The sequence below is a fragment of the Protopterus annectens genome, chromosome 8.part0, assembly GCF_019279795.1.
Source record: "Protopterus annectens isolate FY-2018-M chromosome 8.part0, PAN1.0, whole genome shotgun sequence".
NCBI classification, from domain to species: domain Eukaryota; kingdom Metazoa; phylum Chordata; order Ceratodontiformes; family Protopteridae; genus Protopterus; species Protopterus annectens.
The window spans coordinates 2,651,657-2,723,745 of NC_056741.1; the positions used below are offsets into that span (position 1 = coordinate 2,651,657).

Here is a 72,089-nt window from a genome sequence, read left to right on the forward strand (position 1 = left end):
CACAAAGGTAGTACCCTTGATGTCTAGTGTTTCCCCACCACTCAAACTCTGCAGTACCATAGGTGCTGTAGGTGTTATGGCACATATATACCAATCATGAATGAAGACAAAATGCTGAGTAAAACACTTTATAAAACTTGATAAAACGCAAAGCTTTCGGGAAGAACCCTTTCTCAATACTGAAAACATACATACAAAAAAGCTCATGCTTATATACAAGCCAAACAATCACATGATCTTGTTAGACTACAGCGCAATGTTAAATAACCATTATATTGTACATATATATATATATATATATATATATATATATATTTCTGCAATTTGTATTTTTGTATTATATTTTATTTTTGTGGTATGTCTTTTTAAATTTGTCACCTGATCTTGGCTGCGATCATGTGATTGTTTGGCTTGTATATAAGCATGAGCTTTTTTGTATGTGTGTTTTCAGTATTGAGAAAGGGTTCTTCCCGAAAGCTTTGCGTTTTATCAAGTTTTATAAAGTGTTTTACTCAGCATTTTGTCTTAATTTTTGGATTACTTTCAGCTCATCATTTTTTTCACATATATACCAATCCCTATACTGGTTTAAGTGCAATTAAGGCACAACACTTATGATGTCATCCCTATTGTCAGGTGTTCTCCACATCCTCATAGTATGTAATCCATGGTGGCTACTGGTCACCCCATCAGTTTTGTAGATTACGCTCATTAATCTAGGGGTATGAGGAGGTATGACATTTACCCCTATTAACACTGAGACACATGTACTCCTCAAATACATACACACAGTTACCTATTTCACCCTCTCACTATCACCCGTACGCTATCTCTCAGGCAGATACACACACACATGCCCACACACACATGCACAGATACACACACACACACACACACACACACACACACACACACACACACACACACACATGTAACTCACCCCCTCACTACCACCCTTTACACTATCTCCAAGGCACACACACACACACACACACACACACACACACACACACACACACACACACACACACACACTCTCTCACTCTCAAACACAGTCCCTCATAAACACTAATTCGCATACCTCCAACCCCTACCTTGCCACTAAAATCCCAAGTTTTTACCTCTTCCTGATATCTGAACATGGAGCATAGATGCAATACAGAAGGTGTTTGCATGGGACAGAGCACATGGCTAATCATCATATGCCTCTCCCCTGGACTTCCTCATTTGCATGTAGCATAGCCTCAGACACAGCCCAACATGGTGCAGCACATCTTCATGTTAGAGCACTGTTAAGGCTCTATCTGAATGCAAAAAGTTTACCACAAGGTGTACACATCGGGTTCTCATTATAGTAACCCTCATGGATTTGTCCCATAACACCTCCATGTGCCTGTGGCTTGACATTCTGTCCTTTCTGTATCCACAGAAGACTTAACTTTGGAACTTTTTCCTCTGAGTATTTCCATGATGATCAAAATATCTTTTCTGGATTTACCATTAGACAGGTCATATCAATTTGATTTTGCAGAATATGTAAAGTGGATACATGATGAGTTAATGTCCCTTTCCAGACAGAATAGTCATTCGATCTTTATGTGGTTGGCATGGTTCCTTACTGTCACAATTTTTGTTACTCACAGAAGGGTATTTAACACAGAACAGTCATACAAACATGTAGAGCATAACCCAGAGCCAACGCTCCAATTAAATATGAAAAGTGAAAAGAAATGAAGACTGGGAGAGAAACAGAGGAAACTAATAATTAGTTGGCTTATTATTAAGGTGTTATTGTCTTTTACTAAGCTGCCTTAAAACAACGTTGTATGTGCATCTGTGTGTGTGTGTGTGTGTGTGTGTGTGTGTGTGTGTGTGTGTGTATGCATGTAAATGTGTGTGTGTGTGTGTGTGTATGCATGTAAATGTGTGTGTGTGTGTGTGTGTGTGTGTGTGTGTGTGTGTGTGTGTGTGTGTGTGTGTGTGTGTGTGTGTGTGTGTGTGTGTGTGTGTCTGTGTATGTGTATGCATGTAAATGTGTGTGTGTGTGTCTGTGTATGTGTATGCATGTAAATGTGTGTGTGTGTGTGTGTGTGTGTGTGTGTGTGTGTGTGTGTGTACGCATGTAAATGTGTGTGTGTGTGTGTGTGTGTGTGTGTGTGTGTGTGTGTGTGTGTGTGTGTGTGTGTGTGTGCGTCTGTGTCTGTGTATGCATGTAAATGTGTGTGTGTGTGTCTGTGTATGTGTATGCATGTAAATGTGTGTGTGTGTGTGTCTGTGTATGTGTATGCATGTAAATGTGTGTGTGTGTGTGTGTGTGTGTGTGTGTGTGTGTGTGTGTGTGTGTATATACCTGCTTATGTGTACTTGTTCGTGCATGTAAGAATGTGTGTGTGGCATGCCCATATAAGCTTTATTCTTAAGTGCAGAGTTAAAAAGACTTTCACTCATAGGAAAGAGGAAGTTTGTGTGTGTGAGTACACTTGTCTCTGTGGTTTAATGGGTAATGACAAAGTCATATGGATAAGCTACCCAGAAATGCTGAGTGTGTTTGTGTTCATGTTTTTGCACTTCTTTGCTACGCAGGCTATCAGTGCACTTATTTACTCTGACTGTGCAGATCATTTTTTTCTACTTATAATCTAGACTGCTGTGTAGCTTTCTGTAGCTTAAGTTTTATGGTAAAAAAGAAGTATTGCTATTGCAACTAAAATACACTGGTAACAATAGGTATTGCCACTGTTGCTCACTTTAAATATATTAGGGAAATGTCCAGAAATGTGACCAAAACAAAACTACCTATTAACATTTTTAGTATTTTAGAATTAAATTCCATTAAATGCAACCATCTTCTGTACAGTTCAACAGTCATTAATTTATTCATATGATGCACGTGTACAAATATGTTCACAAAACAATGGACTAGGAAGTATATTACTGACAGTAACAGTGAAGTGTCTTAAATAACAATATTAAAAAGTTCAAGCAACACATATTACAGTATACTTCACAAAAGAAAGGCAAGCTTCATGTGTCATTCTGATGCTTTTATCCCTGAACAAACTTATCAATTCATTCTTTTAAATTTTAAAGGTAATGATTATTATTGTTGTTATAATAATAGAGAGATATCTTGTAATGGAAGAATATTCAATTCTCTTAAATTTCTGATAAGATCTATTAAAACACAGCAATTCAAGCAGTAATGTGTTAAATAAGGTGCAAGTGTATGAGGCTGCCTGAAAATCATTTCCATATCTGTCTCTGTATCTGCTTTGTACACGCTCTTTATTCATGAAATATAGTTCAAGGAGCAATGGCAAACATACTCAAAAATGTCTGCTGTTCTCATCTGTTTTCATTGTATTTTATTTGCTATGATTTTTTTCTATTTTTCTTTGTATTGCTGCTTTCTTATTTTGTATATTACTCTAAGTAATAATGTGCTTTTCCATCTAATATAGCCAGATGCAGGTTTCAATTACTGCTGTCAGAATTGTGTTTTTCTGTGAAAGTGGGGATGAGTTAAATTTATGGGCGGTTGATTTTGTTCCCTAATGCACACATTTCAGCTAACTCTGAACATTCAGTATCTGATGTAAGCCAGAAGAGGGCAGCCTTTAACTTTTTTTCATCAATGAAAGCATTTGCAACACAAAAAAAAAAAAAAAAAAAAGAAAGCATTTGCAACAGTTCCATATGTAAACCTGAATTATAGCTCAGTTGGTGTAAAAGGAAGACAAATAAAATTCAGAATTTTCTTCTGTCTGCCAAAGACAGCCATTTAAACCAATAAGTCATTTTTGCCAGCTGCACGCTATGAGTGATAATTACCTGTTGTAGTTCTGTTTATGTATTTAATAGGTAGCATAACATTTCCAAAAAAATGTGAATGGAACAGCAGGCTGCATTATATGTTTGTGCTCATGCTAACACTCCAGACATGTATCATCCATTTAATTATTTGAGTATATATGCAGAGCTACATGTCACTTTCGCAACAATGATTAAACATGGAGGTGTCCAGGCCTCTTTCATGCAGTTAAGTAAAAATGCAAGACTGCACAGCCTTTTCATCTTATAAATGCATGCAGACATCTACATATCTATTTTATGTTGCTAGTAAATCTGCACTCACCAGCATATCCCTTCATACTGCAAGTACATAAATTCATAGATTCACAGACTATTACTAGGTCAACTACCCGAAGGGACTTTCTAAGCATAGCCTCATATACTAGCCTACATTCTCAATTTATACAAGTCTACATAAGCTTACAATATCTTTCTTCTTTCTGCTTTATTGATCTATTGTGCCCCCTATGAACAATACAGTGACAAAGAAAAGGTAAACCTCAAAAATACCTGACAGACGAAACCAAACCTCTTTCAGGGATTCCACCCGTTATTTGTATTTTGCTGTCACACAGCTTATCAATTTAAGATGCTCCCACTAATGCAACCAGTACTCCTTCCATGTAACTCTGCTGAAATAAACCAATAAATTGCCCTAAAAATAGGAAGTCTTGCCTTATATATAACTCTATGAATATTATGATTATGTTGAACACAAAATTCCTGAGAGTATGCATGTCAAGAGAAACAAATCATCACATCGCCATACATATACAAATTAAGACATACATTAAGGCACACAAAAAACAGTGCCTGCATTGATTCTAATCTATCAGTTCTATTAAAGTGCCATCCTTACCCAAGGTATGGGTCTTAAAGTACCCAAACCTTAGGCATTAGTCAGTGTAATGTACGTTTTAGAGGTATTCTATTGTTTATTGTTATTTGTGCCAAAGGAACCTTATAATCTGTTTAACAATATTCACAGATAAAACACAAAAACAAAAAACAAAAAACAAACAAAAAAAAAAAGAAACAAAAAAAAGACAAGGAAAAATACATATAGCAGTTAAAAAGATCCAAGATTCATGTAATGAATATACATTTCGCATTACTTTGTCCCAGGATATCTCTTTATTTCAATGTCCAGTTTAGGTCAGTGTTCAGAGATGTTTGTTGAGGCATTTCCTGGGGCACAGTTTACATTAGTTGTAGAACTGACAAAATAAATGTATGTTTTATTTTCCTATTGCTTGGAATGTTTTCTTTTATTGTTTTTATGCTTCTTCTGTTTCCTCTTTTTATTTTTAGGAATCTAAAATTAAAGAAAACAGTAAAGCCATAGTGAGCCATGTTGAATTTGACTGAGTAAAATAAGAAAATAATTTTATGAGCTGGAGTTAAGATATATGCACACGTGCCCGCCCGCACGTGTGCACACATACACACACACACACGCACACACACACACACACACACACACACACACACACACACACACACACACACACACACACGCGCACACACACACACACACACACACACATATATATATATATATATATATATATATATATATATATATATATACACATATGCTGAAAATAATATCATCTTAATTTTTTATTACTTCACAATTACTTTTCTGCCATTTTTGCAGTCTATATTAATAACAACTAAAAGCAATATTCCTTACATTATTGCAAACAAACTGTTGCAGGAACTTAAACAAACAAGTATAATGAGTTAGATACACTAGATTAAAGTACTAATTTACTCAACAATCTTTGTGTTTCCCCTTGCCCAGCCATTCCAGTGTATAATTTTACCAGCAGCTACATGAATACGTTTTTTTGATTTTAGAGTTTTCTTAGTAGTACATACAGTCTTTATATGGTTCATACTCCCTGGAAGTTGTGGATCATAGTAGCAGAGAATCAATGAATATGGAAGCCCTAGGGCTGGTGGTATACCAGCATTTGGGAAAGCTTATTCTTACTCAGCTATGGAAACCCTGGGCCTGGTGATATACCATTGTTTGGGAAGGTTTAGTCTTACCTCAGCTATGGAAGCCCTGGGTCAGGTGATATACCAGTGTTTGGGAAGGTTTAGTCTTACCTCAGCTATGGAAGCCCTGGGCCTGGTGGTATACCACTTTTTGGGAAGGTTTATTCTTACCTCAGTTATGGAAGCCCTGGGCCTGGTAATATACCACTGTTTGGGATGGTTTAGTCTTACCTCAGCTATGGAAGACCTGGGCCTGGTGATATACCACTGCTTGGGAAGGTTTAGTCTTACCTCAGCTATGGAAGCCCTAGGCCTCATGATATACCACTGCTTGGGAAGGTTTAGTCTTACCTCAGCTATGGAAGCCCTGGGCCTGGAGATTTACCACTGTTTGGGAAGGTTTAGTCTTACCTCAGCTATGGAAGCCCTGGGCTTGGTGATATACCACTGTTTGGGAAGGTTTAGTCTTACCTCAGCTACGGAAGCCCTGGGCCTGGTGATATACCAGTGTTTGTGAAGGTTTAGTCTTACCTCAGCTCTGGAAGCCCTGGACTTGGTGATATACCATTTTTTGGGAAGGTTTAGTCTTACCTCAGCTATGGAAGCCCTGGGCCTGGTGATATACCATTGTTTGGGAAGGTTTAGTCTTACCTCAGCTATGGAAGCCCTGGGTTGGGTGATATACCAGTGTTTGGGAAGGTTTAGTCTTACCTCAGCTATGGAATCCCTGGGCCTGGTGGTATACCACTGTTTGGGAAGGTTTATCCTTACCTCAGCTATGGAAGCCCTGGGCCTGGTGATATACCACTGTTTGGGAAGGTTTAGTCTTACCTCAGCTATGGAATCCCTAGGCCTGGTGATATATCACTGCTTGGGAAGGTTTAGTCTTACCTCAGCTATGGAAGCCCTGGGGCTGGTGATATACCACTGTTTGGAAAAGTTTATTCTTACCATACTATTTCTACTGTTGGGTAGACATGGTTTCACCTATGGACGTTACAGCTCAAGTTCTACTTTTATGCATATTGGTAGGATGCTTCTTGGGTACAGTTGCACACTGCAAGATTCACATGTAGTCTACTGCTAAAAATATACTTTTGGCACTAACACTCCTTGACAAGGCTGTCCTTCTTGTCATTTGCAGAAATTTACAGCGAGAAATATCTGGAACTCTAACTTTAACAAACACAGCCCTGTAACTACCTCTCTAACTACAGAAGGAGTTATCATAAACAGGGTTTTGTGTGTGTGTGTGTGTGTGTGTGTGTGTGTGTGTGTGTGTGTGTGTGTGTGTGTGTGTGTGTGTGTGCGCGTGTGTTTGTGTAGTTTGTGCACGTGAGCATTTGTGTAGTGAGACTATCACATTTTATACTGTCCATTCCTTAATACCTCGTATAGTTAAATAAGGCATATATGTTTCTTAATGCAGATGAAAAAAGGGAACAATTGTTTTTTTTTTATTCTAGTAAATTGTGTGGAGATGGGGCTTCAAACTATACACATACTCTGTATACAAGAAGAAGGGTGCTTCTTGTTCAGGCTGGGGCACCCATATAATTTATGTCTCTGTCTGTGTGGCAGTATGTACACTTTCACTATCCCTGAAAGGAATACATTGAACTCCTCATGTGTGCCATAACACTGCAACATGCTCACCTGATGTTTTTTCTCCGTGTCGCTGTCGTCTGACCCTTTGTGTTTTAAGCTATCCATATTTGCTCTCTCTGAATCTGTAAGAATTGAATTGTTCTGTTAGTTACAGATGACTGAACTTATCAGGTTAAAGTATAAATATGATTATTGACCTTTTTGCTAACAAATATTTCTGTTTGTTTTTTTTTCATCCCACCCTATCAAGTGTAAGTAATTTTGGCCATACAAGTTAGTTCCTCATTCTGGCTTGATCCTCTTAAACCTCTCATTCACCTGTCTCGCTGTGTGTGTGTGTGTGTGTGTGTGTGTGTGTGTGTGTGTGTGTGTGTGTGTGTGGGTGTGGGTGTGTAAGTTGACACTGAGGGATATAGAAGTATTTTGTATGTAAAACATGTGAAAACAGAATCACCTGCCAACTCTCCTGCTGGCGTCCATGATCGAAATATCTATCTGCTGTTCCCATGTCAGTTCAGGGCAATATTATACAGTTCTATCAATCCTATAACTGTGTTAAAAGAACTAGATGGCATTAGTCTGAACAAAGTCATTCTGTGAATGTTTGTCAGATTTCTGTGTTCTGATAACAATGAGTGACCAGGCAATACACTTACCTCATAACTGTAGTAGTTTGATTCCTGCAAGACCTATGTTTGCAATGAGATACACACCAGTGTATGACTTCCTGCTCCTGTGTCATAAGATAATCAATACCTGGCCTGTCTACTTCAGTTCAGCCAGCAGTGATCTACCCACAACTTTTTAGGATAGAAAATAAGGGAATTACACATTTTGTGTCTCCTTTGGTGGTGCCTGCTCTAATCCTGAGCTGTTTGTTGATATAGGTTCTTAAGTGAATACTGGCTAACTACCCTGAAGGACTTATGCCTTATCAGAATCAAACCCTGTATCTTGTGTCTATAAGGTGAAAACTTTAACCATTATGTTTCACCCATCTACCTGGTAGTAGATACCTATAATCTAGTACTGTCTTAAGTACAGAACACAGGACCATAAATAACATTATTATTCATAGTGATAAATTTCAAAAAAATAACGTGGTGACATATCCCACCACACCAGTTCTACCCTGTCTATGAATACCACATTTCCAATTTTAGCATCACTTTTCATCTAAAGTTTTCTTTTGCTTATGCTTATATAAGTGAAAGTCATGGCTTTGTATGTCTACCCTGCCCAACAGTAACACAAATCATCTAGAGGTGTTTCTCTTTGAACAGCAGGATTTCAGCAATATGGAATGGAATGTTGTGATCTCATCCTGCCAAGGGAAATGGTAGATGGTAGATACAAATATGTGCTTATAAACACAAAGAGTCAAAATAGTTTGCAAATATGCGCAGACACCCACACATTAAAGCACAAAGAAAGAACCATGAGTATATACATGTGCATATGCAGAGAGAGGTAAAAATGCACACACGCCATGAGTATACATGTGTGCATATGCAGAGAGAGGTAAAAATGCACACACGCCATGAGTATACATGTGTGCATATGCAGAGAGAGGTAAAAATGCACACACGCCATGAGTATACATGTGTGCATATGCAGAGAGAGGTAAAAATGCACACACGCCATGAGTATACATGTGTGCATATGCAGAGAGAGGTAAAAATGCACACACGCCATGAGTATACATGTGTGCATATGCAGAGAGAGGTAAAAGATGCACACATGCTATGAGTATATATGTGTGCATACGCAGAGAGAGGCAAAAATGCACACAGTCACACATATAATCCACATATGGAAATCCACACTCTGTCACTGTGTGTGTGTGTGTGTATGAAATAAATGCATTTAGGAGTGGCTTGTGCTTCTTTTTGTCCCATTCCAATTTCCTTCTTTCAGTCTTTATTCTAAGCTGCATCTCATTTTGCTTTGCATGTTTCTCACTATTTGCCCTTTGTCACATGTCTAGTTATTCATGCATTCTATTTCTCTGCTCCCACCTCTTATTCACTTTCTTACTATCGCTATATTTTGAGCACATTATCCATCTTTACTTCTGTCAGTTTAACTTCAGGATAAAGATATCTGATTCTACTTACCTATATGACTCTCGATTATCTGGCGGGTGCAGCGTCTACACTCAGTGTCCATGCAACGAAGACCGTTTTGGCAATCACATGCTGCATCACATGTGGAATTGCACTTTTGTTTATAGAGAAACACTGCAAGAGGAGAATAAAGATTAAAAATTAAAAAAAGTAAAATAACATTTCCAATGTGTAGAGGCACATTATCATTACGAATGTCAAGCTAGTGAAAATTAAAAAAAAGGAAGAAAATATCACGTTGCTTTACTCAGTATTATTTTTCTAGCCGAAAGCTGGAAAGTCGCATGCGTTAAGTATAATTTTTGTCTAAGCTTTAGTAAGAAAGTGTATAAAATTGTCTGTGCATTTTTTTGTTTGTAGGCAGCTCTGTTATACTTAACATAGTAGTAGCAAACACATATGATGCATGAAATGAAATCTTTTCATATAATTGTACTGAGTGTCTCAAATATTACCAGTTAGCGTCACTGGTATTACGTATAATCTGGTAAGGCTGCATTAGGTCTCTCCTTCACTAGCACTTCTCTCATTTCTTTTCTTCTTCCTTATCAGGGTCTTCTGTTTTCTAATCCTCCCCCACTTCCCCCGGAAGACCTAATTTATCCAGGAGTCCCAGCCCCACCCTACTCCCCTGTGATTTAGGTAGGCCTTTCTCTGTATAACCAAGACGGCTGATGAAGAAATATAAATTCATGCTTCAGACAAAGGCAGATAATGGCCATTTAGCTAAATAGTGTCCACATTCAAAACTAATGGCTGCACTAGATCCTAGCTGACCAATAGGGTACTTTCCTCCATCTAAAAAGGCCTGACGTATATCTGCCGTGCAATTTTGAATTGCCTTGACATTTCTGGCTTGAAAACTTCTACAAGTAACCATTTCATGCCTCCAACTTTTTGATATAAAATATGCTTTCTGACACTTTTCTTGGGTTGTTTCCTTTCTCCTGAGTCTTTCCAAAATCTGATCAGGCTAAACATATTTTTTTCTAATTGATGCTTTCTTTTGCTTTCCATGAAACCATCTGTCTTCATGTGATTTCTTACAAAGATTAAGTATTCTTATAGTCGACTGACTTCCTGTTGCACCAGATAAGCCTGCAACACTGTGAAGCTTACTCAGATAAACTATGGGTTGCAAAAATGTATCATGCTTCAGGAATTTCGGGTAAGATGCTACTCTACACTTTGCCTGATTCTAAGTAAAGAGCTTGAGAAATCCTTGAGGACAGCACAGTAGTACAGCATATAGCATTGTCACCTCACAGCAAGAGGTTCCCAGTTTGATTCTTGGCTGGGGTGCCCTCTGTGCAGAGTCTGCATGTCCTCCCTGCATCTTCATGGGTTTCCTCTTGGTGCTCTGGTTTCATCCCACATTCCAAAGACAGGCAGTAGGTGGACTGGACACTCTAAATTGGCCATAGGTGCAAGTGTGTGGTGCAGATGAACAGCCTATGAACCGTGGCAGGGATAGCCAACTGGCAGTGTAAACCTTGGCTCTAAATAATTGTCACCGTTGAAGTTACACCCCAACCCCATGTGCAAAAATGGGACAAGGGTTGTGGATGGATGGATGGATGGATGGATGGATGGATGGATGGATGGATGGATGGATGGATTTGAGGAATCCTTGAGCCACATAGGCTAATCAGGATTCCTGAAGCTATATGGCAGATCCATAGTTGTGAATAAGGTTCCCTAAACCACAACACTTTGAAATTTTACATTGTCATTGAGCAACAATGTACAACAATGTATAGCTTTAAGTATTGGTGCAGCCCTTTAAAGTTGATGGGCCATTGTGGCATAGACAGCATTCAACCTGCATGTGGAATTTGGATTATATCATCACAGGTGAACAACAAAAATGATCAACAGATAAATGAATGACAAAATGTAACAAAAACAAAAGTGTGGCAATATAAGAAAAAAAAATCACAAATCATCTCTCCAACTATCAGTTAACCCAGATCAAGCATTGGTTAGTTAGTGTTACTTTTACGGAAAGAACTTTTAGTAACACAGTGAGCAGGATTAGGGTTAGAAGCAGGAGTAAGGTTAGGGTAAGGTTTAGCATGCACGAGTAAGGAGATGGGGGGGGCTTTATTCTTGAGCATGAATTTCATATCAATTCCTTATTTTTAAATCATCTGATATGAAGGCCCGGGTACCTTTTCCATTTCTTTTATTGTAATTTTAACTGCCTTCTTCCTTTCTGTACACTCTTGCCCTGTAGACTTACTTACCTGGTCTCTGTAGTGCACCACTGTAAATTCTCACTTCTTCTTTCTGTTATTGCCTTTATTTGAGTGTGCAGATAAGGCTTTTCCCAGGGCACCCCTATGGCTGAATACATTGCTTTTGATAGTTCAGAGTATGACTACACCCTGGGTCTGTCCTTACCTTCATGACCCAATCAAACAACTCTTTTACATTCATCCAATGTGACACTTCAGCTGAGACAAAATGGTAGTTTCTTGCATATTTCTTACTAAACTATTTGCATTAAAATTTGACTTCCTTTGTTCATAGGTTGGTACTAGGCTATCAGCCCTAGGGCCTATACAAGCCTAGCCATAACAATTCCCTGGCTATTTCTTCCCACACTATTTACTTCCCTGGACCCATGTCTAGCAGGGTGACTGAAGTGATCCCCGGGGTGAATTTCCTTTCTCCCATCCAATCATCAAGGTTCCTTTTGAAGAAGACCAAATAGGCACTCTGCTTGACATGTATGGGTAATCTATTCCAGAGTCTGGGGAGTCTCTGGGTCAGGAACCTATCCTTCCAGCATGTTTTGTTTATTGTGATGACAAGGTTTAGATCCCTGGAGTGTGTGGCTCTGAGGGATTGGTATTTCTTTAAGTGTAGCATGTCCAACATCTCTGGGTTTGACATGGCCTTGTATGTTAAGCAAAGATCGCCTATGAGTAGACGATATGCGACAGAGTATAGCTGGAGTTTTTTAAGGCGGTCAGCATAGGGCATCTGCTTTAGGCCTGTGATTCTTTTAGTGAGGTATTTCTGCGGCCTTTCCAGTTGTTGCAGATGTCTTGAGAGGTACATACCAAACGGGGGGTTGTATTCTATAATGGGTCTAATGAGGGATGAGTACAGTGGAACAATGACCTCCTTTTTTCTGGATGAAAAGCCCTTAGTGATGACGTGTGCCACATAGAAGGATTTTCTGACTGTTGTGGTGATGTGGTTATCGAAGGTGAGACCACTGTCCACCTGTGTCCCCAAGTCTCTTATCACACTTTCAGTGTTTAGTGTACTGCCACCTATATGGTAATTCACGGATACATGTTTTTTCCCAAAGGGGATAACTGTACATTTCTTGGCATTGAGCTTGAGCCCATGGCTCTGGCACCAAACATCTGTTTCTGTAAGGCCCTTTTGTAGAGTATCCACATCATTTGGGGGTTGGGACGGTGGCCTAAGGGGGTTGGGACGGTGGCCTAATGGTTAAGGTGTTTGCCTTATAAACACAGGGTGCAGGGTTTGAGTCTCCTCACAAAAATTGCTGGCTTAAAAATGGCACAACCAGGGAGCATAGCTAGTACTAATCTATGACTCTATGACTCTATGACTCAATAATGGCTCCCAGTTTGCAGTCATCTGCGAACTTTGTTATCCAGAGTCCCTTAGTGTTGGCCTGTACTTCAGAGAAGTTGATGCCAAACAAGAGCGGTCCCAGGACTGAACCCTGAGGTACTCCACTTGTCACTTGTCTGGAGCTGGATTTGGAGTCGGCTACTTTTACAGTGTGGGTTCTATCAGTAAGCCAGTTAGCAACCCATTGGGTGATGTAGGGATTAATGTCCAGCTTAGTAAGTTTATCTATGATTCCAGAGTGGGGGATAGTGTCAAAGACCTTGGCAAGGTCTAGAAAGGCTGTGTGGACCACCTCACCCTTGTCCATGGCTCTGGAGACTGATTCAAAGAAGTCAATCAGGTTCAGGAGTCAAGATCGGTCCTTCACTACCCAAACTGGGTGGGGTCCAGTGTTTGAAGGTTGCCAATGTCTTTGTTTATAAATTCCATGATAATACACTCCATGGCCTTGCAGATAAGGCTTGTCAGACTGATGGGATGGTAGTTTCCGGGATCCAAGGTGGATCTCCCCTTGTGGAGTGGGATAACTGTAACTCTGTGCCACTAAGTGGGCATGAAACCTGAGGTGAGGCTATGATTAAACATGACACTTAGATGAGGTGCCAGTTCATATTGTAGTTCATGTAGTACACAGCCCAGGATGTCATCTGGTCCCATGGATGCTGTATTCTTAGCTTTGGAGAGTGCGTTTTTTACCTGTGTGGCCGTTATTACCAGAATTTGACAATCTTCCGGTATTGAGATGGGCCATTTAGGGGGTGAGAGGGGGGTGAAGTTGGCACTGAATCGATCTGCCAGGATATTGGCAATATCCTTGGGATCAGTATATTTAATGTGATTCTGTTTTATCTCAGAGCAGATCTGAGCATTGCCATTTAGATTCTTGACATAGTTATAGAATGCCTTGTGGTTGTCTTTGGAATCTTTGGCAATTTTATTTTCGTAACTAGCTTTGGAGGATTTTATGAGGGATCTCATTTTCTTACTGAGGCTGGTAAGGAAGTTTTTTGCATCCTGGGATTTTCCTCTTTTCTGCAACAGTTTCTTCCTATTGTTGTGAAGTTTGTTTATGGCAGGGGACCACCAGATTGGCTTTTTTTTTTTTTTTTTTTGGATGAGAGCATATTGGTTCTATTTGGGATGGCACGATTTATGCATGAGTGGATGTGCTCGTACAGTGCCTTAGTGTAGGATTCAGCAGTTGAACTTTCAGCTCCCGTCTGCATAGGTGTCATGAAGTTTGTCACTTCTGACTTGAGTAGCATGAAGTTGGCTTTGGAGAAGTTTTTTATGGAGGTTTCCTTACTGGGGGGTGGGGTGAGATGTGGATGTTAAGGGTGATTAGCTTATGGTCAGATCTGACTAACGAGGGGGTGACCATAGGTGTGGAGCATCAATTTCCCATGTTGGTAATGACCAGGTCTAGGATATTGGAGCCCCTGGTAGGACTATGGATTAGTTGATCCAGGGCATTGGAATTTATGAATTCCAAAAACCGTTGGGCAAAGGTGTTGGTACATGAGTAGTTTTCCCAGTTAATGGCAGGGTAGTTAAAATCACCCAGTATTAGAGTGTTTGGTTCTATCTTAATATTTTCCAGTATGTTTAGAAAGGTGTAGTGAGAATCTTGGGGTATGGTGGGGGATCTGTAGCAAGCTACAATTTGGATTGCAGTCTTACCTAGTGTTAGTTGCACCTGGAAAATTTCAGATGCATTGTGTTGGGCAACTAGCCTGGTGGTATGAATATCCTTGGTGAATATTGACACTCCTCCACCTTTAGTGTTTTGGTCCTGCTTTGGTGGCCGAAAAGTGTGGTAAGAGTTGTAGCCTGGTATTGCAGGGGTGCTCTCTGGAGCCTTGAACCAGGTCTCAGTTACTGCACAGATATCGATGTTCTCCATTTTTAGGAGTGCCTCGAGAGAGTGCATTTTGAGGTTTAGACTTCTAGCATTGTGTAGCATTACCTTCAGATACTGTTTCTCAGATGTCCAATTTCTGATTTCCTGTCTTGTCCTCCCTACTTCCAATCATCAGGTACCTCACTACCTGTCCACAAATGTTTTAAAAGAGGTAGTCAGAGCTGTGTCATGTCTTCCATTAGTACTTTTAGAATTGTAGGCTGAACTTCTGCAGGATCATTGTTTTTTTCCATGTTTAGATTGAATGAATGCATTTAAACATATTTCTTTTTGAAAGCATTGGCATTAATATGTTGCTTTTTGCCTGCCCACTGTGGTGTAGAAACAACCTGTTTAGAAATATACATATTTGCCTATATTACAAGGCATCTTCCTGTGCTGCTAATTACCTTGGCTCAAGACCAGGCAAGGGATGTTGGTGAAGTCAGCCAGGAGAAAGACCTAGAAATCTACTCTTACATTTCTGATAAGAACACTGTTGATGGTTTAGAAAACTATCCACAGAGTGAGCAAGAGGTAGTCATGACTTCACTGCACACATCTGTCACCTGCCTTATGAAGCCTTTCCTTTCTTCTTTTCTTAACGTTCGTAATTTTAATTGCCTTTTGTGTACTTTAAATGCAAGTCTTTTCTTTCTAAATATTAAGGGAAACATTATTTGGCAATATTGCTGGGTTTTTTTTGTCTTTTTAACCTGTTTATATAACAGTCTGTAGCAGAAATAACTGTATATTTGAGTGTCGTAAAACATTCTTTCCGCCTTTCCAGGATGTGCATTATAGAGTCTAATGCAGGTATTATTCATTTATTTAACTTTGATAGCTAGAAGTAAACACAGGAATATGTTTCAAGGCGCAACCTTCTTTTGCATCATTCCACAAAACCACATTTTGAAGTGTGGATCCTCCTTTCTTGCCGGTCATTGATATCTATAAATCTGTTTAACTGGAAATGTCGTACTATGACACAAAGTGCTCACCTGACAGAATGTATCACATTTTGTTATTGTTAGTATAAGCCGTTCCCCCTGTCATTGGATTGTTGGCAGTAGTTATCAAGTGAGGTGATTCATTAGTATATATCTATTTCTCAGGCTGGGATTCAGAGCATGTATGACTACATTTCATGAAGAAAAATTATATAATCACATATATTACTCATCTCAGAATGTGAGTTTACATGATTCAGAGGTGTGCCATGTTAGTCATATTTTGGTCCTGCCCAACGCCCCTGTGCATTTGTTACAAGTACAAGCAGTTGTTAGGTATTTTCTGCAGAACTACTCCTGCATCTCAATTATTATAATGAGAAAAATCCTTTGGAATTGCCATGTAGAATGCAGATCTGGAAAAAGATCCAACCCCCACCCAGCAGGTTCATCATAATAAGGACAACTTAATTTACTCAGCATTACAAGTTTGAAATGCATACAAAATCTTGGTCACATTATCAAATTGTAGTTAGTAAGATTCTGAGACATTTAATGAAAAAGCTGTATCACTGCGGATGTTTCTGGAATGGTTTTAACTTGCCAATTAGGACAGGGCCAAAGGTGTATTGTAAGGAAGGGGCATTCAATAGGACAACATGGGCATGAGGGTCAGGAAGAGATCTATGTGAGGTATCAGTGTGGGGCATTCCTTGAAGAGACACAGATGAAGAAAGTGACATTATATACAAAAATAGGACATCCTTTGGGAATGACATCAGGAGACCAAAACCTATTAAAGAGATGGTGCACTTCATGTGCCATGGCTTAAGTGAGTCAGGATGATAACGGTGTCCAGTGAAGAGATGTGACCATTCTCTATGTAACTCAGCTAGACAAGGCCATTAGAAAGCATAATGATGGGAATTCTCTGTAAAGACGTAACTAGAACAGTGGAAATACAGTATTTGCTGTAGGGAGGGGAAGTCTTTAGTGGGAGGCATGGGTAGGAAGAGAATAATGCCATGACTGTGGATGGGAGCTCCCACATAGACCATTGAGCTTATATGACTAAAAATATAAAATCAACAATTGATGTAGGGATGCTTTTCATGATGTGACCTTTAGGCATGGTGTGACCTACTCTCTTGTGTGAGGAAGAGAGCACTGAAGATATGGCCTTGCATATTTCTCAGGGATTTTTGCAGAACAGCTTTAGATAAAATAATTGATGTGACCCTAATACAGCATAGTCATGTAATCAGTGTATCTTTCTGTCATGAACATGATATCAGCTTACCAAGGTGAAGTCTAGTCATGTGATCTTTATAATATACTGAAACAGTCATGTAGTTAGTTTTTCCTAGGGCAAGATACTTTTCTTTGTGCTGTTTTTGAAAAGTCTGATGCCCAATTTGTGAACTGCAAGAGTGACCCAAGTGAATCCAGAGCTTTTAGAGAGAAACATGATTTACAGATCAGTCTGCGTGCAGCAGTGCAAATTGCCTGTTTCAGTAAAACAAAAGTTTTCTTCAGTGTTACACTTACCACCTGCACAGACGCGACAACGCTGACATTGATATTTCATATTCCAGTCATCATTGAAAGAAATTCCTTCAGCACAAGGTGCACACATAGTGTCTTCTTTCTCAGAACATCTCTTCACCATAAAATGCCCTGCAGAAATAAAGAAACAAAAGACTTAAATGCCTATGTCACAGTTTATATGGTTGCCTTTAATGTACATACCAGATCTCTTAGAGGTAATGATTTGGATATAGCTATAAAAAGGCATCTAATATGATGGCCAGAATCCACATCCTAGAACTTAACAGGATTATGATTTGCTGAGACTGAAATCGGACATTAGTGGTCAGTTCTATATCCTGGTAAATGAATTAAAAAAAAAAAAATAAGAAAATGAGTATATACTCCAATTGTCCAGTCTGCTGCCCACACCACCAGCACAACTGACAATTTTCTATAGCACATTTCTTAAATCTGCAATTTAACTTTTAAGACAGTTATTAGAAATCTAATACTAGAAATCATGAGGCAGATACAAGTAGTCACTGTAACCTTACTTATTGGCTTACTTGACATTACCTTCTTTGATGGCTAACTGTACCCTTTTTATTATGACTACATGTTTAAAGCTGGGCCTCCCATGTACATTTGAGCTGGGCAAAATGCTGTTCCCTCCAAACTGAATTTGTACAATGAAATACAATATGTGCTTGTCTACAACCACAATTTGCAATTAGACGTGAAGTGTGGAGGCATAAGAACGTATCCAAACCACATATCTCATTTAGTTGCTTTAGAAAACATTACCAAGGTTAAGAGGATGCATTCATTGCCTTATAGTTACACTACCACTTATTTGTTAATTAAAAAGGTAATACAATAAAATATACTGTCAACATAGTGTAAGCAGAAAAACATCTGAAGTCGCAGACTGATTCGGTTTCTGTGAATGACATTTGGAACAGGACTGGTAGGTCACTGGGCGGTGAAGGGGTTGTTAAGAGCACTTGCATTGCGCCTTTAAATGATTTGTTTGCTACAGTGGGAGGAGCCCTGCACACCCACAAGGCTCACACACCAAGAATTGCAGGCAGTTTTCTGCCGAGTGTCATTAAATCAACTGCTTTTTGAAGCAGCAGGAAGTAGAGTGCAACTGATAAAAAGAGTGGGATATTACTGTCTTTTACTGGAATTTATTACAGTTTCAGACGGACAGAAATCTGTGCTAATCCAGGTCAGTAATTTCCTTTTGAGGAAAACAAAAATTTTAAAAAAAGTAGGAGCAGTCTTTGAGGGGAACTTTGTGGGAATGCTAAACAGCTGTCTGTTTTTTGAGCTCTTTCTTCCCCATTTCATATATGAGTTTAATTAATTGGCTTTATTTTGCTTGCCGAATACAATTCAGCTAGTCAGGGAGAAAAGCTTTGCAGTACAACATTTAGTTGTGTAAACAATACAGAGGATATGGAGTTCTTACTGTGACATTTTCAGGCATCTCATCTGACATGCTTGCATTGTGCTAGATTCTGAAACTGAATTCATATACAAATATAATTTTTAGTAGTCCGATCACTAATTACACATTTTAATGTAGCTTGAAGAGTTTGCTTATAAGAAATACATATTTTTTTGTCCTGTCCTTTATAAAATTTGAATTTTCTTGTAAATCAATAAAAATTATAGTCAGTCAATAATTCCTGTCATTGGTGTTCCGTATACCTTGTCATATCTCTTACTGTTAGAACAATACACATTGAAGCAAAAATTGATGTTCTAGTACCTTTATAACTAAATTAGAGTATTATTTAAAAATTGTCTCTGTCTCCCCAATTATTTTTGGCATTGACGAGAATACTTGAGGAATGAAGTTGAGAAGTACACCTCCTAAACATAACTTGTCAGTTGATCTGACAGCAAATTAATAAATAAGTAGATAAATAAATAAGTAGATAAATAAATAAAGGTATGATCCAATTATGATTAGTAAGTGGCCAAAATTTTACAATTTTCTCCATTTATTCATGAAGCATTCTAACATTCCCTGAATTACATCACAGAATATTATAGCACAGGCAGACATACAGATGAGGCTCTGGAAATGTTTGAAAACTGGCTTTCTGTTTCTTAATGTTCTTATTAGAAGTAAAGTGTCATTTATTTATTTTTATAAACAGAAAAGCTCTCGCTCTTTCTGTTTATAAAAATAAATAAATGACACTTTACTTCTAGTGAGAACATTAAGAAACAGAAAGCCAGTTTTTAAACATTTCCAGAGCCTCATCTGTATGTCTGCCTATGCTATAATATTCTGTGATGTAATTCAGGGAATGTTAGAATGCTTCATGAATAAATGGAGAAAATTGTAAAATTTTGGCCACTTACTAATCATAATTGGATCATACCTTTATTTATTTATCTACTTATTTATTAATTTGCTGTCAGATCAACTGACAAGTTATGTTTAGGAGGTATACTTCTCAACTTATATATATATATATATATATATGAAAAATGAACCTTTTGCTAGCAATTAGTTATAGAAAAATATTTCTGCAAGATCCTGAGTTACAGATGCAGTCTGAAGGATATTCCTTGTCCTTGGTATCGTCTACAAAAATTTCTAAAAATGTTAATATTCTAAGGTGTCAGAGGTCTCTTACCACAAGTATAATTACTGTCTGATATAAACTACCCCACTTTATCATTTTTCTCTCTGTGACACTGATAACTTTGTTTTCTATCTGTGATGGCATGCAGCCAAAATCTTTCTACGTTTTACTGAAAGATTTATTTCTTTTCTTGCTTTTAAGGAGTATTATGTAAACAATTCCCACCCATGTTTTGCTTCAATGTAATTTCTATCACACCACGATAACTAACATTTACAGATCTGCAAATCTTGCAGCATTTGGGGAAAACTGAAAGATATTTCAACTCTGGAAAATGAAGACCGCTAATAAAATAATGTTATGAGTAGAATTTGGAATGGTTCCAGAGGGTGATAACTTTTAGGAAGTTCACTTGCTGACATAACTCTGACTACAGGACCTAGGCTGTCATATCACAAGCGTCAGGTTCTAGTGCTGTACAGAAATGGAAGAGCAGAATTTCAGTTATTGTTGTACAAGGTTAACAGGTATTCCACTGAAATATACGGATAGAATAAGAGGTAATTACCTGCAGGATGTATTGCGGACATGTTTGTCTCTGCTGCTGTAAAAGGGGCTTCAGTTTACCTCCTCTGTGGTGAAATTAGCAACATCAGGCAGCTTCTGAGTACGCTGGTGGTGTGGTAGAGGAAGGAGTACATGCACTGGCTAAAAGGTACCCAGAAAAGATTCCTCCCACCATGTAGGACAGATGTCAGCTATGGCTTAAACACCATGCAAATTTACTTCTGCGTTGACATAGTTGCAAAAAAAGTTATCCACAGTGCAAAGACTGTATTTCTGGAAGTTAAGTCCTTATCACATACTTTTCTGCTTTTATGCTGAATTTTCTAGAAAAGACAAAGCATGTCGATGTTGCATATGGGAGTCAAATATGACTGTGGCATGTGCAGTAAAGCAAAAGAGCTGCCAAATACATTCAAGCAACACCTGCTTCCCAGCTTGTTTATGTACAAAAGTTCTAAAAGTTCATTTTGGAGTTTACCTACATTAGGCTTGGCAGGCTTATTTTATGAAAAGCATTCATGTAGACGTGTATCCTCTCTGGACATACCAAAAGGAAAAATAGAGACAGATCACACATACATGCACTGCACTCTTATTTCTAACTCTTAGAATGAGAAATATTGTCGGAGCTCTGAGTTAAGGTCTGGGGTAAGTTTTAACATGAATGTCCCTAGGAAATGAGATCTGCTTTGTATGACGCATCTGTAATATATATAATGCAGCAGTATATTTTTCCAAAGTTTCTTGTATTCTGTTTTTACAAACAATCTATTTTGATGAAGTAATTAAGCATGTAAGGGCTGCATTGCTAAGGAATTCTGTCTTCTTTAGGCTTGTCAGTCATATTTTGATCACACTAATTTAGCTGTTTCATGTTTTCCCTGACTCTGTGTTAACTGGATATATTTAGGCAGTAATTATGTCTGCAATGGGTCTTGGTCACACCTGAAAAGGGTCCACTGGATAAACCCACTCCTGCAGTTATCAAATAAAAAACATCTGTTCGGGTTATTTTTGAGTTGGTAGCATAGGGTGTTTGCAGTCTTACTACACCCCTCACCCCAGTAATGAGAAAAAAAATCGCTCCAGAAGAAGAGTGCTGCCTTTTATATTGTTGTGGCACTTAAAAGATGGTGTGTGGGAACCTTGCAGGATTATCTTCCTTGTGGATGCCTCAGTGGATCAACAGTGTGCCAGTCCCCTCTACCTTCAGTAGAAGAACAAGTGATTTAATTTGGGGAATTTGGAATTGTGGAGCACTGATATGTTAGTGGGAACATGCAACGGGGTGTACTCACTCTGCGTATAATGCACATCACACCAGAGACTTGATTGTCTCTGTAGGATAACTGGAATTGGGCAATACGACCTTATCTGTTATAAGTGTAAATGTGTGTATGTAGTTGTGTTTGTTCCTGTTTTATTTATAAACAGCAGAAAACAGCAATTTTGGTAAACGTGAATTTGTATCACAGAAGAGGACCATTTGAAAGCCATCCCACTAACTCTTTAGTATGGCTAACTCATCCCACTAATTCTTTACTATGGCTAACTCATCCCACTAATTCCTTACTATGGCTAACTCATCCCACTAATTCTTTACTATGGTTAACTTTATAGTGCACGTGGGAAGCACTGCATATGTTTTGTGGGTGTTGGGTGTTAATAGAATTCGAACCACTTTCGTGGCTACTGGCTTAAATCCTGTGAATTGTTGTGGTGATCATAGTCTTTACTAATGGCAAGTGTCTATCCACAGTTGAGAGTTGGGTTATAAATGATTGGTCTGGATGACTCCATATACAGATAGTCCTAGGTAGTACAGGTTTCTATCCTTTTATGGCATTTAGCCCCTTGTTTGATACTGTTCACGCTGTATGTCTGGAGGGTGAAGTAATGCAGCATTGTATTTCATATGCCATATACAGGCATATGCTGTGACACTGCCTCCCTGTGTATGTTGCATTGTGACAGTAACACCATCTATGTGTGTGCAACATGGCAAAAGACATACATTGTAGCAGTACTTTCATTTATATGTTCTTAGACACAGTTTGCATGAGTGAGTGGTACAGATGAACTACCGTGGAAGGACTAGCCACCTGGCGGTGTGAACCTTGGCTCGAGATGATTGTCACTGTTGAAATGACACCCCAACTCCATGTGCAAAGTGGGGGAAAAAGGGTTTGAGGATGGATGGATGCAATGTGACTTTACCACCACATAGGTGTATGTGGTGTTTAAGATTCACTCTATATAGGTTCATGTAGTGTAAGACACTCTCTCTTTTGGGTTCATGGACATATGTATCACTATAAAATCACCTGCAGAAAGGTCCTACAACAGGTGAAAAAAAGGTTAGCAGGTAAAAAAATAGGAGGAGAATTTGCTGGCTCTCCCATCTTAATAGACTTACATGTGTTTCCAGGTCTGAAAGCAGTTTGTCTGGGGACAAACTACCTTTCATATGGTCTTCCCTTACTGAGGGTGTCATGAGTTCAGTGGTGTTGGTTGTCAGTTAGTTATTGGGAGGTTGCAGCCATTAATGTAAAGCAATATCTGTATAAGAAGAAAAAGAACTTACCAGCAGGACAAAGAGAGCACCGTTTGTCTATCGTTGTCCCTCCACTTGTCTGTATTTTCCATAAGTATGCAGGGATGTGGTTAGATGTCTCCATATCACTGCTAGATGCCATCATAATAACCAGTGTAAGCAGAGACAGTCTGACAAGAAGATCTCTTTGAAACTGAGCTGCCATTGCTGTCTGAGTAAACTGTCTTGGATCTCTAACCTGCCACCTTGGTCCAGCACTCTGGATGTTTGCCCCCTGAAGTTGCATTTATTGAAGAGTGTCTGAGTCATGGGGAATCCCGATATTTTATACACTGGTGAGTCATGCATGTGGGGGTCTTAATACCTAGATAAGCTGTTACAGAATTAATAAACTACAAATAAGTCATTCTAAGCAGGGGTCACTTACTAAAAGTATATGTATTTCTGAGAAATACTTTTGAGGGTTAAATATTATAACAGCTATTGAAACAAATGGAATATAAAGTGTGTGCACATGTGGAGAGGCATTTTTGTTTCTGAGAAATATGCTGTTTTCCTATGTGGCTTAAAATGTAAAACAAATGGAATATAAAGTAGTGGTAATGGTGGTAGTTGGGTTCAGAAAAAGGTACAACCAATTCAGGATGTCTAGCACTTATGTGTCATTAAATTAAAAAACAAGCCATCCGTCACATTTAAGCACAAGCTCAAATTAAATCTGCTGAGCCAGCTTTTTCTCTATTCAATGAGACAATGGCTGAAAGTGTGTGTGTGTTGTGTGTGTGTGTGATTATATACTGAAATAGTGTGCTTTTATACAGACTGATGCTATAGATGTGTGTTTGTGTAGAAAGCTTGTATATCTATTTAAGAAATATATATATATATATATATATATATATATATATATTACACAGAGAGAGAGACAGAGAAGGGTGAGAGAATTCTAACATATAGATAGGTATGGCATAAGGATAAACAAGAAATTCTGAGTACAAAATGGTGAGCAGATGTGTTAACTACCTGAGTCTGTATTTTTTAATGTAATTTTTGCTCATGAAAGCATTAGTATTCACTACAAACTCTTAGTTTGTATTCAACCCATCCATACTGTAACATTTGAATCACCTGTATAAATTCCATCTGGAGAAGGGAATGGGGTGATTTTTTTTTTTTTAAATCAATACACAAGGCTGCCTCTCACACCTACATGTGTGTAATCCTAGCAGGCCTGTCCCTTGCTCCTCAGTATACTGGGAAATTTGTACAACATGTAATATTGTATATACCTTCTTAAGACAGTCATCTACCACCTGTTTGATTGATATATACATATACATATATATATATATATATATATTTATATATACACACACACACACACACACACACACACACACACACACACACACACACACACACACACACACACACCTGTTTTTTTTTTTTTAAACTTTTTCATGGCAGTTGACTTTAGGATGCTGGATTACACCGTTTTCATGTCTTCAGCTTAATAACAGATGTATAACATTCAAATCATTCAGTTTGTTCTCAGGGGATGAATTTATTAAGAGTAAAAGGGAGCTAAGGTTAATAAAGCTACTACGTCTTGTTTTGTCAAGTGTATTTTCAGACATCAAATTCTTTATGGAAATACACACACCTTTGTGCTCACACACACCTTTGTGCTCTCACACACACACACACACACACACACACACACACACACACACACACACACACACACACACACACACACACACACCTTTGTGCTCACACACACACACACACACACACACACACACACACACACACACACACACACCTTTGTGCTCACACACACACACACACACACCTTTGTGCTCACACACACACACACACACACACACACACACACACACACACACCTTTGTACGCACACACACACACACACACACACACACACACACACACACACACACACACACACACACACACACACACACCTTTGTGCTCTCTACAATATCTCCTTCAGCTGACAATATTCATGACTCTCTGAACAGGGCTTCTGCCTAATTTTCAGATGGCTTAATAATACAATTAACACCAGCAAGGCAACATTCTTACTGTTTGGGACACTTCAGACAATAAACAAAGCCCCTGTCATTTAATGTGTATCAAATTCTAATAAAGCAGAGGCTGATATGGTCAGAAATAATCAGTATTCTGCCGTGGTAAACAAATACAAATTTAATACTTTGTCTCAGCCTTGAAGTACTAATTATTTCTTCTACACTGACTGCCATGTTTCTCTACCTTGTAGATTCAGAATTAAGGACAAAGCAAAAAATAATTAGGTGCCGTGGTAAATATTGATATTATTAACTTCAAACGTCTCAAACACTCTAATTTAAGGAGGTAAACAGCAAAATTTTGAGACAAAGTAGGGACATCCTTATAAGTTTGGGATAGTTGAGAAGTGTGATGACCTTCAAGCCTCATTTTGTGGAATAGAAAACTAAACAGACAGCTAGGTGTCTCTTGGAGTATTTACAGATATGTCAGCTCTGAGACATAATTAACTTTTGGTACCAGCATCCTTTTTCTATTGAAATAATAAAACCAAAAGTGGGAAAAGCAACCAAACTAAAACTGAGTCAAAAGGCAACCACGAAACGAAACAATCGCCACTAGGAAGTCAGCCAAAGCTCTTTATTCCAAAACCAAGTAGACAAGGCTGTCACCAGCCACGAAAAAACATGTTTTTTTGTGGCTGGTGACAGCCTTGTCTACTTGGTTTTGGAATAAAGAGCTTTGGCTGACTTCCTGGTGGCGATTGTTTCATTTCGTGGTTGCCTTTTGACTCAGTTCTATTGAAATAACCTGGACTGCCCATCATCTGTGTAAACCATGACCTCTGTCATGGCTCCCTATATGTATTTGAAGATCCAAATAAATAAGGAAAAAAGTATTAATCTACTTGTGATCTACATTCCCCCCGGAAGCAACACTGACACACTTGAGCATATCTTAAACTGGCTCACTACCAATTGTCCCCAGGAAACTATTATCCTGGGTGATATGAATATAGACTGGAACCAATGCTCCTCTGAGACCAACCCCACCCTCATAAATCTCCATGGCTTCTCACAAAACATAACCTCCCCCACCAGAATTGGTAACTCCAACCAAAAAGAAAGTCTTCTTGACTGGATACTCACTAACAGTCCATCCCACGCCTATAAATCTGGGACTCTCCCGAACGAAATCAGTGACCATCTCATAACCTACATAGAGAAAAACAAGGTAGGGAGATGTAAACTACCAGTCTACAAATCTATCAGGAACACTAAACACTTTGACCTTGCCAATTTCCAACTTGAGCTACAGTCCTGTAACTGGTCTAATCTTAAATCCCTCCCTCTTGAAGAAGCTGTTACAACCTTTAATTCCACCTTTATAAAAATACTCAATTCACACGCCCCCATACGTTCAGCCAAGGTTAAAAACCTGACTGCTCCATGGCTAACAAAAGACTCTAAGTATAAAATCAAACTTAGAAACAAAGCCTGGGACAAATGGCGTGCCTCCAAAACCCCCCTAGACCGATCTCATTTCCAACAACTTAGAAATGAGACAAAAAAATCCATTTTACTAGACAAAAAGAACTACTACCTCCAACTCCAAAATAAACATCAACTTAATCCCCAAAAGTTCTGGGCAGGTATTAACAACCTTCTCCATCCAGGCAAGACCTCTACCCCAACTCCGGCCGACCTAAATGATAAAAGTCCTGAAGAAGTGGCCAATGCATTTAACTCTTTCTTTATTAATGTTATCAAATCCTTAGCGGCACAACAAACCCCGACCAACCCCACTATCACGAGTCCGACTCTAAAGTCAGAACCCTCCTTCCACCTACAACCTGTTTCCACTTCCTTCATTAGATCCCTTCTGCAGAAACTAAAGCCTACTACCATTGCTGCTGACCTTCTTCCAGCTGATTACCTACAAAAAGCTGCAAAGGTCATAGCTTACCCCATCTCCATCCTAATTAACCGCACCATAACAGAATCTACTATCCCCTCAATCTGGAAAATCTCCCATATCATCCCTCTCCACAAAGGCGGGACATCTACTGACCTATCCAACTACAGGCCAATAGCCATATTGTCACCACTTGCCAAAATTATGGAAAAATGCATACACAATCAACTAGTACCCTATCTAATCCAGAACAAGCTCCTGACTACCTCGCAGCATGGCTTTAGACCCAAACACAGCACTACCACTGCCCTCCTGTCCTTCACTGACACAATAAATCATAACAAAAACAACAAAAACATGTCATCCGCTCTCTTTCTTGACCTATCAAAGGCCTTTGACATGGTCAACCACCAACTACTGCACAACACTCTAAAAACATTTGAACTAGACAACACAACTCTCAAGTGGTTCCACGCCTATCTCTCAGACAGAAATCAAGCCGTACTATGGCAAAACAAACTCTCACCCCTATTACCCAACGCCACAGGGGTTCCCCAAGGCTCCATCTTGGGACCCCTACTCTTTTCTATGTTTATAAATGACCTCCACACAGTCATCCCCGAGTCCTCCTGTATACAATACGCGGACGACTCAACACTCATAAACACGGACAGGTCACCTACTAAGCTACTAGCCAAAACCCAAGACTGTCTCTCTGCAGTTGAAGACTGGTTACTAGGTCGCCATTTGATCCTCAATCCAAAAAAAAACAAACTACTAATCTTCCAGCCTACCCATAAACCTACCTCCATTCCCTTTTCTGTTCAATCCAAGAATGGTACTACTATATCCCCAGACTCAAATTCCAAACTACTAGGTGTTACCATAGATAACAAACTCAGATTCGACCTACACATTAACCAAATTATTAAAACAGTTAACAAAAAACTGGGGTCTCTTTATAGAATAAGATCCTTCCTTACTCCCAAAGCAAGAGAAGCCACAGCCCGCTCTCATCTCCTCTCCTCACTCCTTTATGCCTCACCCATACTTACCAACCTGTACAAATCTGACCTAAATAAGCTCTCTGGCTGCTATAATCATATTGCTAGATTTGTTACTGGCCTGCCTTACAAAACCCATCACTGTATCAACCTGCATAACCTAGGCTGGGTGGAACTACCTAACCTACTACAACAAACACAGCTAACTATAGCTTACAAGATCCTCCATCATCCAGATTCCATCCCTGCACTGCGTAATTTAATCACCCCATATCTAAACCTAACTAGTCTGCGTTCAGCAAACAAGCTACTTGCTCAAACAGTCAAATCCTGCAACTCTGGAGGTGACTCACTGTTTGCAAATTCCATTGGTAAAATATGGAATTCCCTACCGCCTCAACTCACCACCATCACCTCTTTATCCAAATTCAAGAAAAATCTAACCCTTCACTTTAAAAATCAATGGCTCTGTCAATGTTCCAAGCCAGACTAAACCCTCCACCCACCGGAACCCCACTTCTCCTCATGTTTTCCTCTAGGCTCTTCCTCTATCTAGCATTTACTCTGACATTCTCTCCTTTTAAACCTTATATGTTCTTCATTTACATAATCCTACTGTACCTACATATTAGTCCTATATGTCTATCAATTATATAATCTCATCATACCTACGTATTAGTCTTAGTATAGAGCAGTAGTTTCTCTGATCACTTACTTCTTTATTCCTATGTATTAATTATCAAAACATGTAATATTTTCTCTGTTTATAATTATGTAAACTAATGTCAATGTGGAGTTTATAAATATGTAAACTAATGTCAATGTGGAGCTTTTCTCCCCGGGCCTCCGCTGAAAATGGACATGTATCCAGTCGGATTTTCCCGGTCAACAAATGTAAAATAAAATAAAATAAAATAAAATAAATTTGTGAGTAAAGTTTGAAGAATTATGGTGCATAAAATGATGGTGTATCACAGTTTTACCCTTGATAAAAGAAATAGTTACCATTCAAGTAAATGGGCAAATGATATATTTGATGCCTAACTTACAAGTTGCAAAACTCTGACCAGTGTCCTTGCATAGATACCAAATTTCATATCGGAGACAACATTTACAGCCTACAGTTAAGAGAGTGGGGTATAAATAATCTGTTTGTAACAGTGGGGAGTCGAAAAACTGGAGGGAGCTGTGCTTCTTCAGCGATATGTGAAACAGAGGGGACTTTACTGTCTTCAGATTTAATGTATTGTGTTTTAGGGGAAGGACCATATGTTAAGTGAATCTCTGTTAAGAGATTAACACATTCCTCACAAATCCATCATCTCCAATTATGTACTTTATATTGAGGATTCATGTCTTTAAAGTCTGGCATTATAGTCAATCTGTTTGCCTGGACATTTGCAGTAGTCAGTAGTGTTTTATGACCGGGCTTTATTGGCCATATTAAACATGCCAGTCTCTCTTCCTTCTATTTCTTCATATTGGCCATTGGAACAAAGGTTGTCTTAATTTAAATTTGATAGGGACAGCCCTGAGCTATTCTGAAGAGAGAGCACCTTGGTGCTGATACGTAGTATTGTGAATGTAATTCCGATGTTTCTGTTAAAGTATAATACATTTATTTTTGTTTTCTGATTAAATGAGTGTCTATCATGTTGTTGCCTTGGTGAGCAAAGCCATATGGTGTATTCATAATCCAGTGATTTGTTATGCTATCTTAAACCTGTACCACTTGCGATTTGCACAGCTTTCAGCTATGTCAAGTTTAATGTCCGTTGCCTGCTGTCTGCAGTTGCAGTTTTGCCATTTGTCTGAGTTGTGGCATTTCGGTAAATCAACCTGGTTGTCAAATATGAACTAAATAAGTGCGATTTGGTCCGAATATTTGGGGGTATAAGATTAATTATGGCTTCTTGTAAACATGTTTTATTCCATATATTCTAATGATCTGATGGTGATGAGAATCTTTTGCTGAACACCGGAAGTAATCAGTGTCACATGTCTGGCTCTGGTCACTTTTTATACGCTGAGGTTGGTCGGTATTTTGTACCTAGCTGTGGCTGTTAGTCTGTGTTGACTGGTATTGTACAACCCACTGGCATTGGAATATGCAGAATGTAGTGCCCTGCTTGGGTCTGTACATGGAAGCAAGGAAAGCTATATTGTGTGTGTGTCCCTCTGAGCTTCCCTGAATTTATTGTATTATCACCTCTGACAGAACGTCATGGAAACTATTCAAAAATGAACATTCATCATGTAGAATTATTTCACTCTGAAACAAGAAGAGAACTTGGTGGTATATAATATGATCCTGACCTTTGTATAATATGATCCTGACCTTTGTTGCCTGTGCTGAATAAAGTCTGACAGTTTTTGTGACCTAAGAGGACCTGGAATTGTATACTTTGGGTCAATAAAGGTAAGGATTAAACTAAGAAATGCACACTAGCAACAGAAGGTTATCTCTATAGGAGGTTGGCCCCCTTGGAAGGGGACAAGTAACTTTATGCTTCTGTAATGCATCTGTGGTATGAAAATTCACTTTAGTGGCAGTAAAACTCACAAGATGACTAATGAAATGAATATTAAATATTGAAACGACAATATTGCTTATGACAGTCTTGTCTCCAGTAGGTTTGTCTGATATTAAAGAAAAATATTAATCTCTGCATCTGTCTCTCTAAGACAGAAAACAGATGTTCTGCGCTATCATAATAACCTGCATGGGTAGAGGGAATACTGCTGTTTAAGGGATTATTGGTTTTCATTTATTTTATTTTTATTTATTTTTTATTTTACATTTGTTAACCTGGAAAGTCTGACTGGATACATGTCCATTTTCAGCAGATGCCTAGGGAAAAAAGCTCCTCATTGCAAATAAGTGACACTTAAGTTAGTCCTTACATTGTCAGAGAGCAACCATAATATACAGCTGAATTTACTTTAACATACATTTACTATGTGCCCTTGCATTAAGAAGACTAAGAAAAGGAAATCAGAAGTACTTAACTGTGTTTAAATGCATACACACACACGCTTTTCTACACGTCCTTTATATACATATACAGAAACACATGCATACACACACACTAGTGTATGCGTGTGTGTGTGTGTGTGTGTGTGTGTGTGTGTGTGTGTGTGTATAATGTGTGTGCATACAATGAATTTATAATAAACATAATATAGTTAAGATTTATTAATGTATACATTCTAGTAAATTTTGCTCAATGATTTACTTGGTCACACACTGGCTATGTGTTCCGCATGCAATCTTGGTCAATGTCTTTCTGCCAGCATTTTTTTATTTGTATTGATAAATGCATTTAATAACTGTTATTATCTTTGCAAGTGTAGCTTATGTTGTGGCTGAAAAGGGTCCTGGGACCAGTTCACATTCTTGGTTACCAAAGTATAAATAAATATGAAATAGAAAAAAGGAGGGGGAGCATGACAGAAATAATTGGAACTAGTAAAGCCCATTTTAAGTCTGCATCACTCATGAGAGAGAAAAATCCTCACAATGAAGGCATTGGGAAGTAGCAGACAGACTAAGTTTATAGAGTCCTACTACTTGTCACTTGTAAATGTATTGCAAGGAATCATTTACTGCAGTGAGAGTTTTCACACCTTGGCATGAGAGTATGGGGGAGGGTTTATCAAGTTTGTTAGGACTACAAAAGACTCCTCTTACAAAAAAAAATACTTTTTATCTGGTTTCTTTTGCTGCAAGTAGCTAACAGCTATTTATAGCATAGAACAAGCTCTGGCAGACCGATAAATGAGGTTCAGTCAGGTAAACGGAGAAGCAGCTCTTTTACAGAAGGCGTGTATAGATGACAGTGCTTCACAATCCTGCCATTATATTTTAATAGCATGATAAAACAGCCCCACTTCCTTATGTCTGGCATGAGTCATATAAAGAGGACTTGAAATGTATTCTGGGAAGAAAGAAGGAAAGTAAGAAAATAAGATCACGTTACCAAGGCAGGCCCCATCATCTGCCGTTTTCAGAGAAACACGTTAAAATTGTAAAAGAAGCACTTGGAGTGATTTTGAGGCATTAAAATGGCTCAAAAACAAAGATGCAACGAAAAAAATATGTTTTTTGAGTTCTAAGGTGGAGTTTTCCTTTAAAGGTACACTCCACCCTCTCATACAGTTTAACTCCATCATTGGATTTCTTTTCTCTCTACAGTATGGTTCCAGTATTATGTATGTACCAGAAACTGCTTGTAGTTTTTAAAACTTATTTCCTTGCATTGGAGTCAAAGGAAGGGAAAGCCCACCTACTTTTTTTTAAAATTCAACTTCTCACACTTTGCAGAGAAGCTAGTCTCCACCTGCATGACATATCATAGACACAGTTAAATCTGTAGTTTACCCTGTCAGGTAGTGCTGTCAGTCTTAGATGGGCAATTAATCCTGCTGTCAGGAACACAGCAGCTATTATAAAAAAGGCAGAAAGCTGTGGAATTGTTTCCACTGTTTTTATTGCAGAGGGGAGGAGAACTTAACACTCCCCTTTCATAGCAAAACAAAGCAATTAGATCAGTCAGAGGTTTAAAGGAAGTTGTCAACTCTTCTGACAATTTTACATAAGCAGCAACACAGTATTGAAATTCTGAGCTTTAAATGTTATTTATAATAGTTTGTGTTTAGATAACTTACGAGTAGTTGCAAAGATTTCTGTGACATTTAGAGAAGTCAGTAAATATTTTTACTTCTAAAGTATAAATGCATTTACCATTTTCAACCCCCCCCACACACACACACATACACACACAGGCCAGAACTGCAGAAAGAGTCAGGTGGCAACCCTATCAACTAGGTACACTGATACTGTTCATAAAAAAGGTCTTTTAGGTTTTGTGTGACATCCTTCCAGAGGGGGATGCATACATGATACATGCAGATCCATTGTAAGAGATTGCCACTGACTTGTGGTTACATAGAAATCTAAACATTTAACAAATCACTGACAATTTATAGTCAAGGTTCCATTTAAATCAAGCAAACATTGTGGGTTTGTGGTATAAATATACAGATATAACATTATACATCTTTGAAGTGTGTAAAAAAGAAAGACAAGTATTTCCAGTTTGAATGTAAGGATGATAGTTAAGATAAAAGGTGGTTAGCCAAGAAGGGAAGTTATTGTGAATAGTATGTAGAGGGGTAGAAGAGCACAGGCCCAGAATGGGTAGTATAACAAGTTATCTTCCTGATAATATAATTCTAATGGTTGTAGAGAAGTTAATGGTGTCTGGGTGGGGAATGGTTATTAATGGCTATTTCACCTCTGTGAGCTATGTTTTTCTTACCTTTGTCTTTTTATTTTTTTGGGTTAGTCTGGGTTTAGACATGGACATAGCCATTCCCTGTTTATATTTGCCATTTGCTTATGACTTTTTTTAAGCATTATAATTGAATAAAGCTACTCTTATGTGATTGCTTTCTTTATTTTCCCTGTATTCTGTAGTATATATGGTCTCTGACTTGTCCCTGGTTTTGGACCTTGCATGTTTGTTTTTCTTGAATCCTACATTACTTTCTCCTCCTGCTGACTTCTTGCCATGCGTGGTAATATAAATATGATACAGATAACTCATTAACACCTATGTGGTGTGAAATGTCACACCTCTTGCATTCCAGAGCATTTTCTGAAAAATAAACTTAAAAAGCATGAAAAACGCAAGTGTGAATATTTTGTAAACAACAGAATCTTGTAAAACTGTACAACTAGTAATGTTATCAGTAAGAAATATTCTTTACAGTTATAATAGCCTTTTTCTAATTTCTAAAGCCTAACTCATAATCTTTTCCATAAATACTATGACATATTATAATTCACAGAAATCCCAAATTATATTATTTCTACATTCACAAACAAATTGTAATATCTTAAAACGTTATAACCTAAACATAATGGATAACCAGACAAGCTTTCACATGTCAAAAAGAAGTTAATCTAAAAACATGTTTAATCCTACAATTAGCAATACAAATACTGGATATTTCTCAAGCTGTGCAACTTTTCTGGATCAACATCAAAGGTTTCATCTACTGCCATGCAATAGTTTGCAAGTCACTTGTTTTTTTAAGTGTTAAGCACATATAGACATACTGCATAATTTCATAATTACTAAGAGCTAGCTGTATTTCTAGTACAGTGTGATGTGTAAAGCAACATTTTCAGCTAATTGTCCTGTCTCCAACATTAGTGTTTCACACCATGCACTTCAATAAAATGTAGGTCTCAGTTATGAAAATATGAACATAAATAGAAAATATGAATAATAAGTGGCAAACAGAGATTCATTTCTCAAGTGCAGGGCATCTTACACCAGCAGTCTTAGATAAATCCTTCCCCTTTCTAATGCTGGCTGTTACTATCTGGTAAATTACTTAGTTAAAGAAGCCAGACCAAAAATGTTCTGGATGCCATAAGGTGGAATGGGTGTGAAGGAAGTATACAGAAAAGGTGTTATAGGCTTGAATGGGGTAATTACTGACCTTGCAGATGCCCTTTTTAGGTGAATCCAACTGACTGAACAGGCTATCCAGAAAAAAAAAAAATCTTTCTACACACCATCAATGCAGGTAGAGAATCCCTGCACCCCTCTCTAATATAATAGTATCATAGGAGGTTACTAGGTTAATAGCCAAGTTCAACCTGTGTTCTTAAGGGTGTCTATTTCAAGCAGACACTAAAATCAGCATGTATTCCTATTGCCCCTGTTTAAGAGGGACACAGGTGGAACCTCTGAACTCTTTAGTTTATTAAACATCAGAGGATAGTTCACAATGTCTTTTCTCAGGAATTTTGGACAAAAGTAAAAAATAATGGGGGGACAAAGGTCTCAGTCATGGTCAGCCTGTAATTATTACTGTAATTTGCTTAGAATAGGTTTTATATTAATATCCATTTTTTGAAAAAAAAAGTATGAAACTCTAATTGCTGTAATCCTTGGTGATTTACAAGAAAATCAAAAATTTTTATGATGAACAGTGCAAAAATATGAGGTAAAATCAAAGAACGTTGAAATGTATGCAACAGAGTATGTTGCATTCAGTCATCACTGAAGTACACACTTTGTTGGCCAATTTTGACCAATCGGGCGAGAAACCAAACAATTGATAAAGATATACAGGAAAATGACAATGTTCAGGCAATAGATCAGTCTTCATACTGAAGTATTTAGGGTACAGGTAGTGTATTTTGCAAACATAAGCTGGGATTCAAAAAGCTCATGAACAGGTTTTGTTCTGTGTCACTGAACTACTCTGCTAAAACACAGGGTATGTGAATCATTCAAAAAGAGGGCTGCAAGTTAGAAACTGCAAGAAAAATGAATTTGGTACTTATTATTATTATTTTTATTTATTTTACATTTGTTGACCGGGCTAGTCTAGCTGGATACATGTCCATTTTCAGTAGAGGCCCGGGGAGAAAAGCTCCACACATAGAGAGAATACAAAATACATTTACAAATGGTATAGAGTAGCATTACATAAAGACAATAGAAAAAAACATTGGTATTACATATTTGTAAAAATAACAATCACAATATTGTATAGATAATCCTAAGGATGGCTACAATTTGAAGCCGAGGGGGTAAGTTGATATCTCTGGGATAGGGTATATACTACAGAGACTAGTCTGGTTTAGGACATGGGCATGACCAATGAGACTTAAGAAATTCTTTGAGGTGATTTTTTGAATTGATTAATCGAGGTCATGAGTCCTAGGCTATTAGGTAGGGAATTCCATAGCTTTCCAATGGAATTGGCATAGAGAGCATCGCCTCCAGAGTTATTAGATTTAATGGTTAGTACCTGGACATTATTAGCTGACCTGAGGGATTTTAGGTTGGAGTAGGAGGTCAGGATTTTGCTCAGAGAGGGGGTTCTGTCCGGTTGGTTGATTATTTTAAAAGCTTTAGTAAGTTGGTTGAGTTTGAGAAGATTGGGGAGTTCTAGCCAGCCAAGGGTATTTAGGTTGAGGCAATGGTGAGTACGATACGGTGTTCCTGTTGTAAATCTGGCTATATGATTATAGGCAACAGATAGTTTATTGAGTTCACGCTTATTGAGGAACGACAGTATTGGGGAGGCATAAAGGAGGGTGGAGAGGAGATGAGTGCGAGCAATGGTTAGTTTGGTATGAGGGGTTAGGAAATTTTTTATTCTGTACATAGATCCAAGTTTCTTGTTTGCGGATTTAATGGTTTGGTTAATGTGTGTATCAAATTTAAGCTTGTTATCAATAAGCTGCTGCCCTTTGCCTGATGAGACAGTTTTCTTCAGCAGTATGACCCCAAACAGTGATGTCAGGCTGCGGTTATCATGCTACCCTGTATATGGTTGAGTAAAAAAGTGTAGCTTTCACTCTGTTTGGGCACATGGCATGTTCATCAGGATATAGCTATGATTACTACCCTATTTCTACAAAACTTGCCTTTTTTATTGGAAATCTCGGTCCAACACACTGACTTACTGAATGAAGCTCCTGACTTTTTTTTAAGTGTTTGTTAGGGCACTGGCATATGCTGAGCAGAAAGAGCTCATACTGAGCTATAAGATGGTTTTGTTTATTGTGTCATGAGGTGTAACTGTACATTATAGTTTGATTTACAGCAGCTACTCCTTGAAGTTATGTGCAAGGCTTTCTGAATCTTGCCCATATCTGCATGTTGGACCGCTATTCCTTACTCACTGGCAGCTCATTTAATTAATGTCTCTGTTACTTTGGAACTGCTGCATTCTTTTATGTGTAATTAAACTGCAGTAATGCCTAGCATGAACAAGATTCTCTTTTTGCATAGACTTAAAACAAAAAAAAAAAATCCAACATTGCACCAAAGGAGTTTTATACATTTTTTCATTTACATGTTAAGTATGTCATCTCATGTATTTGTTTGTTCTTAGTTAAAATACATAAGAATAAAATTCTTATGCAACCAAGTGACTTAAAGATATTTAATTATTTTTGATTGTATGTCTAAATTTGTACCATGGACAAGAAAGTTACACCAAAAGGATAAAGGGTCTCAAAAATATGTCTTATGCTGCCCGACTGAAAGAACTCCAGCTCTATTCAGTCGCTTACCGCTTGCTCAGAGGTGACCTGTGCCTGACATACAAGGCCATGTCAAACCCAGATTTGATGAACATGCTTCACCTCAAAAAATCTAGATCCCTCAGAACTACAAGGGCGGGAGACTTAAACCTTGACACGGTTATTAATAGGACGTGCTGGAGGGACAGATTCATCACCCAAAGACTCCCTATGCTGTGGAACAAAATCCCGGTACATGTAAGGCAGAGCACCTCGCTGGCCTTGTTCAAGAGGAATCTTGACCAATGGATGGGAGATCACAGGTATACCCCAGGGATTACCTCAGTGTCACTGCTCGACAGAGGCACAGCAAAATAATGGGCATAGTTTATCCAAACTAAAGGGGTGGCGAAAGCCACAAAACTATGGGCTAGGCTTATAAATGCCCTCGGGCAGATAGCCTAGTATGAACCTATGAACCTATGAACCTATGAAATCCTTTGACTTAATGGTTGTAGAATAACAGGTGTGCTGTACCTTTAAGAAGCCTTTCTAAGGACTGTGTGAACATATAAATACCAAGCATGTGTTAGCTTCAGTGCCATTTTGAAGGTGCAGCCAGAGTGTTAACATCTATGTGCATGATAGCTAGTTTATTTATAAGTTAAAGTTACTTAGCCTCAGTTATCATATGTTTGTATATAATAAAGTTGCTTGAACAAGAACCCACGATGTTCGCTTGCTTCTTCCTGACCAGGCAAGTGACAACAGTGGTTTCACTTTTTATGGTAAGTGTAGTGTCATCTTTATCCTAAGCAGGGAATAAGCGACAAAGGTGGTAAAGGTTCAGGTAATAGAGACTTCCACACTGTGTCTGCTGCACTTTTTTTTTTTTTTTTTGCTTAACTAGCCTTCTCCACATTCATGTACACATAAGTAATTATTACCAAGTTAGCTAAGTGACTGGTGGTATCAAGGGTCATGGCAGATATGAGTTTATGTAAGAGGATTTGTGGAGGCCTGAAAAAAGTGGAACAAAGAAAGTATAATTTTCTGTTTTTGTGACCGTCACTAGGAGGAGCAATCTTTTTTCACTGCCTTCTTCTTCTGCTGGAAATACTGGGTTTGGTAACAAACTAGAGCTAATATCCTTTCAGTTCTCTTCATCGATTCTAACCGTGCATAAGCAGAAAGAAGCAGAGGGCCTTCTCTGTATTTGTGTGTGTGTGGTTTCGTTTTTTTCCTAGCCGAAAAGGATAACACTCTTAATGGAAAACAACACCTATCTGGCCAGAGTCTTTTGTGAGTCCAGCGACAATAACACCAGCATAGTATGCTGTAGGTCTTGGGCTCATGTCCCATATGAGAGCTAATATTATCCTTTCACTTCTGTGGCTCTTGTATAGAGTTTTAATTCAACTTGGGGGGGGGGCAGATTTAAGGATGCGCATGCTTCTATAGTAAGTGTTCCTTACCACATGGCCTTGTTCCATACTCTAGCTTTTATGTGCAATGATAAATGGTATCATCAACGTATTAACTGTACATGCATATGTACACACATGACTTTCAGTCTGATAAAGGTGTTGTGTTCATAGGTACTTACTAGGCATATGGTCCAGTGGATCACTGAGGAGTCTATTCCAATTTCCCACTTGCCCCAAAGCACTATCTGGTTATGTAATTTGCTCAGGAGCACACATCAGTCTAAAAATTGCAGAGGAAATCCAATCCTGGACCAAAAGAAGCAGCACATAGTCTTAATCATCTGTGCAAACTCTATTAAACTACCTAGTAAAACTTCATTTTCTGACATTGCTTGTCATCAGTGGCCATTTAAAAAGCTAATTAGTCACTTTTATGTCTATGTATTTGAGATTTTGCTTTATTAACTGTTAAAATGTTCATCTTGGATTTCTTATTTTTGCCATTATAAAAAAATAGTATCCTCAGTGTGTTGCTGACTTTTGCCACGGTGGTGCAGCGGTGGCGTTGTTGCCTCACAGCAAGAGGTTCTCACATTCGATTCTCGGCTTGGGTTGGGAGTGCCTTCTGTGTCGAGTCTGCATGTCCTCCCCGTGGTCGAGTGGGCGTTTGAAAGACATGCGTTGAATGGGCGTGCCTTCGTTGAAGGTTGGGCATTGGGCTGGCAACTCGACACCATAAAAACCAATTGCCAATCATTAGCGGACCGGAGTTCCGCTGTGGCGACCCCTAACCGGGAAAAGCCGAAAGACAAGCAAACAACATCCTCAGTGTGTTGCTGGATAGCATTGTCTTGAATTGCCTTAATTCTGTTATTTTTGACACCATTATTAGCTTCATGCATTGCACATTGACATGGATACACACACATTTACAACAAAAAAATCAATTTGGGCACTTCTCTCAGAAATTGTTCCCACAAATACCATTCCTTTTATCTATATTTAGTTTGCTCATTCACTTCTCTAAGTATTTCACCTTGAAATGCATTTATCTCCTTTAAAACATTTTTTTTACGGTTGGTTGAGATTTCAGTTTTCATTTTCTAGTAAACTGCTTTTCTGGCGATAGGATAAAACTTAACAATGTCTTACTATGTCTGGGCATCCCAGCTTAAAATGATCATTTCCTTTGTTATAGTAATTTACATCACCAAAATGTTGCTGAGAAAAGTACTGTGCAGGTTTTTACGTCTCTGGATTCTAAAAAAAACCTGTCGCCCTAATACTCCTCACTTTCCCATCACACCTTCAACATTTGCTGTCTGCCTGAGTAAAAATTCTCTGTTTCCTTGAGGCATAATTTATAGGTTCATAGGTTGGTACTAGGCTATCGGCCCTAAGGCCTATGCAAGCCTAGCCATAACAATTCCCTGGAAATTTTTTCCCACAATATTTACTTCTCTGGGCCCCTGTCTAGCAGGGTGACTGACATGATCTTGATCATGATTTTGTTTTGAGAAAAAGGATGAGGGAGTCTAATGACCATCACTGGAGAAAAGCTTTTAATGGTTGCACAGCAGACAGTAACTGCAATTGTAGAAACGCATATTTTCTTTATTTTAATAGTTTGCTAGATATAGATTCATAGATTGTTACTAAGCTAATGATCCATGGGGCCTGTCTAAGCCTAGACTAGTTTCCCTGAAAGAATAATGACATCCTACATCCAAATAGGACATTGAAGGCCAAGCATTTATAAGCTATCTCTGTCCATAAGGGACATGGGTGCCAGGCCTGGCATAATTTTTTTGTTTTCCATCCATTGGCCTAGGTTGTGCTTAAACTGGGTTATAGAAGAATTTGGCTTCACACTGATTGGAACCCTGTTCCATAGGAGGGCCAGTCTGTAGGAGATATCTGTTTTTCCAGCATGTTCTGTTTAAGTCACAGACAAAATTCAAGTACCTAAACCTTGTATTTCTGGTACTCTTCGCCTTGCTAATATGTAGGAGATTCATAAGTGTGGGGTTTGCGTGTGCCTTGTAAGCCAGGCATAGATCATCACTCAGTGATCAGTAAGAGAATTAGGAAAGGGCTTTAAGGGGCTCTGCATAAGGCAGGTTTGTTATACCTTGTATCTGTTTTGTAAGGAACCTCTGAGGTTGCTCTAGTTGCTGCATATACCTGGTCAGGTACATACCAAGGGGAGCATTGTACCTGATTGGTCTGATAAGGGTGGAACACAGTGGGATAATGACCTTTTTGGACCTAGATGCCATGCCCTTTATAAGTTGTGCAGCATAAAAGGATTTCCTTACCGTGTGGCCATATGGTGGTTGAAGGTAAGGCTACTTGTGCATACCCGGATCCCTAACCACTGCATTAAGACATTAGGGTCCATCAGTTATGGTGTAGGCTGCCTGCATGCTGCCGATCTGTTATTTGGACAGCTAACTGCACTCACCAATTTACTGTAGATTGAAATACGGTTCTTTGAATGCTGAATACATGACATTTTATGTGTGTGCCAACAGCAACTATGCTGCTTGGTTTTATACCCCCTTCTCCCTGATACATGTCGGTCGAAGTATGCTAAGAGATACTTGTAGCAAATTAAAAAATGTATGTGTTCAGTGTCCCAAACAGATTAGCTAACTGAGCCCTTCAAATCCTCCACATATGATTTTATATGGGTATGGCAGCAACAGTTACCCATCTGATTTGTTTTGATGTGGATGTACAGGCACATTGAGATTATACATGAAGCATGTATGGATAGCACAGGATTACACTGCACCTCAAACCCAGCAGTATGTATGATGGGCAGAAATGTGAGTTGGAAACCCACACCATTTCCACCAAAGATTGTGATGATCACAAGAGTCACGGTCTCATGCTCCTCACTGCTAACACTACTAAATGTGAGAGACTGGCTACAATCTGCTTCACTGCCACAATAAATACTGCTTAAGAGCAACACTATGCAAGCTAATCTATATATATATATATATATATATATATATATATATATATATATATATATATATGCATATGAAATTATATATATAATGATTCACACATACATTTCATATATCTAATTAAATTTGTAACTGAAGTTTGGCTCAAAGATCATGTAAGAAATATGTACTGTTGTCCTGGCCTATGGACCTATGTCAGCCACATCCAAATAGGTGCTATACGGAACAACTGCAGTGCATAGTTATAGGCCTGACTTCCCCAGGCTCTTTTTCCTGTTCCCTCTGAAATCACTGCCTTACAGTTCTAGTTTATCTTCAGTAACTAATTTGCATACACAGTCAGTTACATTCATAATGGTTTACTGGAGACAGTACTGATGCCTTCTAGCTCTGTAATTCTCTTATGGTTTATGGTAGCCTGCTGTCATTTTGAACAAATCTGGAACATTCCAGTTTTTGGTCCTGCCATCATAACTTTTTTTTTTACACAGTCATCTTCAAAGGCAGTGCAAATAATGTCAGGAAATGCAGCATTTGAAGTAAAACAGCATTAATGCTGCACAAAATGCAGCAGGGCAAGAAGGGTGTTACTGGCTTCATCTCTTATTATGAACTCAATATTGCTGACATTCAGACCATAAGCATTCTGGGATACTTGGTTTCTGAACAGCATAGTACTATATTACATATCCACAGTATATACAAGCACAGAGAGCTACTACATACTCACAGTTCTGTCATAGAAAAAAGTCAACTGATAAGAGGTACCAACACTACTCGACTAACACCACTCTCTCAGTTAATAAATAAGTAAATAATCACCACAACGTTATAAAATTAAATAGATAAATATTTTTTCTTAAAATCGAGCAATGAATTTTAAGAATTATGTATGCACAGAATTATAGGCAGTCACATACAAAAAAACAGAATAATAGCCATTTTAGACGTACAGATTTCATGTTTGTCTACAAGCTAAATATTCGCTAATGTATGGGCTGAAATAATTTACTAGGCTCTGTCTACCACTCTCTAAAAGTTGTAAAACGGGAAAGCAAAGCAACATGGAGCAAACCCACTGCTGCAGGAGAGTGCAGCTGGTCAAGATACCACAAACCTGTTCCAAAATGGCTGGTGTGCCTCTTCACAGCAAGAGGTAGACCTTTACAAGAAGGGGGTCATGACACTTGGACCTGTGGAGGGGTGTTAAGAGTGACCCGCAGGAAAAGCACAAATATTTCCAAACAAATTCTCTTCTCTTGTTCATTATACAAGAAAGTTCTCCGCTCCTTCTCTTAGGGACTAGCCTTCTGGCTTGCGTCTTTGTGCAAAATTCAGCAAAGTATTGCTTTAAGTGAACAGTTTCCTAAGACTTGAGTGTTTGCTTTTGATTACTGTTTTTCCACAGAGGGTGGTCACCATTTGGAAGTACAACTTATGCAAAGTGCAGAGCAAAACACTTGCATATGCCCATTTTTCTTTTTTTTGTTTCATATTCCATTTTTTCTGTTTTACATTTCCGGTATACATTTACTGGAAAACACAATTGCAAGCTTGCTATATTTTAAAAGATTTCAGTACTTTGCTGTATTGTTACAAAAACATTGTGGGTTGATATAGGTACATATCTACTTGCACTTTGCATAAGATGAGCCATTACTTTCAGTTAACACTGCCAGAGATAGTCTCCACCTGCCGCCTCTTGGATTTCGGTTACTGGCAAAGGTACTTCCCTCCCACATAGTGCCTAATGTCATAACAACAAAATTGCCAATGTAAAAAATCCACTAGAGACAAACTCAAGGTTATGCTGCTTAATGCTAAGAGTCTAAATCAGAAACTACACTCAGTGGAAGCACTTCTTACCTTGGAAGATGCTGATGTCTGTGCAGTCACAGAGACATGGTTCAAGGGCACAGAGAGCACCCTGGCCATGGAGGGCTATATACACCTCAAGACTGATCAAACAGTATGACTTCCTAGAGCTACTCAAGTCCAACTAACTGTAGGTAAAACCCCCTTAGCTATAGGTTCCTCACCATGAGCCATGAGACTCACTCTGCCTACCTGGACCTACTTGAGTCACTCACTGTACAGCCAAACACCTTGGTCATGGGTGATTTCAGTTATCCTTCCATTGACTGGGACTCGTATGTGAGCACAAACATGTTTGCCCTAAGGTTACTGGATTTTGTTAATGCAAATGCTGTTGTGAAACAGTCTGCACTCCCTTTATATCTTTCAGTCTAGAGCCATGGCCTTACAGGCTGGTCATTACCTGTCTGAATGTGTTGGGTCACTTATTTATCAAATCCCAGGATCTTCCATAAGAGTTTCCTTTCAACCAACACATAGGCATGTGTCATAACTGTTGCTATTTCATTAGGTTTGCTTCCTCTGGTTAGTAAGTACTGTTCATCTCCTCAGACTTGACTAAGGTGGGGGCGGTTGTAAAGATGCACGCACATCTGCACACCCTCCAAAATAATAGAGCTGCATATCCTTCAGTGTTCAGACAGCAGTTAGCAAATATTACAGGAGATAACACCCACAACCATCCAGGGCAGTCCTCTCTAAATGCAGTCTTGGGTATTGACTAGTACTTCTATGGTATTACATTGGATTGAAACAGCTAGGCTTAAAATGACCTCTGGGTTGATAGCTTAGTAATCTCCTGTGATCCTATGAAACTTACATCGTGGGCTGTGACATCTTGGTCACTTATATGCCACATAAATACAGCATACGTCAGATGTATTACTTCACAGCTCCATGTGTAAATAAGGAGGTTTCTACAGTTTGATAACTGGCATTAAAACACAAAATATAAGACTTGAACTATATGAAGTACTAGGTATTAAAGTAAGAGCTGCTGATAAACTGACAGCATCTCTGAGCAGACATTTAACTTCTTGATGAAAGGCACTGGAGAAAGTGATTTGGGTGGTTAGTTCATATGCTGTTTGGCACTTCTAGAATAAAGTGTTAATGAAAATTGTTTTATGATGTTTTAAAGGGTTTTGTGAATAACTCTAGATGTTGAACTACTGAACTCAGAAGGGAATATGTCATCACAAGAGGAACAACGGATACCCTGTTGCTCACTTCTTAATGAAAATAGTTTTAAAAACAGTGACTTTTTTAATGACATTTTAAGTAGGTTTTTTAATGAAACAAAGGTAAGAGTTATCACCAAAGGTGATTTTAAAGTTTTTAATTACACTGACTGATGTCTCTGACTGCATTAATTTGTTAACTAAAGGTTTCTCTTTTGTACCCACAAGAAGGGTTAGCTTGGTTGATGTACTGATAGAACTGAATCTTTTCACTTGAAAACTAAATTTTGAAGTACTGTTTTATAAAAATAACACTCATAGGTTCATAGATTAGTACTAGGCTAACTGCCCTTGGAGGCTATTTTAAGCCTAGACAATTACCCCATGTGAGTATCAAACCCTGCATCTTGTGTCTGTAAGGTAAACGCCATAACCATTATGCCAATCTCCCATGATTCTGTAAGAAGGTGCAGCACCTAGAATTCACCACATAATACCTGCACTAAACTTGTTTGAGAAAATTTATGATGAGAAAATATATGAAAGGGACAATAAGTGTGCCGGTGCTTCTTATTCAGCAGACGCTTAAAGAAACCTCACAAACGCTGAAAGTACTACCATTAAACAATTCAGTCAGGATGACACCATTCATATTATGGAACCTGATAAAGGGTGGTGGGGAGGTTCTTTTTACGAATTCTGATGAATGTGTTAATAGCATGAGCTTAATGAAAGTGAATGGCAGTAAAGCAGATTTCTGGCTTGATGATTTAAGAATAAAGTTATTTTGAATTCCTATACCAGTTCTTACAGATCAAAAATTGAATAACACCTCATATTTGGGATTCTGAAAAGCCGTAAGAACCTTAGTTGACCACAATTTAGACCTATAATTTTAGCTAAGGGGAGTAAAACTGAAACACTACCAGTGCTGATAGATAGAAAATTGAAAGATTTATTGAACCTTTTCCCTAACATCGTTCCTGACTGATGGCACCTCCTGGACTTATTACACACTACAAAGAATGACTCTGGAAATTTGTTTCACAGCTGATATACAGGACCTGTATACAGTTATCTCCATGATGGCGGTGTGCATTACGAGTCTCATTTCTAACAAGGTAGAGGATGCTGATTAATCTGTTACTGTATGAAAATAATCCTTGAAAATACCTTTTTCTTCGAGAGTGAATTATTTAAACAGGTATTAGCAGCAACTATAGGAGCCACATCATCCCTATTTTCTATTATCCCCATCCTTTACGAATGGGAAAAGAAGGTAATTTTGTAATCAGAAATGGTTAGATTCACTAAAGTAAATCTGGATGTCATTTTTTATTGTATGGTTTGGTACTGTGGATGAACTAACTCTCGTTTTATGAATTTAATTTAAACACATCTACCACCACTTTTTAATGCTCACGGGTACTTATTCTTATGATCTTATTAATTTGTTTGGATGTAGAATTTTTCAAAAGTCAGAATCGGAGGAATATCTTCCAATGTATACAGAAAAAATGTATTTCAGTAACTCCTCCCTACATTTCACAAGAAATCACCTGCTCTGAATGAAAAGGAATGGAGTGAAAGGACAGCTTCTAAGGATTTCTAGAATGATATCAAATGATATTTTTCAAAAAATTACACTCTTTAATAAATTATGTTTATAGATAGGGGACAGACTGCTGGAAGATAGTAAGGGAGTGATCACTAGGAGACCTACTGATTTGTGCTTCTATCCTCTTGTTTAGCATGAAGAGAAGAAAGGATGAGAGCACAGGGTCACGATCCTCTAATGTACTCTGCCTAGGATTTTCCACTGATGTCAAGGCAACACAAAATATTATTAGACAACATTGGCTTATAACACTGAGTGGGGATATAGGTAACAGACTTGGCAGTTTTTAAATATGGTTGTAATTTGAAACAATTTTTCGAATCAAATGTCCCCAGTTGGAAATTTCTCCTTATTGTACTTAGCATGTTTAAGTGCGGGGCGTGAAAGCAATGCAGGTTTGTTAATACATGCACTTTTGTGTCTCTAGGAGATGAACCTGCGATATTGTCTTGCATAGGTTGGTACAATTGTACCACCAAAGAATGGTAAATGTTGCAACCTGTTTTTCCTTTTCTGTGTTTTATAAAGGACAAACTGCGAAAGGTCTCAAAGTAAGGATTTATCAGCCCATTTATTCTGTTAAAAAGCAGGATAAGAAGAATGCCTTAGCTAGATATGAGAAAGAAGATATGCCCTGATTCTAAAGTTTTTTGCCTTTTTTTTGTACTGGAAACAGTTAAATGTAACCCCAGATGTGGGAATTGGACTGTTTTTTCTGACTAGGGAGTTATTTTAGGAAATGACTTTGAATTCTGACCAACCTCCAGGTATTAATGGCACTATCTATATAATCCACATGGTGAAATAGTTGTTCTATTTGCATAACACATCATAGGATGATACTAGGCTATTGGCCTGGAGGCCCATATAAGCCTAGCCAAGAATTTTGCCCATGTTCCCTCAAATCATGTGACTGTTCACTATAGAAGGAACATACCTCTCAACTGTGCAAAGTTTTGCATAATGTCCAGATTTTTGTTTGATATTTTTGTTCTGTTTCCTATAAAATATGTGGTTTTCTAGCAAATCACTGTATTTATTCATTCTGAAGAAGTCTCTTTTTTGAACAGACCGAAATAGTCAGTTTTGTTAAACGTTACTGTGTGTTGGATGGAATTTGCCTGATGTTTTATTTATCCTGCAGAACGTGGAACAAGCATAACTCACTGCAAGAAGGCTTTCAGGGTAAACCTAACACATGCTGACAAGATTACGGCTTCAGTCTGGGTTAAAATACCTGGCTAGTCTGGTAAAATTGCAAAAAACAGAAGCCTGTTCTGCCTTTCCTTGGTTGCTACCACCGTAAGCCTTACCATGACAAATGTGCAGGAAATAGATGGTTGTTAAGCTATAAACTCTGACACACACTCAGCCCTCTAAAATGTAATACACACTCAGTACAAGACCATGAAAGTACAATAATGTCTGTTACCATACCTCTCAAGTGTACCTCATTACGAGGAATTTACCTCATTTGGGGTCTTAAAAAGTTCATGTTCCTCGAAGTTCCTCAAAATTCCACATAGAGTCTGTCACACATTTAGTGTTAGGAATTTTTTTAAGTGAAATCCATGCTAAATAGAAATTAATCATATTAATTCATTAAAGGATCTTATTTATAAGTAAAAGCAGCATATTTTAACCATCCTATGACCTTCCTAGTTGAAGTTGTTATAGGTTCATAGGTTAGTATGTGTTCCACATTTTACCCATTTGTTCCACATTATGAAGGCGAGTATTCCTCATTTTGGTGATGGAAGTTTGAGAGCTATGTCTGTTATTTACAAAGTGTCAGGCAATAAGCTCAAATGTGGAAGTTACTTACAGTCAGAAATTGAAATGTAATAGAAATTATGAAGCTTTTCCACACTGGTGTATTTTCTTCAGGCTAGTGCTCAGTTTTAGTGTCTTCACATGGTGCATAGTCTTTTCTTGTGTTTTGAGTTTATTTGTTTCTATGGTCCCCATAGCAATAGCTAGTCACACCCCAAGATTACTAGATATAGTTGTTTGAAACGGCATGCACGCTACTGCTCAGTACCTTTCTGTTTTCTAAAAAGTTTCACTCTTTAGACCACTTTAAGCATGCCTTTTGAGCTCTTCAGGCTAAGTTCATGATTGGTAGTGTTTTGTTTTTAACCCTGATAGGCTCATAGGATCAGGTAATCTGCATTTTACCATTCAGGCAGCCTCATCTTTTCATAGGTTCATAGGTTCATAGGTTGGTACTAGGCTATCAGCCCTAGGGCCTATACAAGCCTAGCCATAACAATTCCCTGGCTATTGCTTCCCACATTATTTACTTTTAACACTTTAGAACCTAAATCAGAACAAGCAGAGCAAACTTTTAATTTTCTTAACCCTCCCATGCCATCATAGGTATATATGATACATATATTACTTACAAGGGGCTATATAAATCACTGATAATAATGCAATTGGTGGTTAATGTACTCTTACATTGAGCCTGTTTATAATATGTAAAAGCATTGTTATAAAATTCCATAACTTTGTTACTTTCCATGAATGAAAATACAATGAAGATGTGATACATATGTAAATGACTGATTATGTTGTTCCTACCAGGACCTAGTTCTGCATGGGTATGTATTAATTTATGCATAACACGCTGGGGGAGGGGGAGCAAATATTATTTCTTCGTCTAATGATGGAGTTGAACTTACCTTGCAAAATGAGATCTACTGAAAGTGTATTTTTAAATCTTAAATCTACAGCAACTGAGAGATGATATGCACACATTTAATACTTCAGTTTTCTAAAGTCTTTCACAGTGGAGAAGTGTAGATCCCCGGTATGCACTGTTCTTAGAGGCCCTTTACAAGTAAATGATTCAAGCATTCCATTTTGGTCACAGAAACATTAAAGGTAAACTGTGTAAAATAGCAGCACACTCTGTTTATCATAAGGAGTTTGAGATTTCCTATATTAACAGATTTTTTTTTTGATTTTATGTAATTTTTTTTTTTTACAGATTGTTACAGCAGGACTTTGAAAGGGCTTGATCTTGTATGAAGAACCTCAGGTGCTGATGTGAACACTCATGCTTCTCATGATTAACGGCCTAATCACTAATGGCCTACTATGATTTTGGAGGCCTTCTATGGATGGTAACTATTGGGATTCGGCCAACATGAAAAAAAATGCTTTTTTGTTTTCCTGTGCTCAGGGGGTGCATGCACCTTCTGCTGGTACAGAACACAGTGCCTGTCATCAGCTTAAGAAAATGTTTCTAGCACTGCGCATCTCTGATGTTTTCTCCTATCTTGACCCTTATATTCACTGTGAAAAATTTCTTGTATTTATTGCCTCAGAAATAAAAACAGAATTTTCCAATCATGAAGTAATGTCCACGAAGGAGAATATAACTTATGGTAGAACTTAGCAAGTATGGTCAATATCCCTGTTTTAATTATGAAATATATTTTCGTCAAATGTCCTTTTATATCTTTATATGTATGCAAATTTAGTATAGTGCATGTGAGCTATTTGCTTGTGCTTCACAGTTATATGAATGTAAAGTTACAATATTAAAGCAAGGGGGAAGTGTGCTGAGATGAAAACAGATGTCCTGCAGAATATACTTTTTTGAAAGCCTTTTTAATATACATTTACAGGCATGGTACATACATTTGTTATATTTTCATTGATTGGGTTTTGAGGCTGCTGGTTTTCCTTCACTGTTTTGCAGTGTTGTGAGATTTATGATGGTTGATTTCCATCCTCAGACATGAATTCATGGCATTGTCTCTGCTGTTTATGAAAGGAGAATGCCAGTCATCGCCATAAGTGGCAAAGCTTCTGCCTAGTTATCCATAGCTATCCATAGATGAGGAAACAACATATGCCCCAGCCCTCTAGAGATAGTGGTGGTTTAAGATGCCCAGTGCAGGGAAGAAAAGTGCTCCATACGATTGCAGGACATCAGTGGAGCCACACGTGAAAGGTGGGAGCTCAGAAGCCAGACAGCAGTCACTTTCTGCTCCCATGAAATCCTCCCATAAGGCAGCATCATGATGTTTGCATTTTGCTAGCCTCCCTTAACTATTGAGAGGGATAAACGCTACCATGTCCAAATATGATAAGGAGATAAGAGATTTAGCCCTTTTAGTTACTTTGTCTATCCCACCTGTCCCATGGACAGGCAGCTGGAGTAAGTTCCCACTCATTCTGCTCCTGTTCAAAGTTCCTCCACTTTGTCTAATGGTCCCACTAGGGGACCAGGGAAAAACTCTTCTCCCATGGTCTCCATCCAAGCCTGTAAGAACTCCTTGACTGGAGGTGGATGGCACAGTGGTGCAGCAGTAGCATTGTCGCTTCACAGCAAGAGGTTCAGCAGTTTGATTCTCAGCTGGAGTGGCTTCTACGCGGAGTCTGCACATCATCCCTACATTTATGTGAGTTTTCTCCGGGTGCACCAGTTTGGTCCCATTTTACAAAGACATGCACCTGGAGCATTTCTGCCTGGGCCTCTGCTGAAAATTGGCTTTGTTCCAAGTTGAACTTTCCCAGTAAACAAATGTTAAATAAAATCTTTGGGTCCAGCATTTCCTGTGCTGAATCCTGAAATTATAGATATTCACATCTGTTTGACCAGGCCTTTCTCAGTGGGTTTACAGCATACTTTTAGAAACTTGAGTCGATGCTAGTGTCAGGTCCTATAGCAGCCCAGCCTTTTCTCTGCTAGTAGCACCATTCTCTGGCTGTTCCCTAGGTGCTGAGGCCCTAGGGCCCTAGTACTCAACCACTTGAGGAACTAATTAGTATAGAGATCCACCAATTTCAGAACAAATGTTAAAAGAATCCTCTCTCCCGTTTTGGTTGTGAAAGAGACTGTGCAGATTAGGAGAACCATATCTGAGTCCATCATTGGGTAAGTAGTGAATAAAAAATACATTTTGAAGTGTGCCAGTGGAATTATGCAGCTATAATCTATAGGCTGGAAGTTCTGTATTCTTAACAAGTTTTGGAAATAAATGTTTTGTTTTAATTCAGCTGACCTCGTGACTTGTTTATTAAAGCACTTTTGCCTGATGAGCCTGTCTTGGTCTCAAGTTTCTTTCAGTGTACGTATGATGTGCCCATTGTGTACAAGTATGGTTTTACATAAAATTTTCTGTCTCTTGTGCTGGAATGTTTGCCTGGTTACCGTAGTCTAATGGTTTACTCACTTTAAAGGGGAACACTGGTATATGGTGTGAGAACTCATTACAGGCAGTCATTTAATGTCCACTTGTCCAGTGTAACTGAAGGGCATGAACACAAGTGGAAGGTAACAGTCCTATAAACAGAGACGCTTAAGACTATTTCCCTTTTTGTATGGTAGTGTGAAGTTAGAGCTGGTATATAAAATTTTTATTTATTTATTTTGCATTTGTTGACCGGGCTAGTCATACTGGATATATGTCCATTTTCAGTAGAGGCCCGGGGAGATAAGCTCCGAATGAAAAAAAATAACAGTAACAAAACCATGTATACAAATTAAGGTAAACAATGCACAAAGACGGGTACATTAGTGAGAAATAATCAAAGCGGTCAGAAGCAGCAGATAATGTGGTGGGCACTACACTCCCCCTCCAAGAAAATGCTCGTGTACCACAAGTTGCAGTTTGTCACCTTGAAAGCAAAATAGTTGAGTCATTAGTCTTTTTATAAGCTGGCTTTTGACAAGCTCAAATGTCAGAGATTTTGACCGTTAAAACTCAAATGTGTTTTTCAAAGTGGATTTTAAATATATGGACAAAATTCATTTACAGCCTTCCATATACGACAGAATAAAATTTGGTGATATTATAAGAAGTATTTCATTCATTTAAATATATATGAAAAGTTTGCTTTATAATTTTTATAGCCACAAATGTATTTTTCCTGCTGCAGAACAAGAGGAAGCAAAGGAAAAACGTTGAAAGCCTCACAGGAAAGTAAATTCTCTGCAATTTTTCATAAGAAACTATCACTTAGGAAGCACCTAAGTGAATAAGGTAAATAATACAATAAACAATAGAAATTAATCAGAAGCACATTTCTAATGAGAAAAACATCTAGAGATCCCAAACACGCTATATTTGACAGGATGTGATATCAGTAATATAATTTTGCAATGGAAGTGAGAAACCATGTTCAATAACTTAGCTACAGCTCTGAGTACTTGAATGGATGACAGACTAAAAGCATTCCTACTGTGGATGCTACTATGACGTGTAATGAGGATATATTTTTGGCATTCACACAAGAGTAAGATCAGATGATCGATTTCAGGATGTACTAAACAACCAAGCAGTCAGTGCAAGGCAAGGACATTTGTTGAATGTTTGATGCACCAGTGCAGAAGGAAGATTTGATTGCTAAATCACACTTGTTGTTTTGCATGATCACTGCCGTTTCCTGCTTTTTTTGTGGATTTCACTGTAGTTTTGTAAAATTGTTCTTCCTCTTTTACTCCTGTAAGAATACATTGAAATTATCTTCAGCAAGGATTTCCAGCTAGTTGTTTAAATGGTTTGTGGTACATTTCACTTGTGGGTCTCCTACTGTGTTTTTATATTCGAAGGACTGGGTTTATTCATCTTGTGGCAGGATGTATTTGCCTAGTATGTCTGAGTTGGGAAACACAAAAAAGGTCATAGTGTGGTTGTTTTATTGGCCAGAGGGCTCATAAGTAAGTTTTATGTTTTTTTTTCTGTGCTGCTATAAATTTGACACATTTGTGTGGATCTGCTCACCTCACAGCAGCAGTTAGCACTGCTTGTACACTAGCAAACACCTAGAAAGCAAATGTTCCCTACAGGGCAGTCCATAAAACCATATCCTGTAAAGCAATAAATATAGAGCAAGTAGTTTGTGTGTCAAGAAGCTTAGATAGCTAATTGGGCATTGAGTGACAGTACGTATAGATTTAATAGAATTTCGTATTATGTACATATTAAAATTGGTAGAATTTAGTACTGCTTAGCATAGTCTGCCCCAATAAATCACCCTTATTAGTCTACAACAACAAAGCACAGTTAATAGCCTTATAACCCCAATACACAGCCCCCTAGTAGCTCGCCATTCAAAGGACTGGACAGCATGGATATGCAATTTCCTAACTTCTCTGCAGGCAGCTTGGTGAATATGGGCATCTTAAGACAATGTAATTGCCTCATGTTTGGTGACAACCACTTAATCCTTAAAGAAACAGACACATTATGTGACAAGTGTACTTAAACAATGACACTAGGGGCTAAACTCTCGCATACAAGCACGCATCAGGTTGTTGCAAGCATGCACACAACATCTGTCTTAGACAGTACACAACATATACATAGACTAAGGTATGCTAAGTCACTTACAACCGCTCTATCTTCCTAAGCAATGATTTCTTAGACAGCCGATTGGCAAAGCTATGCCTCAGAATGCCCAAAGGCACTCAGAAAAAAAGCACGTGACTCCACATGTACAGTCACAAAGCCCCTAAAGAAAGTGAACACACCTCCCAAGACTGTCATCATAGGGACTCTATTCTAAGACATACTGATGCCCCTCTAACCAGGCTGAACGAGGAGAAGATGAATGTTAGTTACTTATCTGGAGCTAGAATATACCATAGATTCATAGGTAGGTACTAGGCTATCTGCCCAAAGGCATTTAGAAGCCTAGCCTGAATGTGTTGGCTTTCGCCACCCCCTTAGATTAGTTCCCTGTGCCTCTGTCCAACAGAGCCACTGAAGTGATCCCCGGGGTAAACTTTCTGTTTCCCATCCACTCGTCAAGGTTTCTCTTGAAGAGTGCTAGCGAGGAGCTCTGCCTAATGTAGATTGGAATCTTGTTCCAAAGGATAGGAAGTCTCTGGGACAGGAATCTTTCCCTCCAGCATGTCCTATTTATTGTTGTGGTGAGGTTTAGATCCCTAGAGCGTATGGCTTGAGGGGATAAGGTTTTCTTTAAGTGGAGCATGTCCATCAATTCTGGGTTGGACATGGCCTTGTATGTCAGGCAGAGATCTTCTCTGAGCAGGCGGTATGCAACCAAGTACGGCTAGAGTTTCTTCATTCGAGCTGCATAGGGCATCTGTTTGAGGCCAATGATCCTCTTGGTGAGGTACTTCTGTGGTCTTTCCAGCTGCTGTAGGTGTCTTCTAAGGTACATCCCAAACGGGACGTTGTACTCCATGATGGGTCTGATGAGTGATGAGTAGAGGGGCACAATGACCTCTTTTGATCTGGATGCAAACCCTTTTGTGATTAGGTGGGCCACGTAGAAGGATTTGCTAACCACTTTGGCAATGTGATTATCAAAGGAGAGATTAGTATCTATTTGCATCCCCAGATCTCCTATTACGTTTTCCGTATTTAGGGGACTACCACCTATGTGGTAGTTTGTAGGTACTTTGTTATTTCCAAAGGGAATAACTATGCACTATTGTTAGCTTGAGGCCATAATTTTGACACCAGATATTTGTCTCAGTGAGACCCTTTTGGAGGATGTCTGTGTCAGCTGGTGAGTCAATTATACCCCTAGTTTGCAGCCATCTGTGAACTTGGTCAGCTATAGTCCTCCTGTGCTTGTCTGTACCTCTGAGAAGTATATGCGGGAACAGGAGGGGACCTAGGACTGAGCCCTGGGAACGTCACTTGTAACAGGTTTAGAGTCAGACCTAGCTCCCGCAACTCTCACCATGTGGGTTCTGTCTGTGAGGCATTTGGCAACCTATCTTGTGACATAGGGGTTTATATTCAGGCTGGTGAGATTGTCTATAATACCAGAATGGGGAATGATGTTGAAGGCCTTTGTGAGGTCTAAGTAGGCTGTGTGTACCACCTTTCCCTCGTCTATAGCCTTGGTAACTGTCTCAAAGAAGTCCACCAGGTTTAGGAGGCATGATTTGCCCTTAACAAAGCCGAATTGGATAGGGTCCAGTGTTTGGAGGTTCCCAGTGTCTCTGTTAATGAGTACCATGATGATGCGCTCCATTGCCTTGCAGACCAATCTAGTCAGGCTTATAGGGCGATAGTTCCTGGGGTCTGTTGTGGCTCCACCTTTGTGGAGTGGAATAACCGTTGCTGTGCACCACTCTATGGATGCGTAGCCTGTGGAGAGGCTAAGTTTGAACAGTGTGTTTAGGTGAGGGATTAGTTCGTCTTTGATCTTATGTAGGACGCAGCCTGGAACACCATCCGGTCCCATTGATGCTGTGTTTTTGGCTTTGGAGAGGGCTATTTTAACCTGAGTGTCTGTGATTTTATGGGCTCTACATTCTTCTGGTATGGTTATGGGCCCTTTTGGGGGTTAGAAGGGGGGTGAAGTTTGCACTGAACTTGTCTGCCAGAATGTTGGCAATATCGGTTGGTTCAGTGTATTTTGTGCCATTCTGCACTATCTCCAAGCAGATCTGAGCATTTCCACTTAGATTCTTGACATAGCTAAAAAATGTCTTGTGGTTATCTTAGGAGTCCTTGGCAAGTTTTCTTTCAAAGCTTGCCTTGGATGGTTTTATGAGGGATCATAGTTTCTTGCTGATACTGATCAGGGATATCTTCCCTTCTTGGGATTTTACTCTTTTCTGTACTAGTTTCCTCCTCCTATTGTATAGCTTGTTTATGGCAGGGGTCGACCAGTCTGGTTTCCTTTTCTTGGAGGAGTGAGTCTTGGTTTTGCTTGGGATAGCATGATCCATGCACTCTTGTAGGTGCCCGTAGAATGCATTAGTTGAGGATTTTGCAGCTTGGACAGCATTATCCTTTAGCATGGGGGCTTTAAAACTTTCCACCTCCGTCTTAAGTAATGTGAAGTTTGCTTTTGAAGTTTTTCACTGTGGTTTCCTTGTTCGGGGGTGGGGGTGGAATGTGGATATCCAAAGTGATTTGTTTATGCTCAGATCTAACCAGCAAGGAGTTGGCCTCTGGTGTGGAACACTGGTTGCCCATGTTGGTGATGTCCCGGTCCAATATGTTGTCACCTCTGGTGGGAGTGTTGACCAGTTGTTCCAGGGCATTTGAGTTTATAAATTCTAGCAAATGTTGGGCAAGGGAGTTAGTACTTGAGTAGTTCTCCCCATTAATGCTTGGGTAGTTGAAATCACCCAATATTAGGGTGTTTGGTAGGACCTTTATGTTGCCCAGTGTTTCCAGAAATGCAGAATGAGACATGGTGGGTGATCTGTAACAAGTTACAATTTGAATTGCATTTTTGCCCATTGTCGGTTGCACGTGGATAATCTCTGAAGCATCATGCTGTGCCACTAACCTGGAGGTGTGGGTATCCTTGATGAATATGGATACTCCCCCGCCTTTTGTATTTCGGTCTGGGGTCTGTGGCCGAAATGTATGCTATGAGTTGTGGCCTGGTAATGCTGGGGGTGCTCTCTGGAGCCTTAAACCAGGTTTCTGTTACTGCACATATATCGATTTTCTCCATACTGAGGAGTGCCTCGAGTGCTTTGGGAGGACATGGTTAGTGGTCCATGTTGCTTTGCCAAATCACGCACAGTGTCAAGTCATTATGACACAGGTACCAGTACGATTCTATCAGAGTCCATGTAGATGTAAATCACCTGAGATGTACCTCCCTGGACTATATGAAGAGAGAGATTATGGAGCTTAGACTGTGTGTCTCAGGCTAGTATGAACCTAGCCCTGAGCAGCATGTTACCATCACTGAGGATGATACAATGTATCACTGAGGATGATGTCACAAAGCACTGAGCAGCATGTTACCATCACTGAGGATGATGCTGCAATATGAGCAAAAAATGATTGATTTTAACAATTGTCTGAGTTTATGGTGTCATTCTTAGGGGATCCAATTTTTGGCAGCTTTGGGAGGACATGGTTAATGGCCCATGTTGCTTTGCCAAGGATGGACTGCACCTGTCCCCTCTAGGCATTTTAATGCTGGCTAAACATTGATCCACCCTCATAGTGCCTTTTTTAGGGAATGACAAATTGACAAACCTACCAACATATCTAAATCAACTCAATTGAACCTCAAGGTGTTACTGCTCAATGCCAGGAGTCTAAATAAAAAAATATACATTCTTTCCAATCTCTCCTTACACTCAAGAATATAGACATCTGCGCAGTTGCTGAGACATGATGTAAGTCATCAGACAGTACCTTGGCAGTGCACAATTTCAGTGCTTTCCACACTATTCTGCAGCAGCTGGAAAGGCCACAGAAGTACCTCACAAAGAGGATTACTGGCCTCAAACAAATGCCCTACACTGACTGTCTCAAAAAACTCCAGCTTTACTCCATAGCATATCGCCTACTCCAAGGTGATCTCTGCCTAACAGATAAAGCTATGTCAAACCCAGAGCTGTTGGACATGCTACACCTAAAGAAATCCCAATCCCTCCAAGCTACATGCTCTAGGGACCTAAACCTTGTCACCACAATAAACAGGACATACTGGAGGGGATAGGTTCCTGTCCCAGAGACTTCCCATTCTCTGGAACAGGCTACCCATCTATGTCCAGCAAAGTTCTTCATTAGCACTCTTCAAGAAAACTCTTGAGTGGATGGGAAATTGGAAATACACTCCGAGGATCACTTCTGTGTCTCTGCTCGACAGTGGCATAGGAAAATAACTTTCTTGGGTGGCGTAAGCCAGGGAACCTTGTTGGCTAGGCTTACATAGGTCCTTGGGCTGATAGCCTAGTACCTACCCATGAACCAATATTCAGGCTAGTACCTGGACAGGCAAATGCTAAAGGTGGAGGTGGCCCAATATACATCATTAGCAAGCATACCTCTAGGTTAGTCAAGCAGGATGACACTCTGGAATATCCCCATGTGCAGATCACCACAGACCAAATCCTGTCCTATATCCGAGTCAGCTACAGGTCACCCTTCATGTTTCAAGAGGGTCTATATGACAGTATTGAATGGACTAAATAACAAATGCTATTTAGTCGATCCGATACTGTTAAAATGGCAAAATAGCGAAGTCACGAAACATCAAATTTTTTACCAGGGAAATAATTCGGTGGGCCGTCTTTGGGACTTTGCCATTTCCTCCACTATGGTGCGATCTCGAAGTTGGTATATTTAAGTAGGGGGATGTGGGGGGCACAGGCCTCCACATTGGCAAAGCCCCCACTTAAATTTGTGTTTAAGTTTTTTTTTTTTTTTTTTTACGGAGCAGCAAATTTTTTCCCTGGGGAAAAATTCACTCTTCCATTTTTTAGATATTTTGTTGCTTTGATATTATTGGTGTGATGAAATAGTGTTTGCTATTTATTTTGTACGATAATATGATATAGATGCTCTCAAGAAGCTCATAATGCATACTTGGGCCTATTAGATGCGCTTACCGTCAATCCTAACAACCTAGTCATGGGAAACTTTACCTTTCCATAGACTAGGAATCCTACATGGCCAGAAAGCTATTGGCACAGAGATTCCTGGTCTTCATAAATACAAACACCCTCAACCAAATAGTGAATACTCCCACTGCAAGTTCCAACTGGACCTTGTACTCGCAAATATGAGAGAATGCAGCAATCCCACCTCCTTCCCCCAAATTTCTTGTCCTGCCTGGTAAGAAATGACTGTAAAGGTATCTGCTTTGAAATCAAAATCAATTCTGTAGCCTCATTAAACTAGTAACAGTCGGGAACTATTCTAAGGCAAACTGCTTTTTAAGTGACGGTTTGTCAAAATTCAGTGCCCCTGCAAACCCATAAAACACAGCAGCCACTGCTGAATTGCTCTCAGAAACTCAGTACAACTATATCAGTGGTTGCATAGAGGTTGCTGACCTATTAAAAGTAAGTTCAGAACTAGTCCTCAAAACAAACCACCCTAGTGGCAATCCCAAATTGAACAGGATAAACAACAAAAGGAAAGAATTATGTCAAAAATCAGGAAGGGTGATTCCCATAAAGGTAGGAACTCTCTCATCAAACTAAACAGGCAACGAAGAGGGCTGACTAGGTCAAAAACAGCTAATTTTGAGGTTACAATAGCCTCTCAGGTGAAAGCTAACCATAAGGCCTTCTTCAACGATGTCAGAAACCTCAAGAACAGCAGAAAGCAACGTGCTGAACTGGTGCACAATGGTGCCACATTCACTGAGCCTGGCGATTATAGTGTACCTGTTTGTGAACAAATACAGTTCTAACTTTAACCACCTTTCATCCCTAACTAAACCCGATGAAATGCCCTCAACCATAATCCCTCCAACAATAACTAGGGAGCATGTATTGGCTTTACTTGCTAAAGCAAGAACACAGCCTCAGTGGGCCCTAATAACATTCTGGAATGCCTCCTGAAAAGTTTAAAATGTAACATATCAGGAAACTCTAGTGTCACTAACCAAGGTCTTAAAACAAGCTTTGTGCAATGAGAATGGAGGACTGTGATGGTAATTCCCCCTTCATTCGGGAAGACATTCAATACAGCCTGGAAACTATAGACCCATTAGTCTGACTAGTCTTTTTTTCAAAGTCCTGGATAGAATGATCATGGAAATTCTCATGAAAGACATAGGAGACCACCAGATCCTGGATCCATCCCAGTTTGGCTTTGTCTAAGGAAGGCTATGCTTACTGAACCTGGTGGGCTTCTTTAAAAAGATTACCAAGGCAATCGATGATGGGAAAGTGGTGCATTAAGCCTACCTAGATGTGGCTTTAGCATTTGCTACTATACTCTACTTAGGCATTGTCAACAAACATATAGAACTAGGCATAAACCCCTTTATAACACACTAGATAGCTGGCTCATGGCTAGAACCCAAGAGGTTAGGATTTGTGAGGCCACCTCCACAGAGGCCAGTCGCCAGTGGAGTCCCTCAGGACTCTATGCTAGGCTTGCTCTTCTTTGGAATCTACTTCTCAGAGGTCAAAGCTGATGTCAAAGACAAAAATGATTGCAAACTGGAAACAGTCATTGAATCCCCCCAAGATGACAACATCCTCTTGGAAAGCCTACTACGGGTAAATGCTTGGTGCCAAAGCCATGGCTTAAAACTCAGTGCCAAGAAATGTATTATTGTATCTTTTGGGAAGTTGCCCCCCTCCAGTAAATATGTCATCAGTAAAACACACTAAAAAGTTGATTCACTAGTTAGGTATCTGGGAGGTCATGTAGATTGTAGCCTTGCCTTTGACTAATGTGTCCAAGGTAGTAAAAAAGTTGCTCAACTTATTTGAAAGAGCTTAGAATTTAGGGCCAGAAAGGTCATTGTCCCACTTTACTAGGCTCTTATCAGACCCATCATAGGGTACAATGCCCCTTTGGCACATATCTGACCAGATACGAGGTAACAGGAGCATCCACAAAGGTTCTTAAAAAAGAATATGTGGAGTAAATACAATGTCCTACACTGATTGTCTCAAAGCCCTGTTTGTTTATTCAGTATCATAAAGACTTCTGAGTGATCCTTACCTCATTTACAAGGCATCACTGACCTCATCTTGATGAACCATGTGCACATCTGCAAAACAAACAGCATCAGAACTGCTAGATTAAAATACCTACATTTTTACTGGTAGCATAAATAGGAAATGTCAGACAGACAGATATGTTTCTCAGATAATTCCCCAAAAAGGACATGTTGGACAGAAAGATATGTTTCTCAGATAATTCCCATTCTCTGGAATAGGCTCCCCATCCATGTGAACCAGAGTTCCACCATAACCCTATTGAAGAGCAACTTGGACCAATGGATGGGTGATCGCAAATTCGCCCATGGTCTAGCACCTATATCTCTGATGGACAGAGGCAGTCAGTAAATCACCACCTACATAAATCAGTTTTGTGAGTCTCATTTGGGTTGCATAGCTAGGCTTATAAGGGTTTAGTAATCATTAGCCTGGTATTCACCTATGAACAGAAGAACACACAAATACATTTTTAAAACTTCAAAAGCACACGCAAGAAGCTACACATTTATAGATATTAATAAATAAAAAAGGAATTCAGGTAATGCAGTCATGTAGTAGTAAAAGGCTAAGAGGAAAGATTTGTCTGACTGTCCAGTAACCCAAAACAATCTACTAGACTTCATGATGTCCATAGACATAGAACTTAAAGCAAATAAAACAGAATGGTTTAAAAAAACACATAATTAATAAGATAGAAACAAAAGGACAGAGGGGTGAATGGGACAAAATGAAATAACAATAGCAGACACAAAAGAAAATGTGTGTATTCAGCAGAAAATAGTTGTAGACACCATGCAAATACTGTGATGGTTTGTGTTCATCTGGGAGTGATTGCCTGTTTGTTTTTTCTCCTTGCAAAATGCAAGAAGTAACAATTTTGTAAAAGTATGCAAAAGCACAAATGGCAAGCTACAAAAGAAATAATATGGATTTGAAAAAACAAAAATGTACCTAATATAAGGGTCTATATTATACTAGTGAACACACTGAACTGCGGATGCTATATAGTCGACCCACAGTCCCTGAAAACCCAGAATGTCAAATACATGGATCGGCGATTTTTTTCCCAGGGGAAAAAAATCACTGATGTGTAAAAAAAAAAAAAAAAATCCAAACACTAAATAAATGGGGGGCTATGCCCCCCACACTGTCCCTACTTAAATATACCAACTCCGTGATCTCACCACAGTGGAGGAAATGGCAAAGTCCCAAAAATGGCCACATTTTTTCCCAAAGGAAAAAAATTGCTGTTCTGTGCTTTCAGTATTTTACCATTTCATGTAATGACATTTGACTAAACAGCATTCGCAAGTCAGTGCATTCACTAATATAATAGGGACCTTAATATAATACCATTGTCTAAAAACTGGAACTAATTGCTTAACAGACCCTAGAGAATGTTAGCCAAAGAGCTTATATTTACAAAGGATAAAGAACTGCTGTCCTGAAGAATCTTTGGTGCCATGCTCTTTTTATGACATTTTTACTGTATCACTGGCTATCTGATTAATCTGATTATTACATAGGAGATTACTAGGCTAATGGTCCCAGGGCCCTTACAAGCCTAGCCAAGTTCAACCCATTTTCCCAAGGGTGTCTGGTTCAAGCCAGCAGTAAAATTGGCACCTATTGCTCCTGTCCAAGAAGGACACAGGTGGAACCCCCAGGGTGAATATCTGGTTACCCAGCCAATCATCCAAATTGTGCTTAAATAGGGCCAGAGGGGCTTTATTTAACATGAATAGGAAGCTTGGTCCAAAGGTGGGACAACCTCTGTGAGACAAATCTGTCTCTCCAGAAAGTTCTGTTAATGTCAAATATCAGCTTAAGGTCCTTTGAGTGAGAAACCTGTGTGCCATTTGATTTCTAAATGTGCAGCGTTTCCAGGTTGGGAGGGTGGCCTAATGGTTAAGGTGTTTGCCTTACAAACACAAGCTACAGGGTTTGAATCTCACAGGAGATAATTAGCTAGGCTTCAAATGGCTCACAAGGGCGGTTAGCCTAGTACTAATCTATGAACCTATTAAATCTGGGTCAAATAATTGCTCTATATGCAAGGCACAGGTCACCTCTTTTTTTTTTCAAAACAAGTTTATTGTTTTAACATATAAGAGAAATATCATAACAATTTTATACAAATAATTAAAAATAGGTATTATTATAATATTCAACAAAACAACTAAAGTATTTACAAAGACATCCACTACAATCTGATCAATTAATTAAACTAAAATACTGTGCTACTGAAATTAGAATTTTTTTAACAAATTTTGTAAATTATCCCATACAATAAAATGTGATGTTTTTCTAGTTGTTCTCATTCTAATTGTGCTTATTTCCATATGACACATTATATTCATAACATTTTTAAATTCATTGAACGAAGGAGGTGTATCTGAAATCCAATTTCTAGTTATTATTTTCCTAGCCACTGCTAGGATAGACCATAACAAGGGAAGCTTAATCTTTTAACACATTGAGGTACAGGTGTGTTGAATAATATAAGAGACTTAGAAATAATGAAATTATCTGTAAAAGAGCCTGCAAAATTCATTAATTGACTTCCAGTATTCTTTCAACTTCATACAGTCATAAAACATATGAGCCCAGTCAGCATTAATTTCTACATTACATCTCTTACATAGATTATCTTTATTATTAATTTTATTCATCATCAAAGGTGTATAAAAAGATCTATGTAAAAATTTCCATGTATAAAGTCTCCAGACAATGGAAGATGTAGTTCTATAAGCAGATTCCAATATATATTGTTTATCTTGTTGAGTTGGTGGGTCCCCATTAATAGAGGTGAAATAATTCCAGTATGAATCTACATTGTAAAAGTTTCTTGTCTGATAATTTTATGTATATATGAAAGTTTACCTTTATCAGAAACTTTATGCTGTAAATTTATTATCAAGTAATCAATCAGTTTTGGAATAGATTCTTTAACTGTTATAGACATTAGATCTATTCTATCAATAAGATGTTGTCTAAAGATCTGAACCTCTAACCAGCAAGTTTCTCTTAGATCAAATTCTTGTTTTAAGAAATCTAGATTTTTAACTTTATTATCAGATATCAGCTGATACCAGTACTTTAGATTATTATCTATAGCTAAATGAGCTCCTTCAGAAGTAGATGACATAAGCATACCCTGAGTATAAATTATAGGAATACAATAAAATTCCATTCCCTATACTTAGGGTGCATGAATATAAAGTTACGATAACTAATAATAATATTTAATGGGTAACAGACCATATGTTTAGGTGTAATAGGTGAAGTACAAAATTCCTTTAGCAACCACAACATGGAGTTATTTATAATCATATTTTTATGTGTTAAGGAGATTTTCATGAAGTGCATACTAATTAGCTCCCAATAATCTTTCCATTTTGCGACATATGACCGATCTATTAATAAAGTAATAACTTTTATAATAGAAGAGATAATATATAAATTAAAGTCTGGAAAAGAAATACCCCTTGAGACCAGCTATTAGTATGTTTCTTTAATGCAATCCTAGGTCTATTAGGTGCCCATAAGAAATTTAACATTAGTGTATTCAGTTTCTTGATAGTTATTTTTGTAGGTGAAAGTATTATTGATTGTATTAAGTATAAAATCTTGGGGAATATTATCATTTTAATAATTGTAAGTCTCTCCTCCATAGTAAAAACATATTATTCCAGGTATTAAAAAGATTTTGTATATTAAGAAAACAGGTATTATAGTTATTATATATAATAGATTTAATATCTTTAGATAGTATTATACCTAAATAAGTTATCTGACCTGAGTTGGGTACATATTTAGTAAAATCACTAATGAGAGTATTTTTTCGTATATATAGGTAGTATTTTAGTTTTTCTTCATTGAATATTAAACCAGAAATACTTTTAAAATTCATCATTTTATCAAATAAAGACTGCATAGAAGAATTAGATCCTGCTGATGTAATTAGAACATCATCTGCAAAAGTTGAATTTTTGATGTTGTATTTTCTTCTATTTCAAAACCCTCTATGTCAGTACTGTTTCTAATCAAATTAGCCCAAGGCTCCATTACTAAAGTGAATAATAGTGGAGAAAGTGGACATCCTTGCTTTGTACCTTTAAGAATGGGTATTTTTGTGAAACATATGTTCCTACCTTAATATAAGCCAGCGTTCCTTTGTATAAATGCTCAATTAAATTTACAAATGCATCAGAGAAATTTGTGCATTTCATTAAGGTAAACAGATAGTCCCAACTTACTGAATCAAATGCTGAACCTATATCAAGACTAATAAGTGTTAAATCTTTCTTTTTCCTATTTGCAAAATCAATTAATGTTAAAGTTCTTCTTATATTATCAAAAGTATTTCTATTTACAATGAAGCCCGTCTGATCTATGTCTATAATGCCGGGATAATTGTCTTCAATCTATCAGCAAAAATACTCATAAACATTTTATAATCAACATTAAGTAATGAGATGGGTCGATATGAAGAACATCTAGTTGGATCTTTATTAGGTTTTAAAATTGGTGAAATAAATGTATATTGCCAAGATGGGGGTTATTAACTCAGTTTGGGCCAGAATAAAACCTTATGTATTAATGAATATGTAGTTTTAGAAAGGATTTTATATATCTCTGGTATAATACCATCATTACCCGGTGCTTTGTTTGATTTAAGCTTATTTATTTGTGTAATAACTTCTGTATATGAAATACTCTTGTCCAATAGTTTAATCTGTTGTTTATTAAGCTTTTTATTCATGTTTGTGGTTATAAACTCCTTTATTTTATCTTTAGGTTCCATGTTAATGTTGTTATGGTTAATCTTGTGAAAGTGATTTCTAAATTCATCCAGTATTTCTGGTATACTAGAAACATTCTTCTTTTTCCTTAGAGAAAAGATTTCTTTGATATGGTTTTGTTTATTCAATCTTTTGTTTTATTTTTAAGTCTATGTAAGTATTTGGGGCTTATTGAATAAGACAAAACTTGTATTTCTCTAAAGTTATTTTAACTTTATGAGTTAAAATTTCTTTGTATTTCTCATTTAGTTTGTTTATTTCTTCAATAACTTTCTTGTCCATAATATTTTCTTTATTATTATGTTTATAAGAGTCTAGTTTACTTTGAATATCTAACAATTCCTTATCCCAAGATTTCCTTTTATTATTATACCATCTGATACTTTGTCCATATAGATATGATTTTAAGGCATCCCAAACATAGACAATGGAGACTTCAGGAGTATTATTTATGTCTAGAAAATGTTGTACTTCTGAAAGTATATATTCTTTATAGTCTTTTAGCTGAGTTAAGTATGCTGGTATCCTTTTGATCTGAACATTATGAGTATTTTTATCATGAATTCAAAAACAATTGAGTTATGATCAGATATAGGACATGAAATGATTTTGGAATTAATTAAATCTGTTACCATCTGGTTAGAAATAAAGACCCTATCTATTTTTGAATAAGTTTTGTATCTGTTAGAAAAAAAGGTGTATGGTAATGATTTTGACTCTATCTGATTATTAATATCATTCAAATGATAAGAATTAGCAAAATCATTTAAATGTTTTGCATTAGATGTAATTCTTCTTTTCTTTATAGTGGTAGTATCACTTTCATGTAGTATACAATTAAAATCACCAGCTAAAATAATATCCCCTATAGAGAATGATATGATCTTATCAATATGATGTTTCACTGTATTAATACCAATTCCAGGTATCCAATATACATTAATTAAAGTGTAAGTCTTCCCATTAATTTGTATTGTAACCATACAAAACATTCCTTTGTCATCCTGATAAGACTTAATGGTTTTAGGAATGGGCATACTTTTATTCCATAAAATAGCCACTCCTCTTTTTTCTGAGTGTGCTCTGAACTAACCAATACTGTATACTTATTAGTGGCTAGTTTATCAATATCTTTTTTCAAGAGATGGGTTTCTTGCAGGTAGACTAGATTGGCCTTGTGTAGATTAATGTATCTTATTAGGCTTGCCCTTTTACATGGATTATTCAATCCATTAATGTTTAAAGAAATTCCTTTTAAAGATGTCATTTGGCATTTTTAAAACTCAAGAATCTTATGATCGAAATAACAAATAACAAGATAAATAATGTTACATCTCCTCTTTTAGGTGTACCTTTAAATATAGCTGTATTTATTAAATCTCTTATGGGATTTTGTATAGGATTCAATTTTGTTTGTAGTGACAATGAGTGTACAAAATATATTGTGGATGTCAAAACTATATACATATAACAATGAACAAGTGAAAATAATGTAAGGATTAAACCTTGCATCCCGCCTGGAGTTGAAAACTCCAACTTAGAGTAGTATTTGCTACTCAAGTTAACCCCCTACCCTAAGCAGCAGTACCTCAGCTACCACCTTATCAATTTAATACTAGTTATATTTCACTGAGGTTAACAGTTTTCAATTCAATTATCTATCAAGACAAAACTACACATTTGGTAAAACAGCATCATATAAACTAAAATAAACTTTTTTTTTTTTTTTTTAAACTGTTCATACTATTATATAGATCTATGTAATATATAACACTTGTATTCTAATAGCATTCAAATAATCTTAATGTTAGAAATCAAGAGGAGAGAAAATTATGTTCTAACATTCATTTAAATCAAAACTTTGGCTAATATGATTCAGACATTACATGCATTAAGATGCATCTATTTTCTGTCATGTGAATTCTATCAACAGCTTCCAAAAAAAATCTTGAATTGTTTGTATATGAGCATTTACTTAAACTCATTATTGTCAATAGAGTTAAATATTGTATTCATAAAATTATTATAAATCATATTGCATAGTTATGCAGATTCTCAGAAACACCTCGTTATTACCTAAAAAAAAAAAACATCCCACACACACACACACACACACACACACACACACACACATATATACATACACATACATACACACACACACACACACACACACACACACACACACACACACACACACACACACACACACACACACACACACACACATACACACATATATATATATATATATATATATATATATATATATATATATATATATCTGATCTCACTGAGTTGTGTCTTTGTAGAGCAGTATCCTACTTGCTGTTCCTAGAATAAATCTGTCTGCTTTATACAAAATAATGCACAGCAAACACATATTAGTAACCAGATTTTACAATCATGCTAACCTACTGCTTTAAAATATATCACATGACATTTCTTCCAGAATAGAGTTATAAGATTATTTATGTTTGTCAATCAGATGAATTAAATGAGTTATAGTAAAGTATATGTTTGGGACACAAATTTTAACACAGATTATTATGCTGCTGCTAAGTAGATTTTCCAAAACATTTAAATAAATGTTTCATTTTTATGCCTTCTAAAATAAGACATTTACTTACTACAAGAAACTACATCATTTAAACTCATTATAACTGACATATTTTATGAACAGAGTATTTTTCCTGAATCTGTGGTGTGTCAGTGTGATAACCTTGTCAATGTTTATACTAACTGCTTTCAGTTTCTCTGTGAGAATTCTGTGATTTGAAGATTCTGAGGTAACTCAAAGACACTGTGCATGAGACAGCCCACATCCCAGATTGTCTCTCTTAACATTTTGTGGGAAACTTATTAAAACTAGTGACAAACATTCATTTAGCAGTGTAAATGCATCTAAACATGACAGAACCTCCACAATGTATTCCACAGATCATCACAGCCTCTATGCAAGTGAAATTAAACTCAAAATTACCAACAAGCAATAAAACTCAGCATTCTTCTCCCAACTCAATTTTCATACAAATCCTATTATTCACTGTGCCCACACAGTCAAAAGCATTTCTATATATTAATAAAGAAAAGAAAAGAGAGTAGAAAATAAAAGGAGTGAGGCAGAAATAAAAATGTAAGAGAAAGCTGTAAGAAGTATATACAATGGAATGTTACTTACTGTTTATATTAATAGAGTTAAAATAAAACATATTATTTACTCTTATTTAGTTCTGATTATTATTAGTTAAAGCATGACAGATTATTTACAAACAAGCATAAGCAGTATAATCAAGAAAGTATAATTAGAAATAGCATTTGAAGAACTTATAAACTTTTACAAGAAATAAATATGTTATTATTCTATTAATGATATTTTCATTACTGTTCTCTCCTGCCCTCCCCACCCTTTACCCACTACATAATCTAAATAGAATGTCATTGTTTAAACAAAGAAAATAATAAAAGAAGAAGGAAAAAAAGGTAAAGATAAAAAATGTATCAAATTACTAACCTTACTTTTTCAGAAAGAGAAACAAATCGAGTCACAGCCTGCCATTAAATCCTCAGGCATTTTGACTGGTTATGAAACAAAACATTTCTTTGCACATAGAGAATAACTTTGATTAAATCTTTTCCAAAATATTTGTGGCTTTCTGGAAATGCAGGAACTGTATTCAAAAGATTAATAATGAACTAAAATGATGAGAGAGAAAAAACATATAACAAATCATTTGTTTTTAGTCTCTTCTTCTTCTCTGAAGTCTTCCAGGAAGCTTCAGTTGCCAATCTCTTTAATGAAGAACTAGCCCATTCCATTTCTTCTATTTTATCCAAAATCCTTTTTCTTTGACAAACAGTAAAGCAGAGTCTAAATCATCGAAGACCTTAGGACCATCAGGAAGGAAGATTTTAAGCTTGGCAGGAAACAGAAGGTATGTTTTAAACTGTGCTTTTAAGCTCCCTTATTAGTGGCAGAAAAACTTTTCTTTTAGCAATTACCATGGAAGAATAGTCATTGTCAAAACGCACAGTTGTCTCATTAAACTTAACAGGAGCTTTAGCCCAAGCAGATTTAAGAACCATCTCTTTATCAAAAGATGATAGAAATCTAACTATAACTGATCTAGGATAGTTTTGTTAGAGTTAGTATTAGCTATAGATCTATGTGCTCTTCGATACCAAAAGAGAATGCTTCTGGTAAATCTAAAGTTTTAGGGAGCCATGTTGTTAAAAAGAAGTAATATTGTTACCTTCAATATTTTCTGGCAGTCCAAAAATCCTAATGTTATTAAGGCCTAGATCTATTTTCCAGGTCATCCAGCTTTGTTTGTAAATGTGTATTTTGTTTCAGCAGAAACTCAATGTTGATTCCTCTTCTTGTATTTTATTTTCCATGTCATTCACAGCTTCTTCTATGCCTGTCATCTGGATCTTTTGTTGTTGCAGGTCCATATGTAACAAGTCTATTTGTTTTGTAGTTTTTCTATGAAAGTGTCTATTTTAGTATCCATTTTATCCATCTTAGCAGTAAGTTGCTGGACTATAATTATCAGAGACTGAAGTTCTTTCTTGATGCTGGAGTCTTGAGAATTTGTCTTACTGGAACTCATTTCAGACTGATAAACTGACAGGAAAATTTCCAAAGTAATTTCTGACAGGAATATTATTAAGATTTCCTTTCTTTTTTAGATATAGTTCAAGAACTATATAAAACAAACATATTTAGAAAGAAAATTACTTCAAGAATTAATTTTTTAAGTAATTAATTCCTGTCAATGTAATGAAATTGGTGGAGCTGAAGAAATCTGCTGCTATCCTGTGTTCATCCTTGGCCACGCCCCTTTCGGCACAGGTCACCTCTGAGTAGTCTGTACAATACAGAGTAAAGTGACAATGATTTCAGTCTGTCCACGTAAGACAGATCTTAAAGACCCTAAATTTTCTTAGTAAGGAAACTTTGTGGTCTCTCCAATTGCTGAAAGGTGTTTGGAAAAGAACATACCAAAAGGAGCATTGTATTCTATTATTGGCCTGATGCAGGAAGAATACAGGGGGGTTATAACCTCTTTTTTTCTGGAGGCAATGCCCTTACTTATGAGATGAGCAATATAAAATGCCCTTGTTACCACTCTGGAGACATGGTGAATGAAGTCAAGGTTGCTGTCAACCTATGTGTGCAGATCTCACCGCTGACTGTGTGCTCAGGGTATTGCTATTGATGTGATAGTTTGCAGGAACATCACCCTTGCTGATGGGGATGATAATGCATTTTTTTGCATTAAGTTTAACACCATGACTTTGGCACCAGTCATCACTCTGTGTAAGACCTTATTGCTGGATGTTGACATTGCTAGGGATTTCAATGATTGCTCCCAGTTTGCATTCATCAGCAAACGTTGTCAGCCACAGTCCTTTAGTTTTAGCTGGTACTTCAGAGAAGTAGATTCTGAGCAGTAGGTGTCCCACCACTAGGTCAACTCAGCTCTGACCCAGAACCAATTTCTGTTGAACATCACTGATTATGGGGCTGCTGAAGGAGGTGGAGTCAGTTTGCAACCCACCTTCAAGGTTGGTTTATTGAGCTGAAAGTAGCAATTCCTACTATTACATATTAACATACCAGCAGTTAAGTTAGGAATATGACTGTTTCAAAATCTTAAACCTTTAGAACTCATTAAGTACATCTGCTACAGGACATTCACATAATTATTTATTTTTTATTTATTTTTTATTTTACATTTGTTGACCGGGCTAGTCTAGCTGGATATATGTCCATTTTCAGTAGAGGCCCGGGGAGAAAAGCTCCACACAAAACATAAATGAACAGACTTGTTAATAAAAACATACAATAATAGAAATAAACATCAACTTGTTAAAAAAATGTACATATATTCTGGAACTCAAACAGTTAGAGATCATACATAAGTTCGATCAGATTCACAATAATTTTACCTAGTACATAAAAGGATGTGCAATATAGCATTTACCATAGAGAATAATGGTTTAAGCTCAGAGGGGTAGAGAAGTAGAAGGAAAAAGTGAGATAAATAATAGTGATGGGACAGGAGTCAGGAATGAGAGAGGAAAAGAAGGAAGACAGTCAAGAGGAGGTGAGGGAGAAAAGTAGGACAGCAGGGGTGAAGAAGTAGGGTAGATGCTAAATATTAAGCAAACAGAAGGGTTAAAGGTACAGAGTGGATGGGGTGAAGGAAGTTACCCTGGAGTAGTACAGGAACAAAGCCAGTGGTTATGGAAGTACAGTTTGATTTGTTTTTTGAAGAGAGGTAGAGATGAGATTAAAGTTAAGTCTTTAGGCAGCAAATTCCAAGCCCTACCAACAGTGTTTGTGAAAAGGGAGTCACCAGCTACGTTATGAGCCTTTATGGGTTTGGTCATAAGTTTACAGGATGATCAAAGAGGTGAGATTGTTATAAGGGAGTATAAGTTGTGATAGAATAGGAGTGTTATTA

The 72,089-nt window shown here is 37.9% G+C and overlaps 1 protein-coding gene and 1 long non-coding RNA gene across 3 annotated transcripts; one reads left to right on the top strand and one right to left on the bottom strand.

Annotated features, from left to right (window-relative positions):
* Window positions 1–4,963: 4,963 nt before the first annotated feature.
* Window positions 4,964–23,592, bottom strand: LOC122808601 (tumor necrosis factor receptor superfamily member 6B-like). The gene is made up of 5 exons (XM_044079559.1): window positions 23,349–23,592; window positions 17,610–17,738; window positions 9,585–9,707; window positions 7,516–7,589; window positions 4,964–5,167 (listed from the first exon to the last, which is right to left on the bottom strand). The coding sequence occupies exons 1-5, from the start codon at window positions 23,521–23,523 to the stop codon at window positions 5,099–5,101; spliced, it is 570 nt and encodes a 189-aa protein (XP_043935494.1). The 5' UTR covers window positions 23,524–23,592; the 3' UTR covers window positions 4,964–5,098.
* Window positions 23,593–30,361: 6,769 nt separating this feature from the next.
* On the top strand, window positions 30,362–51,480 carry LOC122808602. 2 transcript variants are annotated; one of them, XR_006365803.1, is made up of 2 exons: window positions 30,362–30,707; window positions 49,418–51,480. It is a non-coding gene; the product is annotated as an uncharacterized LOC122808602 (long non-coding RNA). The 2 variants fall into 2 exon arrangements; XR_006365804.1 differs by lacking the exon at window positions 30,362–30,707 and adding an exon at window positions 46,139–46,692.
* Window positions 51,481–72,089: the final 20,609 nt, after the last annotated feature.

Bases quoted from the DNA above. Each gene is read 5' to 3' on its own strand.
- LOC122808601 (XM_044079559.1), bottom strand. From the start codon at position 23,523: ATGGCAGCTCAGTTTCAAAGAGATCTTCTTGTCAGACTGTCTCTGCTT. The intron at 9,708-17,609 runs GTAAGTGTAACA...CTCCTCTTGCAG, and splicing joins TTGTCGCGTCTGTGCAGGTG to TGTTTCTCTATAAACAAAAG. The intron at 7,590-9,584 runs GTAAGTAGAATC...CAATTCTTACAG, and splicing joins GATAATCGAGAGTCATATAG to ATTCAGAGAGAGCAAATATG.